At 41.1% G+C, this 72,089-nt stretch overlaps 2 protein-coding genes across 6 annotated transcripts in view; both read right to left on the reverse strand.

Annotated features, from left to right (window-relative positions):
- Positions 1–8,706: 8,706 nt before the first annotated feature.
- On the reverse strand, positions 8,707–36,620 carry REEP2 (receptor accessory protein 2). Of its 2 annotated transcripts, XR_009557123.1 has the most exons (9): positions 36,265–36,620; positions 35,591–35,663; positions 31,710–31,786; positions 30,565–30,685; positions 27,328–27,441; positions 26,721–26,868; positions 25,589–25,749; positions 21,241–23,502; positions 8,707–20,864 (listed from the first exon to the last, which is right to left on the reverse strand). XR_009557123.1 is itself a non-coding variant. In XM_035105909.2 (8 exons), the coding sequence occupies exons 1-8, from the start codon at positions 36,294–36,296 to the stop codon at positions 23,428–23,430; spliced, it is 801 nt and encodes a 266-aa protein (XP_034961800.1). In that variant the 5' UTR covers positions 36,297–36,620; the 3' UTR covers positions 8,707–23,427. The 2 variants fall into 2 exon arrangements, 1 of the variants encoding a protein (XP_034961800.1); XM_035105909.2 differs by having other exon boundaries at positions 8,707–23,502.
- A 4,095-nt stretch (positions 36,621–40,715) lies between these two features.
- KDM3B (lysine demethylase 3B) overlaps positions 40,716–72,089 on the reverse strand; it is a 35,316-nt gene continuing 3,942 nt past the window's right edge. Inside the window, exons 2-24 of one of the 4 annotated variants that reach the window (XM_060271571.1) lie at positions 69,080–69,271; positions 68,550–68,663; positions 68,182–68,287; positions 66,530–66,654; positions 65,856–65,924; positions 64,143–64,721; positions 61,571–62,816; positions 60,417–60,618; positions 57,376–57,590; positions 56,579–56,731; positions 54,993–55,100; positions 54,049–54,176; positions 52,961–53,240; positions 51,472–51,728; positions 50,451–50,717; positions 48,887–49,058; positions 48,520–48,610; positions 48,293–48,423; positions 46,661–46,780; positions 45,770–45,909; positions 45,070–45,246; positions 42,819–42,953; positions 40,716–41,948 (exon numbers count right to left, since the gene is read on the reverse strand). In XM_060271571.1, the coding sequence (XP_060127554.1) occupies positions 41,868–41,948; positions 42,819–42,953; positions 45,070–45,246; positions 45,770–45,909; positions 46,661–46,780; positions 48,293–48,423; positions 48,520–48,610; positions 48,887–49,058; positions 50,451–50,717; positions 51,472–51,728; positions 52,961–53,240; positions 54,049–54,176; positions 54,993–55,100; positions 56,579–56,731; positions 57,376–57,590; positions 60,417–60,618; positions 61,571–62,816; positions 64,143–64,721; positions 65,856–65,924; positions 66,530–66,654; positions 68,182–68,287; positions 68,550–68,663; positions 69,080–69,271 (5,088 nt within the window). In that variant the 3' untranslated portion in view covers positions 40,716–41,867. Of the gene's footprint in view, positions 41,949–42,818; positions 42,954–45,069; positions 45,247–45,769; positions 45,910–46,660; positions 46,781–48,292; positions 48,424–48,519; positions 48,611–48,886; positions 49,059–50,450; positions 50,718–51,471; positions 51,729–52,960; positions 53,244–54,048; positions 54,177–54,992; positions 55,101–56,578; positions 56,732–57,375; positions 57,591–60,416; positions 60,619–61,570; positions 62,817–64,142; positions 64,722–65,855; positions 65,925–66,529; positions 66,655–68,181; positions 68,288–68,549; positions 68,664–69,079; positions 69,272–72,089 lie in introns of all 4 variants that reach the window. The other 3 variants (XM_035105906.2, XM_035105905.2, XM_035105904.2) reach the window with 3 other exon arrangements.

Below are 72,089 nucleotides of genomic sequence, written 5' to 3' on the forward strand. Positions count from 1 at the left end.
CTTCGCACAGTTTAATACCGGCGACATCTTGTGGCAGTCTTAGGAACTGCAAGACTTTACCAGTTGCAAAAACTGTGACTATAGCAGACAATAGCAAACGAGAAATGAACCTTAAAGGCACCATTTATGTTAATTGTTTGCAAACTAACCTTCCTGTTTTTGTTCTTCCAGGAATGAAGAATGGACTTTTGAGTGTGTCATGCCTGGTAAAAAGTGGTTTTAAGGTTAAGTTTGAAAAAGATGTGTGCACTATTTCAAAACAGGGGAAGGAGCTAGTTAAAATTCCCTGTGAGGAAGGGCTTTTTGTTTTGGATGAAGAGCAGTTGGCAGCAGGCAGCTGTTCAACAGGTGAAGCTCAAGAGCAGTTGGCAGCAGGCAGCTGTTCAACAGGTGAAGCACAAGCTAAATGTGTAAATAAGGCTCCTCATACAGGTTGTGCACATTTACTACATAGAAGGTTAGCTCATATATGCTTTAAGTATGTAAGCAAGATGCCAGATTTAGCTGAGGGGTGTAACCTTAAACCCTGTTCGATTTTTTTGGATTGTTGTGCTTGTAAACACTCTAAGGTTAAGACATGTAACTACCCTAGATCTGATAGAGTAAGCAAGAAACCCTTTGAGCTAGTACACACAGATGTGTGTGGCCCCTTTCCGGTCAAGTCCCTTGGAGGTGCGAGATTTATGCAAATTTTAGTGGATGATTTTTCAAGGGCCAGTTGGGTTTTCTTTCTGAAAGAAAAATCGCAAGCAGCATCAATTCTGATGGATTGGATTGAAGAACTAGAGTGTAAATTTGACACTAGGGTGCGCAAGATACAATCGGATCGTGGTGGGGAGTATGTGAACCACACGCTAGCGACATGGTTAAAACGGAAAGGTATAGTCCATAGACTTACCAATCCCTATTCACCACAGGAGAACTCAGTTGCGGAAAGAAAATTCCGAACATTGCAAGAAGCCATTGCTGCTTTACTGTTTGATTCTGGATTATCACAGCGTTTTTGGGCAGAGGCTGCGCTGTATGCAAATTATTCCTTTAATAGAGTGTACAACAGCACAGTAGGCAACACTCCTTACTTCATGTTGTTTGGTAAGAAACCAAAAATTGACCATCTAAGAGTTTTTGGATGTCGTGCTTATGTGCTGGTGCCTAGGGCACAACGTAAGAAAGGTGATCCCAGATCTAAAGAAATGATTTTCTGTGGTTATCAAGCAAACACAAAAGGTTGGAGATTTGTAAATGTAGAAGGTAATCAAACAAAAATCACAATCAGCAGAAGTGCTGAATTTTGTGAACAAGATGGTTGGAATAGAATCCATGGTAATTCTGACATACTATTTGATGTGTCAAATGAAAAAGATCAGACACAGGTCCCAAGGCGAGAATTAGTTCCAGAACAGGCTGAGGAATCTGAGTCTGAGGATGAGGGTGAGAAACCTTCTAGTTCACACAAGTTTGAAAAGTCAGAATTGTCTAGCCCAGTAGGTTTACCTGTACAGCAAGGGAGACAAGTAAAGTCAGAATCAGAAAGTCCTTCAACTGCTAGTGACAAACAGGTGACAACCAGTGATTCTGGGTCAGAGGGGGCAACTGATGGAGCATCGCAGGAGCTGCCAAGGCGTTCCAAGCGTACCAACAAAGGAAAACCTCCAGAAAGGTATCAAGCCATTAGTGTTTGGGTAGGATTGGCAAATTGCGAACCTGAAAGTTTTGAGGAGGTAGAGCAATTACCCAAGGAGGAGGCCAGTAGGTGGCACGAGGCCATGCAGAAAGAGTTGAATTCTATGAAGGAGCTTGGTGTATTTTCCATCTCCAAACTGCCAGAAGGTACCAAGGCAATAAGTTGCCGGTGGGTGTATAGAATAAAGACAACAGTAACAGGGAAACCAGAGTACAAAGCGAGGCTTGTAGCTCGGGGTTTTTCACAAAGTAAAGGGGTACACTACTCCGAAATTTATGCGCCCACTTCAAGGAGCGAAACTCTACGTGTACTCCTAGCGGTTGCTGCTCAGAGAGGATTCAATGTGAATCACTTTGATGTCTCAACTGCTTATCTTCATTCAGGTCTAGCTGAAGAACTTTATATGGAGCTACCGCCAGGACTGAGAGGTGATAGGTCAAATCAAGTTTGGAAGTTACACAAGTCTATTTATGGACTCAAGCAGTCAGCTCATAATTGGAATGAATTTCTAAATGATGTTTTGGTAAGCATTGGCTTTAGCAGGAGTAAAGCTGACAACTGCTTATATTTCAGAGGTTCAGGAGACACTCAAGAATCTTTGCTGATTTATACTTCAAAGACGCAAAAGCAGGTGGAAAAGCTGGCCAAGCAGTTAAGTAAACACTTCAAAATTAAGAATCTTGGTGCTGTAAAGGTCTATCTTGGTGTTCAGATAGATAGGACCAAAAATGGCAGTTTCTTGCTGAATCAAAAAGGCAAAATATTGCAAATGTTGGGAAAGTTTGGCATGGCAGAGTGTGCAGGTGTTAGAACACCTATGGAAATGGGTTTTGTAAAAGAAAATGAATTCAAGGATAGTGCTGAGTTCAAACGTCCTGAAATCTTTCAATCAGCCCTGGGAAGCTTATTGTACCTTTCGCAATGGAGTAGGCCAGACATTGCTTACGCTGTTAACTTACTCAGCAGGGAAGCTTCAAAACCTAGTGTAAATGCATGGAAAGGAATTCAAAGAGTCTTAAGATATTTACAATACACCAAAGATTTTTGCCTTGAATTGTCTTCTGAAGGGCAAGCACAGCTTACTTGCTGGGCAGATAGCGATTGGGCAAATTTAAGGGATAGAAAATCAGTGTCTGGCTGTGTAGTAAAATTTGGAAACTCTCTGATTGGGTGGCGTTCGAAGAAGCAAAACCTGATTGCTTTATCGTCGACAGAAGCCGAATTCTGTGCCTTATCTGAATTATGTAGAGATCTAGAATTTTACAAATGTCTGGCACAAGAGATGTGTGAAAAGTCCATCACGCCCATCACTATATGGGGTGATAATCAACCATGTCTTAAATTAGCACAGAATGGTCAGTTTAAAGGTCGTACAAAACATTTGGATATCAGATTTCAAAATGTTTGTCAAACAGTGAGAGCGGGAATTGTTAAATTAAGTTACTGTCCAAGTCATGAAAATTTAGCCGATAGATTTACAAAACCGCTTGGGTTTCAGCGTCATGAAGAATTTTGTGAAGAATTGGGTCTGAAATAACTTTGTAGAACTGGTTTTTTTTTTGCCAGCGAGAGGGGGTGTTAGGACTTTAAGCCTGAGACGCTGGCAAATTAGCAAGGTCATGTGATTTAAGTTGTTAAGTCGTTAAGATGCTCAGTATATATAGAGCGTTTGTTTTGTTTGCCTGTGGGGTGTGGAGCAGTCATGTCTGAAAGCTCTGGAGGTGTTTCTGTTATTTTTCTGCAATAAAGCTGTCTTCAAAAGTTGAGCTTTGGTGAGTCGTTTTCTGCTGCAAAGCTACAAGAATTCTACAACAAGAAGAATCCAGCCGTTGTGCTTAATGCTCTGCAAAGAGAACTGTTTCTGGTCTGTATAGCGCAGCAAAAGCGTTTTTACTGGACCAGTGCAGAAAACCTCTTTATGTTTAAAATGAAGTTTGCCACTCAGAGAACCTCATTTGTATGGTGGCATAGAAGTACTATGAAAGAAAGAAAGAAAGAAAGAAAGAAAGAAAGAAAGAAAGAAAGAAAGAAAGAAAGAAAGAAAGAAAGAAAGAAAGAAAGAAAGAAAGGAAAGAAAGAAAGGAAAGAAAGAAAGGAAAGAAAGAAAGGAAAGAAAGAAAGGAAAGAAAGAAAGAAAGAAAGAAAGAAAGAAGTAGCACATTTCAATTACTCAATCTTGTATAGAGCCACTCAGTCAAATGACAGATTTCCCTTGACAAACTCAGATATGTAACAGGTTTCAACATTTGGCGCACAGAGTTTGTCCAAGGCCTGTCCATTCCTAGAAATGCTGGGCTCCAAGCAAGGTCAATTCCTTTTCAGAAGAGAAGCTTGCTTGACTCAGTATACTTCCCTCCTCACACCACCACTACTCCCGCCATTTATTACGGTAAATGTGTTGCCTTTTCAGATTAATTAAGACTAGCTGCTTTGCCAGAAAGCTTCATACACAAGCAACGCACGCGGGCTGCCTTTGCTGTGATGGCAAAAATCGCCATAGCAACAGTGTGTTTGCCGCCTGTATTTCTAATAGGAGTGACGTTGTGCCTGCATTTGCCTATCAGGAAAATTGATGTGGAAATTGAATCTATAAATACTGCAGTTACTTAGCTTGCCTGCTAAACAGCTTTCTACGGCTAACAGAGAGGGGGAGTAAATTTTTTGAAAATTGGCCAGCTTGTTTTGGGGGGCTGGTGGTGGCTTCTCAACTGTATCCAAAATGAATCTACAGGAAGAGCTTTCCTCTTAAGGTGAGACCGCTGCCTTCTCTTCCCGCCACAGAAAGATTTACAGTCAAGGTACCCGAGGGTGATGAACAGTTGATGATACATGCCATCTCCCCAGTGTTGGACTACCCAGTAGAAAGACTAAGTACCTACTTAGGACACCAGCAAAGCAGGTGCACAAATTCCTTTAATAAATAAATAGATGACATTTTATAGGTTTTTTTAGAAGCATTATTTATGTGGGTGGGTGGCCAATTTAATTTAAAATAAAAATAGAAATCTGAGAGACAAATTTTCTGACATGCCAGACTTGCACAAAAGAATGGGTTATTTAAATAATAATGATGATAATAATTTATTATTTATACCCTGCCCATCTGGCCACCACTCGCCACTCTGGGTGGCTTCCAACACACATTAGAATACGTTAAAATATCACAGATTAAAAACTTCCCTAAACAGGGCTGCCTTTAGGTATTTTCTAAATGTCAGGTAGTTGTTTATCTCTCTGACCTCTGATGGGAGGACGCTCCACAGGGCGGGTGCCACTACCGAAAAGGCCCTCTGCCTGGTTCCCTGCAGCTTTGCTTCTTGCAGTGAGGGAACCGCCAGAAGGCCCTCGGTGCTGGATCTCAGTGTCCAGGCTGAACGATGGGGGTGGAGACGCCCCTTCAGGTATACAGGTGTCATGACTAGACCCACCTGTAATCCATCAAGGAGCATCTCCCATATGGAAGTAGAAGGTGTGGTGATAGATGACACCCAGGAAAACATCACCACACACCGGGGGGGGGGCACACAATACACTTCAGTACATCCACAGCTGGGTAACGTGATTTTATGTTGTATTCCCTTCTCTCCTTAACACGCTATTGGGAAAATCAAAATTAAATGGAGGGGGGCAGAATGTGGGCTGCCACTTGGATGTGGAATGGATAATATGAAAAACAGGCATGTGCCAAGAAGTTGAGGAAAAGGGCTCATGACTGACACAAGGGACCAGCTAAGCAGCATTGTGCAAATCCAGCCTCTGCTGAGACCCATAATAACAAGCTTTGCTCTTAGCTCGATTTGAGGGAGCAGGCTGTTCACATGCTCAAAATGCTGTGAGCGCACTTACACAGTGGGCTCACCTCACTCAAATTACATTCCTTCATTAACGTTCTGTGCTTCTCTGATAAGCTTAGGGGGAGCAATTTTCAGAATGTGAATAGGGAAGGTAAAAATCAGATGCAACTCTACCACATATGATACCAAATCTGTCAAATAATGAATAAATGTAGATGAAAATACCAACATCTTGCCCCAGGCATTTGCAATAAATGATAAGTGTATTAGGAACAGGAGTAATTTTCTTCACAGAAGCACTCAACAGGCCTGTAACAAATTCAGTAACTCAGAATTGCTTGTATAACGTACTCAATCACCCACAGTCATGCAAATGTTCTTTGAATGCAGATGTTAAGAGATGTTGTAATGTTCTGATAAAGCATAAGTAGAACCTTTTAAGTAGAGAGCACCATGTACCGGGTATTATCTGGTCAAACCATTTACCATAAGGAAAGGACTCCCAACTTCTGACAACCTTTTTATTGAGCATTCATCTTGATTTTCTGGCACAAAACATGTGGTGGGGGCTGGTTTTGCCAACCCCTAAGTATGCCTCTGCATGCTGGCTGAGACCAGCTATGGAAGGATCTGTCCATTTCAGTTCTCTCAGCATCTCATTTTTCTAATCTTAAATTCAGTTCTCCATATTTGTGGGTTGTTTGTTTAAAGACCTCGTGAAAATGTTTCAGCATTTTAGTGTGAATCACTAAAAACACACACATACATCTGTACCTGCAATTTTCACATTTTTGAAAGGAACTTAATATAAAGCATTTTTGTATGCTATTTTCACAAATATATTTTTAAATGCATTTCCTCCCAGTATTTGCATTTTTATAAACATTGCTTGGTTGGAGAAGTGCTGCGTCGCAGAATTTGGATAAGTGCTAATTTTGAAGAATGGCTGTGGTTTGGGTTCTCATATTGTTCAAGAAAGCGCAAATCTGATAAAATTGGCTTCAAAATGTAAACGGAACCAAATTTGTCCCCCATCCCTGGCTGAGACTGATGGGAGTTGGAGTCCAACAGCAAATTGGGTGGTTTTTGTTGTGGTTTTTTACAGTTTTCTCATCTTGCTTGATACAGAGTCATTATATTTTTGTCCCTGGATGTTGAATGTCCAAAGGTATTCCATTATAGTATGCCAGTAAATATGTGTGTGCATTAAAAAATGGATATCCTTTTGGGTTGGGGCTATGTGCATCTGTGTTATGCGCAGAACCAAATGTACACACCCATGAATGCAATGCATTAAAAATGCACCCACTTAACAAACTTGCCAACCGTTTGCACCAAAGCATTGGCTTGCTCCAGTTGCCTCTCTCAGTTGGGAGCGACTGCTGTGAACTCTGTTTCTTACATTTGCACACCTGCTTCCTTACAGTGAGAACCTCTGTGGAGGGGAGAAGCTGGCACATCCAACACAAAGAACATGAGGCGACAAGCAGTGACAGAGAAGAGCAGGTTGGGAAGGGTCACCACTTCTATACAAGCTTCTAGAGGGAAGCCAGGCTCGTAGAGAGCATCCTAGACTGAATTTCAAAGCCAAGGAATTCCAGCTCAATCAAGAGAAAGTGCCCAAGATGGCTTTAAGTAAATACCATCCATTGACTCGCAGTGGGGCAGCCCAGCACACCATCTTATGCAGCACACAAAACACAAATCTATTTGCTTCGTCTTTGGCTGGCTATGGCGAACACACCCACCCCACTATGGACACTGAAAGGAAGCAGTAAATTATGCCCTCTCTACTACTGTGTTCCTTTTTGTGCCTGTACACAGAATAATCGTGTTTAATGAAGGATATAGGAATTCATCTTCAGACCTACAGAAGAACTCTGGAAATGTGGACTAGATTTCCCCCCATTTAAATTAGTGAACTCCCTTCCCGTGGAATCTCTAATATTTACATATAACAACTGCAGCATTTAGCCAAATCTGACTATACCTGTCTGTATTTCAGATATTTAAATGGACAGGTGTGTTTTTCATAGCTAAGGGGTCTAGTAATCTAACATCTCATGCAAAACACATAGTATTTATTATTTTATCTCTTTCTAATAAAAATGTAAGAATGTCATCACACAGCCTCTATTGGAGGATTTGTAGTGCTGCATCACATTCCTGGATATGCATGAAGTCACGGCAGGGTAGAGGCAGCAAAAGTGAAGGAAGATTGCACCACTGAGAGGGGAAAAGCAGTGGTTTAAAACAATGGCAGAAGTCTGACTAAAGGATGGAGGGAACTAGGAGGAAAACTGTGGTTTTAAACAATGTCAGAGGTTTGAATAAAGTACTTGGCATCCTTTCTCTCACAGCTGAGAAATGGCAGCTGAGGAAATGAAGAAGGAGAACAGCAAAAGGAGAAAGACAGCGAAAGAGGGGGGGAAAAACTGTTTTAAACACACCAAAAGTGTTTTTTTCCCCAGTCGGAACTCAAGGTACTGAGTTCCGGCACTTCTTTAGCATTGCTGTCACTTAGAATTGTCCTTGAGATCATTATCTCAGCATTGCCATTCTGTTTGAAGATGGGCATCTATGACCATTTTCTACCTGATCTCACACACTGCTTTTCAGTATAAGAAAGAGAAAACTAACACCAGAAGCAGCCCTGAGGTGCATCACATCAAAGATGCTAGAGGACTGTTGTAAAACTGATAAACTACTCCACAAATCTGAAATCATTTGGTTTCAGATTCATGGGGTAGTTTATCAGCAAGTTTTACAGCAGCTCTATGAGAAGTGGGACAAGAGAGCAAACATTCTTATTTAAAATTCCTATTCAAAAAAACCTGATCTTTGTTTCCCTGCTCAGAAGTGTTCAAAGAAGCAGAGTGCCGTTTATGCAAGCACGTATCTCTAGTGGTGCAGGAAATTATAGCAAACTGAATCTCCTAATTGTGGTTTGGAATTTTCTTTTGCTTGTTCTCAATAAATATCTAGGTCAGAAAGGAATGCAGCGACAATACAGTGGTGTTGTTAAAAGAACTTATGTTCCTCTCTATTGCTCTCCAATGCAATAAGAAAATTCTGAATTTTGCTCAGAAATGTGTGTGTGTATATAGTGTATACAGCATCAACAAAAGGTTGAGAGGCACCAGAGAGCTTTAAATTGGTAATACGATCCAAGAGGAGAAATCTCTCCAGCCAACATCATAGCAAACAGCCTGCCATCATACACACCAAGACGCCAATTTAAAGCCACCGTATCACAATATTTCAATCTGAGCATGTCGGAAATGATGTCTCCCTGGCACCTGCAGGGTTAATGCAAAATAATTTCCCCCAGAAACATTTCTGCACAGTTAATTGGCTATGTCTTTTCCTTTCTTTTTTTAACTGTCCTCCATCAGATCACAAAGCTAGCATTTAGTTACCATGGTCACCTATTACCCTGGAAACCATTAGATATTTTCTATATTTTTAGAATTTCACAATTGGTTCCTTTCCCATAGGAGATGGATACAGTTAACAGCATTGCCCTCCCACCCTGTCCCAGGGAATCACATTGGGCAGTGGCATGGGGGACACACACACACAATGACAGCACAGTTACCAGTGTAAGCTGGTGTTTGCAAGTAGGTTAGAAGACAAACAAATCCTTGCAGGATGCCCTTCCCTGTAGAGACGGCTTCCAAGAGGCTGATTGGATATTGCTGGAATGAAACATGTGGAATAATGGGAATGAAAAACTCTTTAAGTATGCTTAACCGGTGAGCCTTTCATTAACAGCACCAATAAAGCTGGAAAGGCTTTTTGTAGCTGAAGGCGAAAGCTAACTTCATTCTACGGTCCCTCCATGACTTTCAAACCCATAATTTTACACATAAAGATACAGTCTCTGCATAAAAGCTATTTCAGACTCTCAGCCTGCATCATTATCCAAATCACTCTCATCTACTTCCAGGCTTGTTGGGCACTTGAGCAAAGTTTCAGCAGGTGTGATACTCCCTCTGGTGGACAAAAAATAATAACCCCGAGTTTTCCTGCTTTATTTTTAGGTGAATGGTAACAGTCAAATCACATATAATAAACAGTATTTAAACCTTACTTCCTCAATGTCAGCATAAAGAATTATCATATATTCTAATTTAGGGCTGTCCAATTTCCAGCCACTGGGGATTAACTGAATTTCAGAAGAGGCAGCATCTCTCTTATTTTGCTTCAAATTATTGCCCTACTCAGGCTTTGCTCAGTGTGGTTTCAGCTCAGTGTTCAGACCTCCATGGGAGAATACGTAACAAAGGACAGAACACTGTACAATTCTAGGCAGGATTCTCTTGTTTTAGAATGCTGCCTAAAATTGTAGAATGTTCTGTCCTTTGTCAATTTAATCGGAAACAAAACAAAACAAAACAAACTCCAAGACAACCATGCTGGTCCCCCCCCCCAAATGCCCAAATCCACTGTTGGGTAATACTTTTATTAGGACCATCAAAATAGCACAAAATAGCACACAAGCCATGGACGTAGCCAAGGGGGAGGGGGGAGGCACAGGTCGTCGTCCCCCATACCAAGTTTAAAAAAGCACTGGAAATATTTAACTCACCAATCACATCAGTTCCTCCCCCCCCCAAAAAGACCTAGTCCTGCTCTCCCCTAACAAAAATCCTGGCTATGCCCATGGACAGCTAGATACTGTGTGTTTTGCTGAGGTTATGAGACAGATATGGGTAAAAGGCAGGCCTTATGGTTTTTCCAAAATGAAGATTAGCCATTGGGTGAAACCTGATAACCGCAAGCACCTAGCAGGGACTAATTCTGCCACCTGCAGTCTCCATCTTCAGGCTTCAATACTTCAACAGTTAGCCCAATTTTGGCATTTTGGGGGGTGCTCCCTTATCTGCCTCCCAAAACTTTGCTTCCTGTAACATCCAGCCTGACGAAACATTCTGGAGAACTTTAAGGATGCACACATTTTACAACGTTTTTTGTCATTCCTAATAAAAGTCTTGCCAATGTGTGGAGCTTGGTCTTTTTAAAAACCAGTTTCTATACAACACCTAATTATTATAGGCACTCAGTAAATATCATTAGAGCTGCAGTGTTTAGTCAATTACTTGGTTATGTGATTAAAAATATCTACAGACTACAATATGTCCCTGCTTAAATCAGTCAGCTGTTTAAAATAATTATTTAAATTCAAGTACTTGTAGAAATGGTTCCGGCCTGTTGAGTTCTCTGGGAAGGAGGGCTGTTCTCACTTCTATCCAATACTGTACTGAAGTGAAGGAAGGTGTGTGTGTGTGTGTGTGTGTGTGTGTGTGTGTGTGTGTGTACCTTGTCCAGTGAATAAGCTCTGGAATTGGCCTCCCCAGGAGTCCCACTTAATCTTCTTTACCTCTCAACTTCTCAAAAGGGCTACAAAGAAAGCTTTTTAAATGGGTGTTTGATATTTAATTATTCTGTTTTGAGCAATGGAGGGTGCAATCCATAAATACACACGTACTCAGGAATAAGTGCCATCAAGCTCATTTGACCTTACCACAAAGCTTACATGTATTGGATTGGGCTGTAATTCTGAAGGTTTTAGGTATTGCTGCCTTATTATTATTAAGAATAATTAATAATTAACAACAGCAACAACAACAACAAAACAACAACGTTTATTAAATTTGCTCATCGTTTTAGCCTGTCCAAGGCAACCCAAAGCGACTTACAACCAAATTATGGACATTATGTATTTTTTTTATATTCCATGTCATTACTTTTTATGCTGTTTTTGGTTGCAAGCTAAAAAAAAAAAGGAAGCTAAATTTTCTATGCAGTTGATCAATAGATATAGCCTCTTGTTCTGGTCCTGCAAAGTGAGTAACCTTGCTTTATATTATATAACAACTTAACAATCTTCTGCGACGATGTCTGCTGCAACACATTTATGCATAATCTGAAAACCAGTTCATGTTCTTTACAACTATTTTCTCATGTACCATACATTTCTTCAGATTTAATACAGCAATTGGCTAAAACTCATACTATCTTAAGTACCGTTATTATATTTCATTGGTGACAGAGTTAAACCTAAGGGTAAACAAAGTACTCCTTCAAAACACCAGCTCTCACGTTATAGAACTGGTTCTCCAAACGTTTAAAGCCAGCCCTACAAGCTGTTATTTTCTTCTATGCTAATAAAAGCTCTGCAATCTGTTGCCAGGAAACAATTGCTTATCTCACAGATGACAAATTTAATCTTACTTGGGCAAGCTGGGACCAAGTGTCACAAAGGTGTAGCAAGTTTTCAAGTTCTCCAGCACTTTTCAACAGGCAAGGTGTTGCACAATGCAGGGGGCAGCGGAGGGGAACAGGAGTACAAAAATTAGACTGCTGTTGTAGCGATGGGGTGAGTTTGTAGACTCAGTTCCAATATAGGGATTGCAGACAGACTAAGTGCCTCCCGTATGCTACAGGTACCAGGGTACACACCTAGAATTCTGGAATAAATAAGCATTGGCTGCTTTCCCCATTTGTGAGTAACTCTCCGGCTTGTAACCCTGATCAGTCCCAAGCCCAAAGATTCCTGGGATAGGCAGAGGTTTTACCTTAAGCATCAGAGATGGACTGACCTTATACATCACTTGGGAAGACAGCCGAACTAATGCCAGTGTACTGAAAGAAGCAAAGATCACCAGCGTCGAAGCAATGATTCTTCAACATCAACTTTGTTGGACTGGTCATGTTGTGCAGATGCCTGATTATCGTCTTCCAAAGCAACTACTGTACTCTATTCTGAACTTTAAAAATAGAAAGCATAATGTTGGTGGTCAACAAGAGAGGTCTAAAGACCCTCTTCAAGGCAAATCTTTAAAAATGTAGTATAAACACCGACAACTGGGAAACACTGGCCTGCGATCGCTCCAACTGGAGAACAGCGTTTACCAAAGGTGTCATGGGCTTTGAAGACACTCAAACTCAGGACGAAATGTGCTAAGAGGAAGGCACGCTTGACAAACCCTCACAATGATCAACTCCTGCCCAGAAACCTATGTCCCCGCTGTGGAAGGACGTGTGGGTCCAGAATTGGCCTCCACAGTCACTTACGGACTCACTGTTAAAACCGTGTTTATGGAAGACAATCTTACTACCGGTAGCTATAAGCGATCGTCAAAGAAGATGATACATTGCATTTGGCACACATTATGTTTTGCCTTCACAAAGCTTTTATATTTCATCTCATCCACGCTCTTGTTTTTACAAAGCCCTTTTTCAGATGAGTTAATCACCAGATCACTGAATGCAAAACATTGTTTTGCAGCATAATACCCAACTCCCTTGAGTTGATATGCTGACTTTTCTTCCTCCTCTCTCCAAAAATCCCCATGGCAGTTATCAAATAGTGGTTCAGGAGTTTGCATGCCCCCTGAAGAGGTTTTAGGAGTGATACAGCACTAAGAATGAGCCAGTCACAGATTCAATTCAAGGAGTTGTTTTTGGTCTTTAAGGCCCTTCACAGCTTGGGACTAGAGTATCCAAAGGACCACCTCTCCCCACACCAATGCAGACCCTTGGAGGGCCCTCCAGAGTATGGTGTCGTGGGTCCAGGAGAGATTGTCTTGTCAGTGGTGGTTGTCGAATATCCTCATTTAAGGGGCACCAAATGTGCTTACTTTGGTATCAAGCAATAACCTTTTAATTTCCCCAGGATTTTAACAGTCTTAGATTTAAGCTCCATTTCCCCTCTGTGCCTTCTGTTTTTGTGCTTTATTAAGTTTCTATTGTTACTGAATTTTAAATTATTTCTTCTTATGAACAGCATTCAGAATTTTGTTATAGGGTGACCAATAAACACTTAATAAACTGGTGGAATGGTTGAATTCAGGATCGCTATGGAGTTTGTTTGTTTTTTAAAGCAAAATTCCACTTTAGGCATTCTGGGAAAATGTTTTGGAACTGTTGTGAGTAGAACCTCTTCAGAGTCATATTCAGGTATCTCCAGTGAAGAATTGTGGCTGGCTTATGTTCTGAACATTTGAAGTTTTGTTCCATTAGTACATTCCACCTAGCACTTTAACTATATTGAAGTACATGTAGTTCATGTTAACAATTTGCCTGACCTTGTGAGTTTTCACTAGCATTTTTATTTATAGACCTTATGAGTCATTTTTGCATGCTAAGTCAATGGCTTAGAAGTGATGTACAATAGAATAACAATCAAGTTCAATAGACAAAGTATTTGAACAGCTAGAACATCTTGTCAGGATATTTCTTGACTGTTTTCATTCCAGGCACTAGCCAAGCATGGAAAAGCACTTTCCTTTTGGGCCCCAACTGGGCCCCAACTGAGGGTTGCTATACAAGAGAAAATTATGGCAGTCATACACTAGGGTGCTGCAGATCTTTTGCTTGTAGCAGCTGCAGAAACAGCAACATTCAGATGCTAGACTGAGAGGTGATGCTGAAGACTTGTAAACAGGGGGGGTGTATATTTGTAAAAAGCAATATGCAAAATATGAAACACCTTTTGGAATATACTGTGTGCATGAGTGCTTTCTATGTGCACTATACGTGTGCAAAGGCATGTGCATAAGAAAGTTAAAGTACTTTGTCCACACCCACCACTAGCATGGAGCTTTTTGAAGCTTGGTCAATCCTCAATGTGGCCCTCAGCCAAAGGAAAGGTTAGCCAACATTGGACTATGGGAAGAACAAACTTGGGACATTTTGCCTCTTGCCTTTCTGTTGAATCAACAGACATATAAAAATAGTCAATGGCAATGCTCACAAGTTATAAAATTCATACTATATGTAAAGCTTTGGATTTTTTTTATTAGTACATGATTTATAGAATTTGAAAAGTGTCATGAAAAGAGAGCTCTTGCTTGGAATCTTTATGAAAGCCCTATGAACAATTTTGTTCATAGAAAATAGTGGCAGGGAAAGATGGTCTCCTCACATATCCCTATTTTCAGTGTAAAAGAGCAAAAACATTTATAAATCAATGTCAATTACTCATTTTGAACAACTTGTCTTTGGCATATTTCCAGTGTGGAAGTAGCTTCCTGAAAGAAAGAGCCCAAATTCTGAAATCACAACACAACACAATACAATAATTGGTGGAAGGAAGCAAGTTACGAACAGCCCTTCCAAGAACGGGGAAAGATTCGTGTTTACTGTACTTAAAAAATTAAAGAGACAAGAGGCCAATATATATTTGTCTACATTCCATATTATTTCTGATTCCAGTTTGTCATTGCAAATAAAACAGTAGCAGCTTTGATACTGGACTTTGCTACATACAAACACTTGTTCAAATATCTGTAATTCTCAAAGGTCTAACACCAAAGTTCATTCTTCTGGGCCAGAGAATTTCCAGGAAAGGTCAATTTCACAGTCTCAGGTGGCTGCTGTAAACTTTTTCTCCTCTGGAATCCTACTGCATTTGGTCCCACTGGTCCCAATACTTGGGTCCCAGGCTGCAACCTCTCTGCAGCTACGATACTCTTTTGAGGAAGGAGGAAATTCAACCACCATTGTCCTGAAGTTACAAATATTCTAATGAAGAGAATTCAAGGCCTGCTTGGGGTGAAAAAAACAGGAAGAGACACAGAATATAGTCATGATCTACCTAGTGAGAAATGGCGCAGAAGCTGTGCTGGAGGCCAATTGATTGATTGAAGTACATTCCGTGGCCTTCAAACAAACCTTTAATGCAATTGGTGTTACTCTCCCAGCCTTTCATGTGATATGATTTCAGTTAGTACATAAAGTGTAAAAACACTCATATAACCATGCAAACTGTTCCCAAATACGGCATATGTTAGATACCTCTTCTTACTAGATCACAACTTTATAAAGGGCTCAAGTAGGAAGAACAACAATTTGTTCTGGTAGGGTAAAATTATACAAGGTCATCTAGCAGGAGCCTTTGCCAGTCTCCAAGAGCCTGGAAAACACACAGATAAAATACTACTAAGGGTTCACAAAGTAATACTGATGAATGCATGTACACAGAGGCTCTGGGATACTTACACTGATATGTAACAAGACACCCAGACTCCCAGAGTCTGATACAGGTGCTTGAAGTGTAAGCATAGATTCGAGAGTATTTGCACAATGGCTACAATGTGGTATGGCTCAACCAGGTAACAAGATTGCCACATAAAAGAGAACAGGGATAAGAGGGTGGATTCCCACAGAGCAGGCTAAGTTTTTTTCCTGTAATACAGCATTTTCATATCCAGGGATGAAAGAGAACTGTGTGTTCTCTCCATAGGAGATCAATGGTTTTTCTGCAAGGCAGCAGGAAATAGGTTTATTTGGGGGGGAAGGGGTGCTGAGGTACATAGCTTCCTTCTTAAGATGTGCCCATGACTGTGAACATCCTCTATTCATGAGGTGGTGGTGGGGAGATGCATGTTTCTGAATAAATTCCAGCGAGACAGAACATGGACTCCTAGGGAAGAAAGAGATCATGGGGTAACCTTTCCAGGGCTAGTAAAATAATTTGTGCTGGACAAAGCAGTACCATGAAGAGCTCACTACAAGATGAAAGATGCAGGCGACAATCCAAGTCTGAAAACAGCAGCTGCCAGTAAGGTGGGTACAAAGAATGGTGTAGCATCAAGGATGAATTGTTTCCTGAACATCTATCTGATCTCAACAGACAGTCTTAGCATAGTCAATCAGTATACATAAGTAATACCTTGGTAGATAGAATATGGTGGAGGAGCTTTTCATTTCCCATTAAACTGCAAAACATGATAAGGTTGAGGGTGAGCAGCTGGGCTCATCTCTCTCAATAAGACAAGGAAATGGCTTCATTCAGACTGCCTACCGATATGTTTCTATTAGTTCATGTAGCTGACTCATCCTCGGAGTCTCACCAGATCCTGAGAATAACTGGCTATTATCCCATCTCCTTGGAAATCCCCTTTCCTTTTCTCAGTTTAGTCACATAAATCCTGTGGGAGGACCTCCTCTAGTCATTTGCTTAACAGCACCCTGTCCTGTCCTGCCTTGTTCATAAATCAAGATACTCTTCACCCTTCTACCAGTGTATAGATAGCTGCTGTGTATGGATTATTCTTTCTCTGGAGCAACGCAAGCAGTCCCCCCCCCCTTTTAATGCTACCAACACTGGCAGCTTGACAACAGCACAAAACAACATGTGGGGAGAAAGGTAGCCCTGCTGAGAAGGGAAAAATTGTTTATCCAATTCAGAGTCTAACTCCTAACAGAGGCAGCTTCCTACAGTCCCCTACATGCCCAAGGAGGAGTAAAGCTGACAAGATCCGATCTTCTCCTCTAGCCCATTTCACTCCTAAGGGGACATTTATTTTTTATAAGAACAACATCAACAAAATCTCAGCACAAGCTATTTTGCTGCCTGAGGTGGAACAGCAGATACCCTCTAACCCAGGCATCCCCAAGCTTCGGCCCTCCAGATGTTTTGGACTACAATTCTCATCTTCCCCAACCACTGGTCCTGTTAGCTAGGGATCATGGGAGTTGTAGGCCAAAACATCTGGAGGGCCGCAGTTTGGGGATGCCTGCTCTATCCCAAACAAAGTTTGTAGTACCCAAGGCTGACCAAGTTATTTTGTCACCAGAGACACAAAATCCTACAATCGCCTCTACTTGGCAGTCAAACTACAATAATAATTTATAAGTAAAAGTTAGCTGCAAATTCAGGACACCCCAAAACTGCTTTCTGAGGATGTATTCCCACTTAGCCTAATGGTAGAACTGGCTCTGAAAGAGTGTCATTTCCTTATAATGAACATTGTTTCTACAGAGGTCACATTAAAATGTGCATATTTAGTGTTTCTTCTGCTAAGAGGTTGCTTCAACTTCCCCTAGACCGCTTGAAATACTACAAAGTCTGCAAAACTAGTTTGACCAGAAATCAGAAGAAGAGGGTATGTCATATAGGCAATGGTCACTCCAAAATGTTGCCTCCTGTTCTCTGAAAAGCTATTGCCTACCCTCAGCCAGTATACTCACTGAAGACTTGACACAGTGGCCGAAGAGGCACTGGAGCTGCCAATGACAGCTGTAACTGAACTATGATGGCAAGGATCTGACTGACTGGGCAGCAGGATTAAGACCTTTAAATGAGTTTGCTTTACCCATTCTTGTTGTCCACTTCTTGCTGACTGACTGCTGTTCCTCAGGCAGAAGGGAATACACTGGTATAGCGTCCTACCATTGTCACGTCTACTGCTGCCTGTTCAACAAACAAGGGAAATGGCTGGCATTCAACATAATGAGTCTGTTTCTTGGCTCTGCTCCAGACCTGCCATGCAAATTCAAACCAGTCACTGTGAATGTCTGCAAAAGAATGACAGCAGCACTGTCCCCTTTACACAGCAAAAATCAGAGAATGCAAGTACTAAGGCAAGCTTAGATTAAAAGAATCCTGATGAAAGGAGGCAGAGGAAACACAGACTGCTACTGCTGCTGGAGAACTGGATCTACGTAACAACAGTGGCAGAGGAGTGACTTGTCAGTAAGCAAGCTGCTCCCAATGGAAAGGCTCTGTGAAACTTCAAGGCTTGTATTTGCTTACATTTGAGAGAGAAGGGTTCAGCCAATAGGAGTTGGCACTTCAACAGAAGCTGGTTGAAGAGAAGGCCATCAGATAACACCAGTGTTGTCCTGGTGCAAGGATAATATCCCAAAGAGGTTCTAAATGCCATGTCCAACATAACAACACAAGAAAAGGAAAACAAAAGGCAACCTCCCCCCAAAGTTCCTGGAGAAACAAGAAACATTTCACCGCTACACAATGTTGAAAGACGCTCTTGCCTGGAATGGGGAAGAGCCCAGATTTAATGATAAAAGTCTTTTCCAGATATATTCTTCCTCTGAAGCGCAGCATTATTAGAGCCTTCTGCTAGCTACATGGGTTCTCTTGCTATTACTCTTCTAATCTTACAACCCCAAAACACAACAGCAGAGCCGGACTATGGGAAGGCTGCAGAAATAGGACCATATTCTTACCACACTCTAAATCCAACGTTCTCTGCACTACAATGAAGTTTATTTATTTATTTATTTCCTAAAATTTATACGATGCTTGGTTGTAGAAAAAAACTGCAAAACTGACTAAGTGGCAATTCCATTTTGCACCTGACTACAAATAAGTTTTGAATTCTTCCATCGTGGACCTCCTAACAAGTAAGAGGTAAAGAGAGGTTAAAGAAAAGAATTCAGATTACCATGTTATTTATATGGTGATCTGTCCTATGATAGTCTCAATATCAGACTCTTTCATCATAGAGCCATTAATGGCACAACCCTATAATGTTTACATAGAAGTAAGTCTTATTATGTTTAGTGGTCCCAAGGAAGTGTACATAGGATCAGGGCCTTATCGTGATAAAGTCTCTTAAGAATAATAGCAGCCAATAGAGAGGAAAATCTCCATATCATCCCCCCCATGAATTGTTAAGCAGGCAAAGCAAAAAAAATTTTTTTTAATTGTTAAACAGGCTACCCAAGGGCCAGCTGCACATGATGTTAATCATATGATTTAACATCCTGCATATCTCCTGCTCCCAAGATTGTAAATAGCAAACACTGGGCCCCTCACCCAGGATCAGGTGCATGGGGAGGAGGTTTAACCCTTTCCTTCCACACTGCAGTTCCGATACCTGCCCTCACCGGAAAAAAAACAGCTATTCATAGCTGCCAAGTTCTCCCCTTTTTTAAGGGAAATTCCCTTATGCTGAATAGGCTTCCTCGCGAGATAAGGGAAAACTTGGCAGCTATGTAGCTATTTGGCATATGAGGGGAGTTCTCACTGCTGCCAATAGAAGCTTCCCTCCCATGCCAAACAACAGCTGAGTGGGGGGGTATTTTTGTTGGGACTGTAGCATAGGAGTTTTTGTTGGGACTGTAGCATAGGAGCATAGGAAAAGGTGCAGGAAAGGGCAGCTAAAATGATCAAGGGGCTGGAGAAACTGTCATATGAGAAAATATTACAGCATTTGGAGCTTCTGTTTTAAAAAAGGGAGAAAAAGTGGGGAGACATTACAGAGGTGTATAAAATAATACATGATGTAGAAAAAGGGAGTAGGGGAAAAGCAGTCATGTGAAGTATCTTGAGTCACTCTGTTTCCTCCCATATATCACAGAACAGTAAATAAATGGATCAAGATCTTAGAAACTATCCTATGAAGAACAACCGAGAAGGTAACATGTGGAATAGTATGTCCCATGACAGATGTGTGCAGCATAGGCCACCAAACCAAATGCAGCCCAGCTGCTATATACGAGGGCCTGCCAGCTATCTAACCTCTGACTCAATTTTGCAGCCTGAAATATGCATCCAAAATAAGTTTGTTGGGACTCAGGCAGGTCCCCATATATATCTGATCATCAAGCTGAATATACAGCCCAGCTGCAGGATAATGATATTCTTAAACGTAAAACTGATAGGGAATTTAAAATAATTAAGGGACACAAATATGAAAAGAGCACATGGTGTTACACAAAAGCGAACCAACAAAAAGCAGGCACCTAACAATTTAGATATTTTGTTGCCTGTTGAAAACATTTCTTTTATGATAAATGTTTTCAGAGGATTAATCGAATCAGTGTAGGTCAATTGTTCTGTATTTTAGATTGTTTGAATACTTGCACGTTTCACACCATCATGATATTTTCTTATGAGCCAGTGGTTTACAAATACTCTTATAAATATAACAAAAATAAAACACCTAATTGGACTACAATTAAAACTGATCCACAGGATGTGGTGAAAAGATGGGCACTGACAAGCAGACCAGGCTAATCTGAAAATGTAGAAACTGCCTCAGGACTTAAGCATCTCTGGGAATAGGCTCAAGTTGTTCAGCATCATCCCATCCTTATACTTCACTGGAAGCACTGCCAAAAAAACTCTGCACATTTCTAGAAGAAGTGTTAACCCTGATCCCAGTTTATCAACTTCTATGCAAAAGCACTGCCTCATACAAAGGATGCTGCGAAGAGTTTGATGTATGTGCTGTAAAAAAACACATGGCAGTATCTACAACTAACAACCACATTGCTGAAACACAAGTTGATAAAAGCAAGCAAGTTGATGAAAGTAGTGCTGCTTTCTCTGTGAAGCAGAAAGGCTTTCCCCTTCACATACTACAGCAATACAAATGTCTCATTTACAGCCAGCCCAGCATTCAAATGTACTTTCCCCAGTCATATTCCAAGCATAAGGAAGCGCAGCCATTTCACATGTAATCCTATAATTGATTCAAACAAAACTACTGAAGATTAATTGCATGGTACTAGGAGAGAGGGATCAGCTGTGTAAAAAGTGCAATGTGTTTCTACATTCTCACACTCAGCAAACCAAAGTACCTTCCAAGTAGTAAAAACCTAATCTGAGATTTAGGGTCTGCATCCTTGACAAATTAGGGACCCAGGTGGCACTGTGGGTTAACCCACAGAGTCTAGGGCTTGCTGATCAGAAGGTCGGTGGTTCAGATCCCTGCAACGGGGTGAGCTCCCGTTGCTCGGTCCCAGCTCCTGCCCACCTAGCAGTTCGAAAGCACACCAAAGTGCAAGTAGATAAATAGGTACCGCTCTGGCGGGCAGGTAAATGGCGTTTCCGTGCGCTGCTCTGGTTCGCCAGAAGCAGCTTTGTCATGCTGGCCACATGACCCGGAAGCTGTCTGCGGACAAACGCCGGCTCCCTCGGCCTATAGAGCGAGATGAGTGCCGCAACCCCAGAGTCGGACATGACCGGACCTGATGGTCAGGGGGCCCTTTACCCTTTACCTTTACAAATTACAAAATGTAATTTGTAATTATAGCTTCCCAATCTTTTGGCATTAAACAGCTGCTGCCAAAAAGAATGGCAAAAATGTTGTGATTCATTTTCTTTATACTTGCAGAGGCTGAACTGTCAGGTGTCCAGGAGAGAAGTAGAGCACGAGAGTGCAGGTGTGATTTGGAAGAGGATAAAGGGTGTCTCTTCAACTATGTAATCTTAATGGTAAGCCTTCTCTGCTCTGAAACTATACAAATTAAAAAATGTGCCTAAAGGTGCAATCTAAAGTACACGGATTAGGAAGCAGTCTCACAGAACTCAATGGAGGTTAGCTTCTTAGAAAACTTATTTAGGAAACAGTACATGTCAGCCTGTGGTGAAAAATCAAGATTTAAACTGAATAGTGAAGCAGCTGCATGGCCATGTTGCATACCCAACATCAGTCTGATTTGCCATTGACCTATAGTAATGAGGGTAACTGAAATTTGTTTCCAGCACTGTTAGATCTCATATATTTGCTCCACTGTTTAAAAGACTAGTGGCTTTGGCACATATTCCGAAGTTGGAGAATTTATTTAAGGTTAGAGAACAGCAGGGTTTATCTATATACTATGTATCTCAATATCCCTGCACTATAGTCCTAGATCAAGACAGTAATTTCTGTATATGTTAAACTGTCTGGAACAGAAATGTTTACCATTATTTATTTATCCATTTGATTGGAGCATGATATAAAACTGAATTCGGTTTTTCACAGAATGCTAGATGGTTAGAGCGTGGTGCTGATAATGCCAAGGTTGCAGGTTTCATCTCTGTATTGGAATTCAAGGAGTTGGGCTAGATGATCCTCAGAGTCTCTTACAATGCTACAATTCTATGATAGCCTCAAAAACTGCATAATATTGCCTCTAAAAAGTAACCAGAGTTAACAGGGAATGATGGAAGTCAGTGGTGGCAGAAATGAGTAGTTCCTGAGAGCCAAGTAACGTTATCCCTTATCCACCCATAGAATCATTTTGGAATGTCCCATCACTTACTTACCTCATTACAAAATGCCTGAAAAGCTCCAAAAAGGGTTGCTACCTTTTTGCCTACTTTTCAGGCTACACTGATTGAGCTCCAACCTTATATTCCCAGTGCAAATAAAGCATAATTAAGAACACAGCAGAAACTTAAGGTACCATCGATATTTCCTCCAGCTTCTTCCTTACACATGCCTTTTCCAAACAATTCTTACAGAAAACAGACTGACCTGTAAAATATAAAGGCAACTCTGAAGCAGGGGGCCAAAGTGTTTGGTTCTTAGACAGTGGCTATTCAGGATTTCAACTCTTTGGAGAGACTGATTTGTGCCAAGGCATCCTCACACCCTCTGCTCCAACCGTGGTCCTCTTAGCTTCGTCACCTTCCTCCCAGCCTTATTCTACTTGAAAAAAACCATGCAAATAGTTCTACCATTGCAACATCTACCATGAGCAGAGTTAAAACGCTTCCAACCAAGCAAGAGAGGCTGCTTAGAAATACGCACCGGATAGTGGTAAAGAAGCCAGCAGCTTGCATTCTCACCTTCCACCCACCCCTCTCCCAAACATCTGCAGACTCCCTGCAAAAAAACATCACTTTACCCAATCCCACAGGCAAGCAGTTGCCCATGTAGCAAAGCACCAAGCAAACCTACACTTCTGTCTCTTGCTTCTGCCCAAATGAGTTTAGATAACACTTTTTCTCAGTACCAGTCACTTTGCTCCAGGCACTTCCTAACAATTCCCCACAGCAGCTACAGCATGACAACCAGTGAAATGCTGAAATATTATTGGGGAGTTCTCCACCTCCAATTAGAATTTCAGTGGCACCCGTCTTGATTTTTTTCTTCTTCCAGCCTCTCTGTCAAAGATGGCTCTAACCCTAATTGAAGAGTTGTTCCAGCAAAGAGTTTCCCTATTAGGGTTACACACAGAGAGGGAATTCCAAAACAACAGGCTATGTACAGACAGATTAGCATTCTCTCCATCACAGAGATGAAGTGTAAATAATTCCTGAGGATGGCCATCCTCCAATCTGTGTGCCAAATTTCAGTCACCCTCTTGCCTTGGAATGAGCTCTACAAAGCAGTAGCTGTTATGTACATGATCTCAGCTCCCTTTCCTTGGAGAGTGCTCATCAAAGTGTCTGAAGAGCCCTAGGACAGACAGTCTTTAGGCTGACTCGCCAGCAGCACTGGAACCTGTAACTTTCTTCTTGGGACGGGCTTTGACAGTCTTTTGTGGGGGCTGGAAAGCAAGAGAAGAGAGAAATAACATGAAACTAGTTGCAGGATAAGGAGTTTTTTTAAAAAAAAAGAAATACCTTTGCTGAAATTTTTGCTGAGACCTCAGATCATTCACTGAGCTCCTGCTTCCAGAACAAAAGGAACTGATTGCTATCCAATTTTAAGCCCTCTTACTTCTGTAATTCTATTAATGAATCAATTCAATTAGTAACCTCAGAATAAGAAATGCTTCTGGTACAGTAGCATTAACAGAAAATGACAAATACAATCAAACTGAATAACCAGTATCATTTCAGCTACTCTTGAAGGCATGTCCAGATGTGTAGGAAACCTTTGGTTCAGATACAACCCAGCCACAGCCAATTCCTGTCACCCGACAGCTAAAGCACTCTACACCAGGCATCCCTAAACTCGGCCCTCCAGCTGTTTTGGGACTACAACTCCCACCATCCCTAGCTAATAGGACCAGTGGTCAGGGATGATGGGAAACTGAAGTCCCAAAACAGCTGGAGGGCCGAGTTTGGGGATGCCTGCTCTACACTAACTGACCTGATGTGCTGCATTGTGGCCAGCAAGACCACCACCAAATTTCAGTTAATGTCAAATATGTGAAACTTTTTTTCTCTTTAACAAGGGGTGCTTCCAGATAAAGGTTTATTGTGAAACTAGTGCTATCCATGCACACAAGTATTTTTGCACAGTCCACAGGAGACTGTCATCATCAAAATGCCAGCCTATGCTTTTTGACATATAATCCAAATTCCCTCTTAATGTGAAATATATATGGAAGCTCATTAGTGCATTTTTGGTTGGGACTTTTCTCCTAAAATAATAATAATTTAATTTAGATTTAAATAACAAAAACAAAATGAAAATTGATATCCCCATATAGTTGTGCATATATCCAGAGCAGAAAATGTTACTGAAGGACAAGGGAGCAATTATTGAAGGGAGAGGCCAGAAAACCACAACATGGAAACATTTCTTCAAGGTGTGGTGTGGACCTGATAAAGTGCAATTACTATGAAAAATCTAAGATTAAAAACTGGATGTGTGGGCATGTGCACCAACTGCACACACAGTAAATCTTATTTGAGCTACTTGTTTGCAACATAAAACCATACTAAATAATATATTTTGGCACTGGAAAAATCAAGAAGTGGAGCAAAAAAAAAAGAGCTGATGAATGTCTGCAGGCTGTGCCCCTAATGTCAGCAGCAGATCATGCAAAAACTCATAAAACTGGATGCATCCTGAGTGCCAAATAAGATGTGGCAGTGGCACATTTATCTTTATTCATTCATGTGCCTTTGCATTCACAAATGAAGCAGGGGAGTCCAATTTTAACATCAAAAGGGGGTACATAAGAGAAGGAAGTTGAATCTCCCCTCCTCTGCTTTTCCTTCCCATGTTCCAACACCCTAAGCCCTTTCTCAAAGCTCAGCCAACTTCCAGTACTACAAGAGGAGAGTGGGGACAATAGAGCACGGGAAGGTAAGCAAATGAATGAAGAAGTATTCAGCTGGTCATGCACATTCTCATTTAAAAATGTTAAAAATGAGACACTATCCACTCTCTGTTTAGCATAGCAATGGTGCAAATGAACAAACAAGTTGCTACTGCCATCACATCTACTTTCAGCCTTTAATAATGCCTTAAATTCTTACTAAAGATGCATCTAAATTATTGACAGAATAGGAATGTGAAACAACAGGAGGAATTCAACATCACACTCTTCTGATTGTTCTGTTACTGCAAACATTTCAGCCTCCCAGCCTCCCTCTTTCCTTCCCATGAGCAGTTCTGGGTGTTCTCCTGATCCCATCTGAGCCAATTTTGGGGGATACAAGGGAGAAAGCCCTTTTGTACAAGCTGAAGTTCTTGTGCAGGCTTCTGCTGCTGGGACCCATTAGTTGAATCCTGTCCAATACTTCAAAATGTAGTAAAAGATATTTGGCAGACAGGCAAAGCACACTTGCAAGGGATGGGCAGTTATTAAAAGGGATTATGTGCCAGGCTGAAGCACACAAGTTGTATATGAAGCAGGATCCAGCTGCAAGCTTTCCAAACCATTACATCCAGCTCACCTCAGTCTTTGTCACTTTTTTAGGAGCTTTAAGGCTCTGGGTCCGTTTGGGAACTTTGTCTCCTGTATCGTCATCTGATGGGTCTGTTCTGGCATCAGACTGGGCCCCATTATGTCTTTGAGACAGAGTCATCTCTTCCGATGAGGAATAACAGGATGCACCTGAGGAGAAAACCAAAAACAGAGCTGACCCTTATTTTTTAATATGGAGGAGGAGCAGAAAATGAATATGCCATCTCTGATGCCAAGGTTCTTGAAGGAAAGGAGAAAATAAATAATACTAATACTAAGGTGACTAATAATTTATTACACACACACACACACTTGTGCCCCACCCACCTGCCTGCGTTGACCCAGCCACTGTGGGCAGCTTCCAACAGAATATAACAGAACACAGTGAAACATCAGACGTTAAAAACTTCCCCAAAAAGGGAGCCTTCAGATGACTATGGAAAGTTGTGGAGAATTAAACTGTCAGGGTGACATAAGACTCCGCCTCTTTAAATGACTCTTTGAATCACTTTATTGGGATTCACCCCCCCCCCTTTTTAACAAAAGTAACAGGAGTTTGGTTCCTCCTCCAATCCAGACCAAGATTACAGTGTGAAGAGGAGGGGGGGAGATTACCCCCCTTTTGGTGGTGTGCAGTGTAAAGTGAAGAAGGGGTGCCCAGGTGCAGAGGAGATCAAACCCTCCATCTGCACACATCCTCTCCCCTCCCCCAGTCTATCTTCTAGCTAGGATCACTGGTTGAATGAAAATTATGCAGAGAAGATAAAGATAAAAGAAGTCGTTTTGTGTATGTGAACACAGAAACCTCCTTTTATGCTTCCACACCTTGCTTTATATATTACTGGAAAATACCCACATTTAAAAATACAGGCCTGCTAGTGCCATGAGCAGCATGGCCCAAACTATAGTATCTTGCTGCTTGGAAAATGTGAATTCTTTCTTTAAGCAAAATGTCCATTGCAATTGTGAGTACTGCATGAAATATAGGTGTGCATGCACTCCAAGTTCAAAACATAAACATAGCTAACTACCACTGAAGTTAGACGCTTCAATATTTGCCCCAAGCCCACAACTCTTAGACATCTGCCCTCATTAAATAATATGAATGGATTGCTGTTAACCTGAATCATCAACAGTTTCAAGATGACCAGTAGCAGAAGTACGCATGCGTGGCTCAGGGCTCCGTAAATGCACAGTGTCATCATCCCGAATCAAAGTCAAGTCCTGCATGCTGAAACTCCGTAGTTTTTCAGACAAAACTCCTTGGCCCTTTAAGACACAATTACAAGTTGTAACTATTCACATGAGTTGAACCATTCAGAACACATCACAGAGGACATACTAGAATAGCTTCCAATGGAAAAGAACACACGGCGGCAGTTAGATGAGAGGGACACAGCTTGGGTCAGGCAATAATAATAATAACAACAACTTTTTTTTATACCCCGCCCCCGCCCCGACCAAAACTGGGCTCAGAGCGGCTAACATCAAATGTATAACACATTAACATAAAATCAGGCAATCAGTTAAAATACATCCTAAAATCAGGTCAGGATCAGAATAAAATCCAATCAGATGGCAACCCGCAGATGAGTTTGTCTCATGTCTAACTTGAAAGAACAACTTAGCAGTCAGCATGGAGGCAGGGAAGTGGGATAGAATTATGACACCAAAAGTCCAACAGAAGGGAACAGGGTTGATATGACACATAGGTATATAAGGCGTTACCTTTGCAGCTGCAGTAACTGCTGCATTGGCTGCCAAATTTAATCCTCGCTTGCCAACTCGCATCATAGTTTCATAACTCTTGTCACGGGCCTGGCTGATATACTCGTCGATTTCCTAGGATTTAATTGGTGGGGAAGGCCACATTAAAAATTATTTGCATAACTATAGCCCTCAAGAATGATACATACTCACACAAAAGCTTTTAAAAGGAAGTTTTTTGGGGAAGGGCTGAAGCTCAGTAGTAGAGCATCTGCTTTGAATACCGAATTACTTAGGGTTTAATTCTCAGTACCTCCAGGAAGGGCTGGGAATGTTGCCTACCTGAAACCCTGGCAAGAGCTGCCAGTCAGTATACACAATACTTGGCTAGATGGACTTATAGTCCAACTAGGTATAAGGCAAGGTCCAAGTCCATAGGGTTTTGTTGTTACAAAACAGAACAGAAGTTCTCAAAGTCATCAAAATGTTTTACGTTTGTCAACTATAAAACCTTTGAAACCTTCTCTAATGACTAAGTAAATCTTTCCAGAGGTTATAAACTATAAATCAATAGCTTGCATATTGGAATGAGAAAAAGAATCACCTATGGATCATCAATGCATATACACACAACAAAACAAACATAGCTGCACTAACAAACAATACACAGAGTACATAAATAATTCAGCAGGACAAGGTAACAGAAAAACCAACACCTCTCATTTTGAGAATCATGGACTTAGAGGTACCCATCACATCTTAACATAGGCAACCCAGGTAGGAGGGGAAGAAAAACATGCTTAAACAATTATTCACATGGAAGAATATATCTTTAAGTAAGACTAAGATCAAGCAGTAACTTGTCTTTATGGAACAGAAGAGAGGAATTTCACAAACTAGTTCCGGCAGCAATGAAGCATAATTCTAAAGGCCAGTTTTAAGGTATCATGACTTAACAGTAAATGTTGACTTCAATGTCAACATCAATATCAACATGTTGACTTCCAGTAAATGCTACATTTTGCATTCTGTTTCACAACTATGATGACCTAGCAAGCCAAGTGCAAAAGTCATTGTTGACTCCAGCAGGTGGATGATCAAGGGGAAAGAGAAACAAAGGTTGCAGCCTTTGGAACTTTTTAGTTTTGAGAAGAGGCAAGAAAGAGGTGACATGATAGAAATTTAAAGTTATGCATGCCATAGAGAAAGTGGATAGAGAAAAGTTTCCCCCCTCTTTCATAACACTAGAACTTATATCCAGTGAAGCTGAATGTTGGAAGATTCAGGACAGATAAAAGAAAGTACTAATTTACACAATGCCCAGTGAAACCATGGAACTCGCTCCCATTGCAGACAGTGATGGCCACTAAGTTGAGTGGGTTTTAAATTTATGGAGGATAAAGTTAACAATGTCTACTAGCCATCATGACTATGCTCTGCCTCCACAGTTAGAGGCAGCAATGCTTCTAAAATCAAGTTTTTGGAAACTCCAAGAGGTGAGAGTGCTCTTTTCTACAGCCCCTGCTTGTGAGTTTCCCACATACATCTTGTTGGTCACTATGAGAACAGGATGCTAGACTAGATGGCCCATTGGCCTGATCCAGCAGGCTCTTCTAATGTCCTTATGGGTGCAAAGTAGTGTTATTTAGTGGGAAATTCACCATATCCACATTTTCCAATGTCTGCTACTGACTGTCCTAGTCATGCTTGGAACAGATTTAACATTTAGTTAAAAATATAAAACTTTGAAATCCTGCTATGCTCATGCTCTGGATCTCTTTAGAAATATAGAAGTCTGAATTTCAAGAAAGAATGTGAAACAGCATGAAATAGCAGCACCAGTCTGAGAAGTCAGTCAGTGCTAGAGGAAGCTTAACTAAATGTATGCATAAAGACATTGTGATTGAATGCAATGCTTTGTACCCCGTCCCCAAAAACGCAGAAGTATACAGTGCTTTTCAAGAAATGCAGACTGGGAGAATGTTTGTGTTGCCTTACATGGATCCATGGGATCCCTATCAAATACACTGAGAATTAGCTTAATCATTTCACAATTATCAGACCTGTTTATTTTGTGAATAACAGTCATCATTTAAACATACATGTGCTATCATAACTGACACAAGGCATATATACTAATATTGTTACAAAAAGTATGGTAAGTAGCAGTCCTTATATAGAGACAGCCAGCCTTTGGCCTGTTAATCCTAGGGACTGCCTAGCTCTCTTTTGCAACACTGAGGTATTAGCAGAGAAAGGATTAAATATAGTTCATGTGATTTAAAGCTGCTTATGGAACTTGCTTCCTTGTGTGCAGAGCATTCTTCTTTTTTAGCATTATGACCATGTACCCGTAATTTTTCTGAATCTCGAGACACTTCTGCCTAAAATCCTAACCCCTTCTTGCACCAACATCATGAAGCCAGAATAAAATCCAGAAATGAAGGAAAACATTACAGACTAGATAGCACAGCAGAATGAATCCTACATAGCAAGTGCTCTGAGTCTCCCAAAGTGTGGCCCAGCACTAACATATAGTGGTTTAAAGGAAGGAAAATAAATATTCCAGTGAAGGCTACTCCCAGAAGGCTCAAAAATTACTCAAAAAAATTCTCTCCTAAGATAAAAATGCATAAGGCACTTACAAGTGGGTGGAGACTGTCACCCCTTATCTGCAGGCTCAAACTAAATGAATGACTGTGTCTATACTTTGCCCTGTGCTAGAACTACATGAGATGAAGGAGAATAATTACATATCTACCACTAATCGCAGTGTAGACTACAAAGAGTAAAGGTCCCAAAAATTAATAAAGGATCAATTAATACAGCAGCAAATGCTGAAAACATTGGTCAGAATCCAAATTGCCTCATGTATGAATGGACTGCAGCTCTGCACACACAGAAAAAGTTTGTCGTTTCTCTTCTGGTTATAGCCCCCTACCCTGCAACAAATGTTGTTCCAAAGAGTCCCTCAAGCTCTCCATGCATGGCCCTTTGGCTCACAGTTAGGAGCCATGAACTCTACTCTAAAGCTACGTTATTCAGGATAGAGCTAACAAATTCTCATCAGGCTACAAACTAGGAATTCACTATTGCTCTGTAAAAGCAGCAGTTGCCACACATATATTATGAGCAGGCATAAGCATGATTAATATCAAGCACAGACAGAGCTCATACCAGTATCTTTTCTGCAATCTATCATGATCTCATGTCACTAAACTTCCAGGATTTATATGTAGGGCAATCTGAAGGAAGTACCTTCTCCTTATTGGAGAGCGTTGGGTGAACAAACTTCCTGTAGAGCACGCTGGAGCCCTTGGTGTAAGGAGAGAGCAGCCAGATCACAAATGCGATTTTCAGCTCGAAATAAAAGGGAAACCTGAGAGAAATGGAAAAGCTAGAATCAAGCTCAGGTTAGAGATGAACAAAGACTGGCAGTCCAGAGAGCAGCAAAGATGAGATAAGCAGAAGGAAGAAGAGAGAAGCTACAGATGGAACAGAAACAACATGACAAGGCCAGCTATTGAACAGGCCACACATATCCTTTACGGGATGTATCTTCTTGAAGTCTCTTTTTAAGTTTTCTCCATAACCTTGATAAGTCCATATCCAAAGTTATCATCAACCCTGCAAACAGAATTATGTCCCAGAAGTTGCACTACTCAAGTATTTGTGGAGAGAGTCATTGGGAAGAGAGTAACATTGGGGTGTTCCATCATGATTGGCCCTCTGCCTGGGAACGACTGATGTTTCCAACCCAGCAATTACCCCCTTCATTTTAGACTTCTGGACAAAGTTACAGCTAGGAGTTTTGAACACAGATACTGCAGGATTAGGACATCACCTCTGTCCTCAGTACTAGTCATGACAAGTTAAGTCAGCACAATACCGCTCAATGTTTGCCTAACAGGGATTTACATTGTTGAGAACAAATCTTTGTAAATTTGTTAGCAAAGCACAAGACATGCAACAGTGTCAGAACCTAACATTTAATCAGAACTAGAATAATAATATCCCTGTAGTTTCCATTAGGTTTCAGCTTCTCTCCCTCGCACCCCACAAATTAGATTCATAAAACTAGAATCTCATTCTTCATTAATTTTTTGCTCTCTAGAAGACCCTATATCTTTTTTTCTAGGTTGGGAGGACAGGCAGAACAACTATACATTTTTGCCAACAATACAACTTTCAGTCATTGTGTATATGGTTTACTATAGAACATTCAAATAATAAACCTGAACCCCATGTTCGTTTTTCTCAAGAACAGGATAACTACAGGGAAGCTGAATACCTTACCAAATTGCCTCACAGCAGCCAATTCTAGATGGATAACTGAAAAAGAATTGAAGTATCCAGTAGTCCCCCCCCCCCCGCTTACTTCCTATGTGTGGCAAGGTACTTACCAAGAGAGAATGATGTCTGTGAGTGTCTCTGCTGTAGTGAAGAAAGCAAACACAATCCAATACATCATCCATTTGACCTGAAAGACAGCCAGCACCATTACATATCATTTGAAAGTTGCAACCTACTTAAAACAAATTCCTGACTGATGCCAAATCTTGTCATTTTGAAGCAGTTCATTATAATTATACCCATGTCTAAATGTCAGCAATTCTGGGTTTCAAAGAGTTGGTCTCTCTGTTCAGCAGTGTCTAGTAGCAGAGACATCAAGGCAAATTCCAAAAACAGAAATTCTGCTTTAAGTTTCACCCGCCAATAATTTTCAGACACCTATAGCTTTTCACCACACTTAAGTCTTATCATTACTTGGCCACGTGTACAGCCTTTTTGTCAATTCAAATGACCTGGAACTTTTGCACTTTTGTGAACAATGTGTGCAGATCTGAGATATACATAGTTCAATGGTCCTGTTCACAGTGTAATGTGGTGTAATGCACATTTCTCCTCTAACATCTGCACTGACGCCATCAAGGAACCTGGGCAGTTGTAACAGATTCTGAACAACCACCCCTCTTTACCAGATTGCACTAACCTCACAAAGGAATTAAAACCTTGCACATCCTATTTACAACTGGTGCTTGAGAATAGAGACCTTGTTTGCACATCATGGCAATGGCTTATCATGCAGAATTGTATTACTCCTACTTCACTCTTCTTGACTCATGCAAGCAAGAAACAAACAAACAAACAAACAAACAAACAACTCCTAGCTTTCCATTGTGTCTGAACCATACATTGTGCTTTGTTTAACTCCAACAAGACACAGTTTGTAACTAAGGTTTGTTCATGGCTTACTGATCATGGTTTGATAGAATAGAACAAACCATGATTAAACACTCATCTAAATATGCTGGTTTGTTTCCTCCAAACATCGCCAGGAGGACCAAAATAGTCCTGCTTGGCATGTCCATGGTAAATTATTAACTATAGTTTACCACAATGTGTGACCTGGGGGAGTCTTTCATGTCTGATTTTCCTATCCCTTGTTCTCCTGTTTTGGTTGTGCTGTGCAAAAGTCTGATCTTCACTAGGAAGTCTTAACCATTTCCAGGATGAGAGACAACACAGGAAACTGAGAGATACATTTTATGAGTAAATAATGTTACTACCCACAAATCAACAATTCTCAGCAAAAAAAATTGGGGGTGACCACAACAACTTAATTATAAGATGGACTACCAATATCAAAGCAGATTACCATGATAATAGTATAAACAATGCAATGTATCCCCACACCAAAAAGGAGGAGTTGACCTTTATCACAGCATGTCAATTTTGCTACAGTAAAGTTTAATACTAGTACAAATATTTTGGAAGCCAAGGTTATATCCTCATCTTTGTCTGAACAATTTAACAAGCCTGTTCCACACTAGAAAGAGAAGCTAGCTCCCCCTGCTGTTCCTTAACTTCAAGGCATTATGTAAAAAAAAATTGCCACTGAAATTGGTGTTGGCTTTCAACATATGGCTAGAAGAAGCTCCTGAAAAGCAGCTTATTCTTAAACAGTAACTTTGAACTTGCAATTCCTTCCAAATACCTGGGTGACTCGCACTGCTATACTACGATGAAATCTGAAAGTGTCCATTTTTAGCCACTTCACTCTGTATTATGGTTATGAACAATATTTCTTTTTAGATTTCATACCGTCTACCCTTTATTAATTAGGGTTGCCCATGCCATATTCCCTAAAGTGAAAATCCAGACCAAGTTGTTGAGCCTTATGTAGGAACATTTAAAAAAATAAAAACAGCCCAAATTTACCATACGTCCAGGTTTTCCCGGACATTTTGCCGATTCAGCAAAAATATGCCTGGATGTCATTTTTCTGAGCGATTCTGACGTGTCCAGGAAAGCCCAGACATTTAGCATCCCTATTACTAATCTTTTGAAAAAAAAATTTTTGATGCTCTTGTTTTATTCTTATTAAAGCTTGAGGATATCCAAATAGCTTTTTCCCACTGACACTGACATATATTTTCAGCTAATATCAACTAACTCCAGAGACACCAAATCCAAGCATAGCTGCTATTTTAAAGTACTTTCCTTCAAATTGTGTTCCTCAGCATTCCTCATATTATCAGGGGTTCCTCAAGAAAATGATCAGTAAAGGCAGACAAAGTAAAAAAACAGCTTGCTTGCTGTTAACAAATTTGTCATTCAATGCACAGCTACATAGACATGATGGGGTATTTTAGGATGGCTACACACAACTCATGCAGGACAATGGCCAAGACTCTTTGCTCTCCATGTAGCCCCTCAATTACTGACCATGCAACCTTGAACAGGCGTGAGCAAGGGAGACTGGGATTTAGTAGTGGTTAGGGAAGGGCTGGCAACTTATAATAATAGTTACAACGAAAATTCTTTATTTGGGACCAAGGCTTTTCGATTCCCTGAACTTGTATTTGCAGGTCATCACTGTGCATGAACCATGGAATGCAGCAGAGAGCCAAATTTTCTCCCTAATGGGTCTGGGAAACTTAAGGCAATGAAACAATATGGGCAACAACTGGAATGACAATAGCGGATGACTCATGACAAATGTGATCACACAGGCTAGAGCTCACTTTCATCACCCTGGTGGTGATAGCAGCAAATGTCAGACTTTTCTGCCACCATTGAATCTACTCAGTTGTCCAATGAAACTCTTCTAGTGATCAATGTTTGGCCTTAAAGGTGGGGGAGGACCACTCAAGTAATTCACTGTGACCCGTTCACTGAACACTTCACAGAAAAAAACTACTCACATCCATTCCAAATTGGGTATCATAGTTAGGGCAAAGCCAGATGTACCTTTCACACCTCCAGTTATTCTGGATACATCTGCAATCCATGGATGTGGGAAGAATTCTTGGAGGAGTGAGACCTACCACATGTATGTTCAACTTTTGCCCTCCCTGACTAATAAAAGCCCCGCTGGGGTTTATGGGCCCCAGAGCCTGGGCTGGCCTTGCTGCCATGTCCTGGGCCCTCTTGATGAATGACCGCTTTGCCGGTGCTCGCTCGGCACATTTTAAACGGATGGGTCTACGTTTTAAAAACAAATAATCCATTCTGGATTTAAAATGCCTCTTTGCTGCTTTCAATTTTACAACAACTTTCAGAAGAAGCACATCCCATACTAAGAAGAATTCTTAGTATTACTCTTGAAAATGCCACAGGGAAACTGCAGCAAATAGAAAGTGGCAACAAAAAGAAACACTTGTTTTTTCACAAATGACACTAAAACGACACTTTTCACACTTTGGGCAAACAAGCAAGTGATAGAAGCATAGTTTTTAATGTGCAAAAATGTGCAACCATCTGGTTTAAATTGACTAAAAGCCATGCAGAAGGTGGCTTTTGCCATTTATGAAGCACATGCTATAGACTAGGCAAGTGGGCTGCACTAGCTGTAACCTTTACTGGAGAAAAAAGCAAAGAGGTAATGCAAATTAGTTGGAGCTGTGATGAAGCGACATCACGGATATATAGAGGTGCTAAAAAAAGTATTTAAGTCAATTGTGAAGACACCTCAGGAATTTTCACATTTGAGGTTTCTGTCATTTGGTGCTTAAATGGGTCTATAATGTAACTTATAACTGAAACTGAGCAGAATGGGTATTTCAGCTCTATTCCACCATTATTTATAGTACTCAAATAAGGCAGAAAATGCTCAGATGAACTATTCAATGTTGTGTAACACAGGTGACATGGACTGCAGCATCATTTTGCAGTACAATTCCAATTTCCTGCTTGAACAAGCTATGTCGCTAGTATCTTCACACCACCGGGAGACAAGCTACAGTATGGGTTGATGTATGGTTAATTGCCTCACACTTACATATTCCTTCACATTTTTCGTCTTCACAGCTTTGTAAGAGGAGTATGCTGGGTACAAGGTGCCGAAAACCAGCCTGGAACAAGAGGTTATTGTTGTTGTTATTATTATTTAAAAAGAAAAGAGAAAGGAAGAAGAAAAACCTAATGAGATTATTCATTCAGTTTAGAGTGGGTTCCAGGCCGGAGAAGCCCCGGTCCCAGCTAGCCCGCCCATCCACCCTCTTCCCCCCTTTCCGCTGCCAGCGCAGAGCAGGCCTAGCGCAGCTGCTGTAAGGCTGGCAGAGCTCAGAGGCGTTGGGCGCCCTACCTGCAGCCCTCAGGTGGTGGCGCCCAGAGGCCGTTAAACGGACAGCAGCTTAATAAGCAGGGGGGGGGGCCGCGGTGCCCAGGCGACGCCCCTGGGCTCGCTCTTGTCACCTGTCAGGGTCAGGGCTAAGCTGGGCGGGGTGGCAGCAGGGGCCGGGGGGGAGCGTCCGCCTCAGGAGCCCCCGAGAAGCAGAGGAGCCGAGGAGAGGGCTGGGCGCAGCGGGCACCACCGGGCGGGGTAGGATTCAGGAGAGCCACCCTTCCAGACGACCCCCGTCCCCATCTTCTTCCCGTTGCCTAGCAACGGGCGAGGAGGGCCTCCCCGTCGTCGTCGTTGTCCCCCTCCACCCTCCGCCGCCGCGCGCTTACACCACCAGCCGGGAGATGATCCAGGACACCATGGCGAGGCCGAGGCTCCTCCGGGGGCCGGCGGGGACTGGCGAGCTGGCTTTCGGCAGCGGTACCAGCGAGGAAAGGAGAGCGCTGTTAAAGGGCAGGTTCCTGCAGCAAGCGCGGCCCCGCCCCGGCTCCTTAAAGGGGAGGAGCCAGCGACGCCTGTCGGAGGGAAAAAGAGCAGCGGGCGCATGGCGGTGGGCTCGTCGTCAGTGCGGCGGGTGCTGCTGCTGCTGCTGGGCCTTCGCACAGGCGGGCGCGTCATCTCTCCGTGGCAGAGCAGCAGGTCCGGCGCCTCCGCCAGGCCCCGCGTCAAGCGACACGCTCCCCGCCCTAGAGGGCAGAGCGAGCCCCGCAATAGCGCTCGTCTCTGGACCAGCGCTTTAGAGGGCTCGCAGCGCAGTCCTAGCCACGCCTCCTCATAAGTCCTGTTGAGTTCAGTGCGGCTTACTCTCGGGGAAACGGGGTTCAGATGTGCAATGTTTGCGGCGCCGCAACTCAATTCTGGAACAGGCAGCCTCAGGCCCCAGCCAGCCAGTTGCGTCTTTCAGATATTCGTGCGCAAGAAGAGCCTCCGGGTTTATTATTATTGGTCGAAACCGTTAAAGGGCAAGGCCGGAAAATAACCGAAAGGCCCCCTCGCCATAGAAGTTGACAATGGATATCGGTGTGGGCGGGGGGGGGTCTCTTGCAGGTACTGTTAGAATTGACAGCGTTGCTGCGTTATCCGTTGGGAATTCCTAAAATCCTTGGGGTTTTGTTCACGGCCGCACTGAGGATGCGGAGGAAACATCAGTTTGGGCCTCTGCCAACAGCTCTCGCCGGTGTCGCAGGCAACAGCTACTCCAGGCTTATCAGGTGGCCCTCTCCTCAAAGGCCCTGGAAGGGGGCACTTGGAAGGTCTTTTTGCACCCCTGCTGCCTTCCAGAAAGCAAGCAAAACTCAGTCTTTCTCACCCAATCCCCTCAGCGTTTCCATCAAAATTCAGATTGAATACCTCTAAATCATGTAATTAAATCAAATTATCTTAAACTGGCTTGTTCTTCTGCAGTATTTAAGACACATCCCACTGTTCTCGTGGGTTTTTTTTAAAACCCACTTAATAAACAAAGCACTACAATGAATAAGATACCAGAAGAGTTTGGTAACCCTATTTCATTTTCTTCGGTTTTACAATTTTCTGACATCCAAGAAAGTAAAGTTAAAATGTACATGCATTCTCAGTAGCCTTGCCATTCTTAAAATGTTTTTAGCATATACATGTAATGGTTAATTGGCCTAAGTGTAAAAAAGGAAAAGGCTCACTAGAGTCTGCCCTTTTCAAATGTTCTACCACAACCTGAGATGTAAGGTTGTGTCAGATATACTGTATATACTGTCAATTACAGATATACTGTCAATTACTCCATTTTGCCATGTTCCAAAAAAATGATACTGAAACCTTTACTACTTTTAACACTCCCCAGTGGCTGAATAAGCCATAAGAGAGAAGGAAAGGAAGAGCTGGGAAGTGCCTATCAAAAGGCTGAAAAGGGAAAGAGAGTTCACTGAAACCTTCAAAGCATTTCAACAGCCAGTTGGCTGGCTAAAGCGTTTCACTGCACAAGAATGAGGATGTGAAAGGAGAACTGAAAGCCACAGTATTCCAATGTGCTCCCATGATGAAATGATTAACAGTTACCCATGGCTGGCCTGCTTAATGCCTCCTGAATGGATTATTCAGCAAAAAAAAAAAAAATGTAATTGCTAGCCAGCAAATCTAGGAAGAACAATGAAAGTGGACAAAGGGTGCTATTCAACTACGTTTTACTCAGAGTAGACCCATTTAATTAATGAACATGACTAAGTTATGTTGTAATGGTGTGTGCCAGTCTGAACTTTTTAGATCATGGCATTCGAATAGTTGGCATAAACTTGATATAAAATATAACCCAAAATGAACTTCCTTGACCCTGGTCCAGTTACTATCTCAAATATGTCCCAGAAATATGTTCCTGGGCTCCTAATACTTTACATAAAGTTCAGCGCAATAATCTGGTGTTACCAGCAAACTTTAACATCTCCTGTAAAAAGAATGGGTTTGACAACAGTAAGGTAACCTTAAGACACTCGAAACAAATATAACTAGTTTAGTAATTTCTCAATAAGGGGACATCATTTCAGTACCAAATGAGCAAAATAAAATGAGGGACAGACAGGAACTTAATAGGAAATAATGTAACAATGGAATATAGGTGTTATGACAAACCACTCATCCCAAAGACCCCCTCCCCTCTCCATAGTCTAGCACTGGCTCAGAATAATACAAAAACTTCAGATGTTCAGCGGCTGGTTTGCTTTCATGGACCCCTTTTCACACTACTCTCTCAAGGACCAGCCTGACACAATGCTTTGCTTCAGGACACCATTCTTTCTTTCTTTGCTTTAGTGTGGGTACTGTGACAAATGTTAAACTTGATTTCTCTTTGAGCTTTTGATAGGGATCTTTCTTTGCTCTTTAGACCAAGGTATGTTTGTGTTGTACGATTTGCAACCAGCTTGTATTTGTATCTGCTTTCTTAAGCCACATCCATTTATTTTGCCACATATATTCAAGTTAATCTTTCTTTATTCCTTTTGCACGTGAACTTCTTGGGGCATAAGGTTAAGCCTAAACACATATTCATAAATAAATATTACAACTCCAGCAAAAGGTTGAGACACACACTATAAAACAACATTCATTTCTTTTAATAGGTCTACTTAGCAAAATTTGGTTGACTATCACCCAAACAGGTGGAATTCAACATCGTGCTAAGAAGGTCAGAGATCTTAATTTTATAGCTTTGGCTTCTTCTACAACTTGTAGAGGGCATGTTACATGCTCCTCTAGTATTGCTGCTGTTTTTAGTAGTAGCAATTGCATGATTTAGGATACAAATACTATACACACTCAAGTTGCTTTCCTAATTGTTCAGAATCTAAGGAGTAGCTGAGATTTCACATTTAAAATCCTATGAAATACAGTGCAACACAGCAATATTTTTTTAATGCTTAGTCACTGGAGCACAGGTGAGAGAAGCTAAAATCCAGGACAGCTTGAAAACACCACAAATAAAATATGGGTTTGCAATTCAAATCGTTGCCGATTTCCACTAGCATTTTTTGTCCTGAGGCTTAGATGCTTGGCAGACATGATAAAATGTGTAGTTTGGAAGGCATCAACTCCTGCTTGAGATTATCTTGCTCTGAAGGAATTACTGGAGCCTACAGAAAAGGAAGTACCATTAATGTCACCCACCTAAACCAGTAAAGTAATGTTGGGCAAAAGAGACAAACCAATTGCTACTAGTCATGATGGCTATATTAACTTCAACTATCACAGACATGTTATGTCTGAATACCAGTTGCTGAGGATCACGAGTCTTGAGTGTGTGGTTTTGCTCATGCCCTGCTTGTGGGCTTCCCATAGGCCAGGTTGGCCACAGAATGCAGGGCAAGACAGGCCTTGGGTCTGATTCAGCAGGCCTCTTATGTTCTAATGATGAGACCATGTTGACAGTCTAGATTTGAATATATATTGAGGAATTTCAGCTGCTGTCCTATGGTCAGTGCTGATGAACTAGAATTGTTGGGGAGTATGCATGCAGAAATGAGGGAACAGATCTCTGGGGGTGGCTATTTTATCCCTCAGTCACCCAACAGATGCGGAGAGATGTGACCAGAGGTGCATGTCATGGCACTGATTCTGGCCTTGCACCAACGCAGCTCCAAAAGCATGGGAGCCCAAGTAAGCTCCAGCTGCCCAAACCTGGCTATCCAATATTGGTTGCATGAGGCAGATTTCAAGTGAGATTGCCAACAAAATTACAGTATAGCTATAAATGGATGAGGAACATTTTGCTGGTGGGTGAAGGGAAAACTACAGGCTTTTTGAAGGGGCTTTGCAATTCAGATAAATTGCTGAGAGTAAGCACACACAGAGACTTTATCCCAGTTTGCGTGGTATAGATGGGAAAACACAATGTTTGCTACATCTTGGTTTCTTCTAAGTGACTACAACTATGACATTTTTGGTCTCCCATAGTAACTCTTACAGGGTTTAGCATGTTCTGAATTGGGGAGTGGAGTCTGTGTTATGCCAGAGTGCTTCATGGGTCAAGTTTGACCACGTCATACCTATAAGAGAAATAAAATACACCTGGGATTGCTTGACTGGTTCACTGCTGAAACAATGTTGCAGTTTTGCTGCCTCCTGGAAAAAAGGGTCATTATTACTAGGTACTGAAGGGAAATGGTGCAGCAAACCTTGAAGTTGCCTCTGAGAAATATGCATGAATGCAGCTCTCAAGAGTTATGGGAGAAGAGTGGGAGCTCAGAAGCAAAGGCACTTCTTTAGCCCCACCCACAATTCCTCTTGCACAGATTCAGTGTAGGTTTAAAGAAGATTCTACAGTAAATGACTTTTATTTTTTAAAAAATGAAATAACCGTGAACATATTAACAGGCCTGCAGGTGGCACTACAGTACAGCTGGATAGAAGGTAGATATAGTCCCAATGTACAGTCAAACAATGGAATCCATCAGTTCAATGGTGACAATTCTGAATACAACTCTATCAAGCAGGAACATTTTACTGAAAATATTTCTGGACAAAGCTGATATTGAAAATTAGGTCTGGGAAGTATAAGTCCCAATCTAGAACTGACAACTGGTGAACTATTGCCTGGTTTGCCAGTTTAGGGAGAGATGTACAACATCTCCAAAACATAAGAGTTATTTTCCCCCCTTGTATTTGTGGAAACTGGTGTTGGAAGTCAATTTCTTTTAGCTCTCCTCTGGCCAATTGTGCTATTCTGGATTTATTTCTAAGAATCATTTCTTGAAAGGTTTTACTGAAAGGAAGACTAAACACAATGTGCCTTTCCTTGTAACCCAGGAACAGTTGTGGTATTTCAAATTCTAAAAATATCTACTTTCATGAAATACTGTTTCACTACAAACCTAGTTTTTCACTAAATACACATTTTTAAATCCTGGAGCCATCAGGGAAAAAGTGGTTTCTCTCTGCGATTCTGCGTTTCTACAGTGTGTAGTGAACTCTTAAAAGGGAGCATGAAGAACATATTTCTTTCCATGGCCTGTGTCAGACTCAGGAGGACCTGCTTCAGCAGCTGGGCTCCTGGTGATCGCACTCTTTCAAAGCTAGCTACTTAAGACTGCAAGAGAATGTCCATCTTCACATCATTCTTTCTAACTTCTTGGAAAGACTAACTAGGCATGAAAAAGGTTCACACGTTCTATTCATAATAGGCAGGAACACCACATGGTTTCCATACAATTTAAATTTGCAAAAGGCCACAGGAAAGGGACACAGCACCTTTCATTAGGCGGGAAATTTTGCATGTTATAGTGACCTTCCTTTAGTTTCCTTAGTATTGAGGCAGCATAGAAGACGGTGGCTGGAGAGTGTAATGAATGCCCTGGCATCTCTTAACGAGAAGCCTCTGGCTCCTGCACAGGCAGGTATGTGTGTTCCCCTTCTATACTGTGAGCAAAAAAATGACTCCAGGGGTGTGTGTGTTTGGAATCACCAGTTCCTATGACCTAGCCAGTTTGGACTCGTGAGCCTTTAGTGTGCCAACAGCATCTTTCACTGCATGGTAGATAATGTTCTTCACCTACAAACAGAAGAAAATGAAGACATTGAAAATCAAAACTCTGAACAATCGTTTCCATCTACTATGCAAGACATGCCAGAGTTTCTCAATTATTAATTCGCTGTATTCACAAATGAATGTGTACAGGTAAATATGGGAAGGTGTCTGAGCTGCTAATACTTCTTACAAGGATACTGGATCAAAATTGAAAAGCATCCAATAAAATATTACATTCCAACATGAATGCTGATCTCCCTACTCTCAAACCAAAGTCAGGAGAACCCTTAATTGCTCTCCCCTGCTTTTTTGGCAAAACATGTACACATCTAACATGATGATCTTTTCTTAGCAACAGGCTAAGCCTATGATACTGGTTTAAGTTGCCTTGTATCCAAAAGTATAATGTGTTAGTGGAAAAGCACCCCCACAAGGCAGCCCTCCTTATGACCTACTGCAAGCCATTCCAGAGCATCCAGAGGAGTCTTTTGAAAGTGCAGGACGCTACAGTGAAAAGGAAACAGGAAAGCCCCAGTGTATGAGTGGAGTTCTTCTTGCCCTTCTTTAGATTCAACCCACTTTATAAGAATTCATTCAGCTAACACAGGGTTGCCATATTTCAGACAGTAAACAAAACCCAAGTTCATTGACCTTTTTAAAAAATATATATATGCCAAAAACCCCATGATTTTTCTATTGACTTGCCTAAGATCCAGGACAAAGTATCACCTTTCGGAAATTCCCTCCCATGTGCCAATCTGCCCCCCCCCCCAAATATGTATGGCAGCCCTAGCTTATAACTTTAGTCAAATTTAACACTATGCAGTTTTGCAAATACTTCCTGCCAAATCTGATACATGCTTTAGAGGTTGTTCCATGAAAACAGATGCTTACCTGCAGCTTATCTTCATGGTTTGTGTGAGTGTTAGACAGGTGCCTGAACTCCTGGGTTAGGCGGAAGCAGTGTTTCACATGTTCTGGAGATACAAAATCTTCTGCTACTTTAATGCAGCTATACAGATTATGAACCTGAAAAAATAAGCAGCAGAACCGGATGCTAGATAAATGTCAAAACTCAACAATCCAATGTATATTCAAAATATTGCTTTCTGCAGTATAAATAAGATTGGTAAATGCTTTTTCAATGTGTTCCTGACCCACATCTAACAGGCAGAAAGAGACCAGATGTTCAATGTAAGATTTCCAAACTGCCTTCCATTCAAATGATGACTTTTGCACTGTGAGTCAAATAACAGTTTTTCATCAATATAGGCCAGATTGTGTGGGAAATGTGTGATTATTTTTTCTAGAGTCATTCTATATTTTTTTAAATGATGAGGCTTCAGTTAATACTTTTAAAGGAAGACCAAGATGGCAGTAATAACAAAGATTAAGAAAACGAAGAAAGCAAGAGTGGAGAAAAACAGTGCTTCACAATAAAGATACAGTAGGAATAACTAAAAAAAACTGTGTTGGGTAAGAAAAGTAAGGAGTGGGACGGATCACTCTGGAAAAACAATTTCTCACTGTCCCTTGAATGATGACCAATTGGTGAGATGACCATGCTCAGGCAATCATCTCTCAGCTAAATAAGTCAGGATGCACAGAAACCTTCTGCCCATGCATGCACTCCTCCTCATTCCTCTCATTATGACATTCTGCAATCTCCAACTTGCAAGTCTCCAACTAACCAACTTCCTTTTTCATCCAAACCAAGAAACTATGGTTACCAGCTTCAGGAGAAACAGATATTCAAATAGTGGCTTAAAATCCTGCCATGTTCTGAAACTGGTAGGCACAGGGTTCAATCCAGAGAAGGACTCTTGGAACAGGGCTTTATGGCTTCCCACTCCCAAGGCCCACTGCTCCTCCATAAGCTGCTCCTGAAGACAGACTCACTCACTGGACTAGCATAGGATTTGGTGGGGAGTGAATGAGAGAAAGATAGGGAAACAGGAATAATTTAGTGGGGCCACCTTGCAAGAGTCAGTTTCCAAGTTCAGATGAACAGCAAACTCTAGTTAACTGTGGATTTCTGAGTTTAATTGCTGTGTTCTGCAAACTGAAGGGAAAAGGAGGCTATGTGTGAGAGCAGAAGGCCTTTGCATATCTTGGGATATTAGGCCTAACAAAGTTGACACCTGCTGCTTAACCTCCTCCTCAAACAACTGGCAATCATGCAGAAGTAATTATCACCACTTTAGCATATGCCTATGCTTTATGATGTGCATGATAAAATTCGCAAGGAGAATTGCACTGTAAAGTTTGAATTATTATTTATATCCTGTTCTTCTGCTCACAGAATACTCCAGTTTAGTGGTATAAACAGGAATGAGGAACCCACAGCTCTCCATGTGTTTGTGGACTACAACTCCAATAATTCGTGATCATTGGTCATGCTGGGTGGAGCTGATAGGACTGAACAATATTCAGAGCACCACAGGTACCCCAATCCTGGTATAAGAGTAATAAAAGGAGACAACTGCAGTAAGCAGACAAGATCCAGAGCTGGAATGAGGGAACAGTTTTAGTTTGAAAACAAATTATTGGTTCACACCTGGGTGCTAGCCACTACAAACTTATTGAATCCTTGCTAGACTCAAATAACCAGCTGCACCCAGAAAGTACAATAAGCATTTTATTGCTTCACCTAAGAATCCCAGAAAGTGAATTTACACTAAAGTAAACATGCTAAGCACATATGCTGATATTTTACTTTTAATTATTTATTCAAGTTTCCAGTATTCAAGGAATATGTACCTCTCCCAACCCTTTCAAGAACTGGAAGAAATTTATGAGAGAAAAAAATATGGAGCTTGAGGCTCAGGAATAGTAGACATGGAACGCTATAGTAAGGTACTGAAACTTGACACTTCTGAGAACTAGAGTTCTCTCAGTCCTTATTTCAGCTTCTGGAATTTCACCAAGCAGTCAGCAGGTTTTCAGTACTCTAAATCTGTCCCCCCCCAAAAAAAACCAGAAAAAGCTCAGGAAAACCAACCTAACCAATTGTACAGTGTTTCTGAAAATTCTATTACCCGACACATTCTAAAGTTGTGCTCTTTTTGGAATGCTCCATGAACAACTTGTTCTATGCTTTTAAGTTTTTACCCTACTCTTTCGGGCCCTAGCACTCCACACTCACCTGGTGAGGGGCCCCTGCAGGAATAAATACAGCATCTCCCAGGAACTGCACTATTGCCCAGCCTTGTACTCCATACTCCTCATACAGACGCTTACGGAGGGTCTGGTCCAGGTACCAGCTTTGGTCATGGATTGGGTCATGATCTGGAGGATTTTCTTGTCCTTGTTCTTCACCAACCTAATACAAACGTATCAGAGTTTAATTCTGCCTACTTGCAGATTTCTTTTTAATCTGTATTCAGCAAACAATCGCAAGTTACTTTATGATGAAATTCTTAGCTTTGCCTAAGGTGGGCTTTGAGGCAATAGCAGGTATGACAGGAAAAAATCCAAATCTCACAGCAGATATTACAGCTACCCAAGTCCATTCAGAGACTATTTAGGGCAAGAGAACAACAATTACCAGACCTTTAGAAGGCATCTCAAGGCAGCCCTGTTTAGGGAAGCTTTTAATGTTTGATGGATTTCTGTATTTTAATGTTTTGTTGGAAGCCGCCCAGAGTGGCTGGGGGAACCCAGCCAGATGGGCGGGGTATAAATAATAATAATATATTATTATTATTATTATTATTAATAATAATACTCCACTCTTCGACAAGGTTTTTAGGGCAGTCCAATAAAAATATTGGGACACAAGTTTTATCAGAAAGTATAGAATACTGTATGAAATATTAAACTCCTCAAACATCCAACTATCACACCTTGCGAAGAAGTTCCCTGATCTTCTCAGCATCCTTAGCAGCATAAATGTGCCATAGTGCCCCAGGCTTCTCCTTTGCTTCATGGATTCGCTGTTTTGTAACATCATCAGCATCTCCCTCATCAATCGTTTTCAGCACCTCTGAAATTCACATCAGTAAGTTGCATGGCTTTCTAGTGCAATGTTTAACAATCAAATGAATTCAAGGAAGCACTAAACAACAGCCATAAGAAATTACTGTAAACCAACTTTAACATCTAAGAAAAGTTATCCTACTTAATGTTACAGGACAGCTAGGAAATTTGAAAGGACCAAATCATATTATCTTTAGTAATATTCTGGAGAAAGCACTAAATTTGTTCCCTTTGTCAAGAGCACATCAGTTCAAGCCTGCAAGGGTGGTTATGTATGCCTAGAAATCAAATATTATGTTTGCACCATCAATATATCACAAATATAGACCCTAAGAAACGCATCAAACTGGTGACATTTGCATTTGTGCACAGGTGATACTTTCAATCAGGACTCCACATCCAAGTGTCATCCTGGCAGAGTTAATGCCTCAAAGCAGTACTCTGCTTATTATAATGTTCCGCATGATTATTGGACAGGTATCATACACAATCTTATTTGAAGAGAAACTGATACATCTACTCATGAGTAAATTCACATGACTAGGCATTCTAGTTTGCAACTGAACTGGCTTTTATGTCCTCTGATTATCTTTGTTCATATGTATTACCAATGTGCAAAGAGCAACACAAGAACAGAGAAGAAATCAAAACAAAAAGAAATTAAATGGTGCAGGCCTAATATAGGTAATATTTTGCATATCTAGGGGGAGATTCAGAAGTTAAGTTTATCCTTGAAAAAAATCATCTTGGAAGTTTACCATCATCATGAGAACCTTCCCCAATGGGAATTCCAACGTACACCATGACGTTAACGGCATCTGACACATCCAAATGCAGATTGGTTGTACCAACTCTTCTGTCTTCTGCCGTTATCAGTCCTACGAAAAAGCAGCAAAGAAGAGAGATGATGAAAGCAAGCTTGAACCTACTTGTTATGGGTATGCTTTTTATTATGCTACATTCAAACATTTATCACCACATAGAGAATATTCAGCTAGTAGACATGACAATGTGAACAGCAGCAGAGATACTTGCTCTCTGCTGATTAGATATCAAGGGTAGCCGACATGATGTCCTCCAGATGTTATTGGACTCTTAACTCCCACCAGTCCCAGACATCAAGGTCAAATGTCAAGGATGAGGGGAGATGTAGTCCAGCAACATCTGGAGGGCATCGTGAGGGCACCTGCTATGCATATGCTTAACTATAAAAGGAGCCAGACTTTAGGTACAAACTCCCTATCACTTTGTAATTGCAGCACTTAGTACAAACAGATGATATGGTCCACTGCTTCAAATCAACAAATGCATTTTATTGAATATTTTTTATCACAGCCACTACCACACTCGAAGTGGCACACAACCTGATAAAAATAAAATGCACACAGAAAAATCACTAAGGACTCAGCTCTTAATAGGTGTCCTAGAAACACCAGCAGAAAGGAAAATCCAGGCTAATCACCTTCAGCCAATAACAAAGTCTGTTCCGAAACACCAGGTTTTCCCAAGCCAACAGAACAAGGGGGCATCAAAACATGTTTCCAGAGTTGACGATTGACGTTTCCTTTAGCTCCTTAAGGAAATAGCCCCTTCTTCTGTGATCTATTTACCACAGCTAGCAAAAGCTTATTGAACTTGGGCCAGGCAGATTTACCAGCCAAGATGGACAAGAGTTGAGGATTCTTCTCCTAAGAATCACACCCATTTGTTTGGGAAATAGTAGCTGAAACCTGCTCATCAAAACTGGACAGGCAGATGCTTCTGAATCCCATACCCAAATCTGTACCAACGCTGGAATCCAAGCTGCAGCAGATGTGAGTGATTTTATCTGAAAAATATCTTCCAAACTGATAACAGTGAGTCTTAGGGGGCTTCTCTCGTTGGAATGAGCAGACGAAAACAGTCCTTTTACTACCATAAGAGGTTATGAACACGTGGATGCAATTGAATATGGACCATAGCTGTCAAGTTCTCCCTTTTTTAAAGGGAAATTTCCTTATGCTGAATAGGCTTCCTCGCGAGAAAAGGGAAAACTTGACAGCTATGATATGGACGCGTAAACTAGTGTAAAAACTCATCTGCTCTTCAGTTTGATGGGCATGGGTTCTTGAGTTCTTACCTGATTTGCACAGCATCATTTCATTTTACAAAGTTCTCTGATTCTGACAACATTGTCTGATTCCATTTAGTCTACAATTACCAAATTATCTTCTATTTCTAATGACATTATACTTTTAATATTTAGAAGCAAACAGATTTAAAGGAAACAAATTAATTTTATGACTAACATAGCTAATAATCCATCCAACTCATTTACTTCTCAGTCCATATACTTTCCTAAGACACAAACTATGAGTAGGGACAAAACTATGCTCTCCTGGTCTACATACCATATGCGTTGTACATTTTGGGACCCAGATCGGGTCGTACGAAGTAGCTTGGCAACCTTGATGCCAGATTCAGTCTTCCATCCCTCTTAGTGTACTCTGGGAGAGGAAGGTTCTCCATTAGGTCCTCAAACCTGAAAAGGGCAAGTACCATGTTAGACACTGCCATAGGTAAGAATACATTGCTAGAACACCAACAATTCTCACAAGAGGCCCAGAATCAGAGTAACCTTGTCGGCATCATGTCTCTAAAATCTTCTCCCGGAGGCCAGTCCTTTAACTTCAGTACCATAGGCTGTCCGTCATCAGATCTCAGACGCTCTGAAAAGAAATAGTTTTACTAGACTTGTATGTTGTTCTATCACTATTAGTTTGCTTTTCCTATGAAATCTACAGGATTTTTTGGGAGTAGGGGAGGGAAGAATGAAACCTAAATCCATAATGTATGGCAGGGGTGACATAGCAAACCAGAGAGATCTGGGTTTAAATCTCCTGTTCAGCTATGACATTAATAGTGTCATAAGCTGGGGCAGAGACTACACTGATGTGATAGATAACTTTTCACAAGTAATATCAACAGAATCAGGTGGCACTTACTAGAAATGACCTCAAAGCCATCCCAGAAGTCACGCACTTTCACATCTGAGATTATGGCGCAGTTCCTACAATTGACCAGATCTACATCCTGATCTCCAAATTCTTGACTAAAGGCCTCTGGTTTCCAGAGTTCAGGCTTCAGCTTCTTATGAACACCAGAAACTAAAACAGGCTGTGAAAAGAAAGAGGAGGTATTATTCCAAAATGACAATTTGCAGAAGGCATTTTATTTTTTTTATTTACTAATTTATAATCTTTCATAAAAAATATAGCCAGACAAAATGAAAATAAGGAACCACTATGTTTCCAGTATTAACCGTTAGCAAGATTTTCTGGTCTGAAAATGTAAGAGATAGAAATGTTGGAAATGTTGTTTTAAAAAAATGGATTCCTAAATGATGGTCTTGTTTAAGAAGAAAAACAACAATTCCTGCAGGAAGGCTGCAACTCAGATAAACAAAATGAACATACAGTGGTGCCTCAACTTACGAATTTAATCCGTTCCGAAGGCACCTTCGTAGGTTGAAAAATTTGTAAGTCAAAAAATGCCATTGCAAACGTGATTTCCCATAGGGATGCATTGGAAATGGAAAAATTCATAAGTCGAAGCAACCCTATCTAAAAATTCGTAAGTCGAAAAATCCCTATCTAAAACCTATCTAAAACCACTGTGGTTTTCTTTCGGATGTTGAAAAATTCGGTTGTCGAGTCGTTCATAAGTCGAGGTACCACTGTATATTCTCTACTAATGCTCTGTGTATTTTACTTGGCTGTCATAACTCCTTTAAGGAGGGAGCGTTCAGAATTAGTAGACATTTTAATAGCAACAAAAATAATTACAGGCACCAACAGAAACAGAAGCAACTAAGGAAGTCACTTACTGATTGTATGAAACACAAAATAGAGGTAATAACAGAGGTAATAAAAGAGATGCTCTGGTTGCTAAGATATCAGATTTATGAGTCATCTTGTACCGGTATATATTAATACAATATAGAAAAGAACAATTAAATAATGTAAATTCAAATTAAGTAGGTAACACCTTATAGTGTCAACATTTCTGATATTTTGGTAAGTTTCATAAATTTATATATGTATTAAAAAATCAAAGTCCAACTTCTGTGCTAAGGAAAGCTATTCTAATTTTATACAAATTGAAATCTATGGGCTGATGACCATCTTTTGATAATACCCAATATATTTACCTTTTTAACAGAAGCACTGAATTCTAAGCTTCTGGCTGCTGGAAATCTTGGTCAACCCAGCCAAGTTCTGAATGTTCATCAGGCATTATCCATATTCTATCTAGCCCAATTTCCCATCCATAAACTGTAATTTACTGAATCCCAAGGTTCTCAGGGTACCACGTCCTGTTCCAGATATGATTTTTTGTGCTTGTATCACACATAGACGAGTGCCGGTAACTGTGTTTTTTCCTTCAACCTTAAACAACTAACAAAGTCTGCACCAGCATAATTATCATTAAATAGTTGCTAGTTTGTTTTAAGTACAATGAAAATCTTGCCACAGCGAGGGAGGATGTCCACCCAAACTTTTTATTTACCTGGCCCTGTTTCCAACACTCCCTGAAGATCTTCCAGTTGTTTTTATTGCTGGGGTCATGGAGACACAAAAGCCTTCCGTCACAGAGCCAAGAATGGGAAGTGTGTGGGTCCAGCACATTTAATCCCATTACCATCTCTTTCACTTCTTTCTGAGTATCAGCCACGTTGCTTGCTCGCTTGGCAGCATCAGATGTCTTCTTATTTTCCACCACTGAGGCAATAATATGATCAAGGAAATTTGGCAAGCTGGCCTTATTCTTAGCACCCTAGAAGACACAAATCCACATAGCAACCCAAGTCTTGGGTAAAGAATTAGAATATACTGCCTGTGCCACAGATTCTGATCTTTCAACCAACTAAACACTTTCTAGAAAAGTTAGCACACTAAAGTGGCTAAAACAATGCCAAAGAAAGGGTAACAATGTGTTGAACCAAAGGGGAACTGTTCCAGAAGCTCTGCAAACACCATTTTGGTAGTCAAGATAACCCCACAATTAATTGGTAGTTGTTGTAACAATGAGCTCATATATGTTTATATTCACTTGCTTTGATAGAAGCTAATTGGCTTGTTCATCTGTGGGCTTGGGGCCAGAAAGGGGAACTATCTGTATGATTTGGATATTTGCCACTTATGCTGCTCACACCAAATGATGGGAAGTCTTGGCCAAAGTGACACATGCTGCTGGTGAATAAAGAATATATAAATGTTTGCTTGGGTGCGGACTACTCATGACAACCTCTCACTGGGTCTGTAAAGGCTGCACTGTAAGTCTACATTTCCTTCTTATAATAAAGTACCAGAATTGATCACTCTGGCATTTTTGAAATCTTGATTTGGTATACTTGAACCAAACCACTCCCACAAACCCACCTTTGGGCCAGTGGACAAACAATAAGACGCCTAAATAAATCTTATTTTGAAAAGTTCAGCATAGGTTTTCCTACTGAAGAAAGAGATCATACCACTTTAAAGAAGCAACTATCTACAGTATACCTCTAAACAAAAATAGTATTACTTACAGTGGAAGCTCCAGAAAAGACAGGAGGAAAAGGGATGCCTGTATCAAGTGAAGCCTGAGGCAGCTTTCCAGGCCCAGAGTTAAGCAAATCACGAAGACTGGAACCTTCTGTCTTGTTGCTTGAGGCAACTGGGCCCAATAAGAGACTATTAAAAAGCTTTGGAGTTAAAGGGGAGGCCTTTGCATTGGTGTTGAAGGAATCCAATCCAAAAGGTGATTGAGATTCTTTATTGAGCACTGACCTCAGTGATCCGGCTTCTGTAAAAAAGCAAAAAAGGCACCATAAGAAGACGTATCTCTCTCCCCCCCCCCCAAATAACATGTCAATGTAAATGTTTTGACAATCACAGAGGAGGGAAGTGAGGCTATGAACAAGAGATTTCATAATCTCCAACTTATCATAACCACCACTACAATGTTTATGAGTACAAAAAAGCAAGCCAAAATAGAAGTTGCAATTGGAAAAAGATAGCAAGCATGAGAGGAAGGAGAAAATAAAAGATTACATAAATATTAATGTGTATCTTTGGACATTCTTCAATTGTAGATACAATTCTTGTAGTCATAAGCAAGAGACTTTATGACTGCTTTTTCCATCACCATGGAACGGAATGTCTTTATGTCAATGTTTTATATGTGACCTTCAAAGGTTTAGCTATGCTCCAGCCGGCATTAGTTTAAATTTGTTAGGACACAAATCTTCCAGAAGATCTACAAAAAAATTCTAGTAACTGTCCAGATACCAGGCACTCATACATTTGATCATTAAACACATGAGAAAAAAATGCAGTAAGGAAGTCTCAGTATGAAATCCAAGCAAAATAAAACCCAAACCCCACCTTTACACAAGTGCTTCACCAGTTTAAGACGTACTAAGATGGCCTAAGAAATGGTCAAAACCAAGTAATTACAGTATGCATCAGTTTTACAAGGCCAAAACAGATAGGTCAGTCCAGAATAACCTAGACTCTTAATCTCAAGGTTGTGGGTTCGGACCCCATGTTGGGCAAAAGATTCCTGCATTGCAGGGGGTTAGACTAGATTGCCCTGTGGTGCCCTTCCAACTTTACAATTCTGTGGGAAATGCAGGTGCAATACTACTGTTCGGATAGTTACCAAATTTTCAGACAGGCATGGAATTCCGTGTGATATGATTCCCCTCACATCAAATAAATAATGTCAACACTTGTGAAATTACAATAGATGTAAAAAAGCAACAATCCATGAATAGCTAAGTACCCAAATTAATCCCTCAGCATGCTCGAAACTTCATGGAACTGTCTGTTTGCTATTTGGGTTAGGAAAGAGAGAAGCCGCAGTGTGGAACATCAAGAGTATTAAACCAATGTGTGTTGACATGCAAAAAGCAGCCATCTTAGAGTGACCCTGGTTTTTTCTGTCTTCTAAATTCTCATCTTCAAAAACATCCCTCTCTCTCCAGGGTGATAATCAGCTCTCTAGCAAAAATCTTCAGCTCCCCAAGAACTTACCTTTTGTTTCTTCTTTTGCCTTTTGTGTTGCTAAATCTGCAAGCCAATGCAGTGCTGAAGAGGGACTTGTTTCCGGACATAGTGACTTGTTAGGTTTTGTCTCCCCACTGTTACTGGTTCCTTGAGCCTCTGTCTTTATAGGCTCCTCAGCTTTGTCCTCCGTAGCTTCAGACTTAGGAATAACGTTAGTGTCCGTCTGCCCTCCTTCTGTTGTCCCTGTGCCACTGGAGAAAGCGCTTTCATTTGCAGGTGTGGATACACTAGGATTCATACTGGGCAGCTGCTGAAACAGAGGATCACAAACGGGGAAGTCAAAATGTGGTAACTGAAACTTAAGTATTTCTTGTTGTTTAGAGACAAATGTAAAGTTTTAAAAAAGCTAGCAATATTAAGACTAGACACAAGCATGAGATAAACTCAAAATATTTTGAGGGAGTCAATCTTCCTCCCAGTTCAGAAGGGTCTCCCTAACCTTTGGTAGAACATTGGGGAATAGTGGGGTGGGGGACTTAGCTTCCATGAGCCCATTACACGAGCTTATTCTGGATACAAGCCAATACATGTATATTGGATAAGGAGACCAGGGTACATTATTATTCTCTCAAATTTCAAAAACAAACAAAAACATTTGACGCTAACAGGTTGTGTACATTCCAAACTCAGAAAAAAATAAATATTCCACTGGTAGACACACTATCTGGGGCCATCTAAAAAGGCAAAATGAGTATGAAATACCACATCTTTCATAATGGCTGTTTCTTTATAATCTGCACTTTCATTAACATGGCACTTCAAACTGCATAAAGCAATAGCAAATAAATATTCCAACACACAAAATACCAACAACTCTTTTTAAAAACAACAGCCCTGATCTCCCTAGAGCAGTGTTTCCCAACCTTGTGCCTCCAGATGTTTTGGGACTACAACTCCCATCATCCCTAGCTAGCAAGACCAGTGGTCAGGAATGATGGGAATTGTAGTCCGAAAACAGCTGGAGGCACAAGGTTGGGAAACACTGCCCTAGAGGAAGTGGACAATTTCTATCAGGATCACATAACAGATTTTGGCCATAATAGAAGTTCACATACCTGTGAAATTCCATTGGTGACGGCAGGTCGCAGCACAGATTTATTCTGCCGATTAATACAGGGGCAGTTGGCTTTAATTCCCCATTTGCCACGGGCTGCATGAACCATGTCTCCAATACTATACAGTGCTGAAAAGTGAGAAACGGTATCAAATTTTGTAACAATATCTGAAAGTCTTAAAATTCAAGGACCAGAATCTTCCTGCTTACACCTGAAATGGTAGATCTTCTAGGCTTTTACAAGCATGAACCTATGTTTATGTGTATGGCTTTTAGGCTGGGAAGGGAGACCCTCTGCCTGCATAAAAATCATTATCTTTGTTGTGACAATACTATTAAGGGCACTAATTGTTAGGACACTCTCTTTTAACAACTGCCTCAAGTAGCTTTAACAACCTAATAAGCATCCTTGTAAGCGATGAGAACTCGGCAACTGCAGATGCACTTTTGTTACAAAAATGTATTCAAATAATGAATCCACCTGGCTGGATCTGATGGCAAAAACGAACCACGACCTAACAAGGACCTGGCAACAGTCATTACCTCAAGCTGTAAGAGAGGGAATTAAGGGAATCAGGATCCTATAAAGTTCAGCTGAGAAGCCAGCACCATTAGGCCACTGCTTCTACCAACTGTTGTAGCAGAGAGGAGATGAGGGAAGCAGAGCCATGCCACTGGCTCAGCTAAGAGAGCAGCAACTTTTTGCTCCTGTCATCAAACTGTTCTCCATTCCTTCTGATTGTGATAAATTTGTTACTATGAACTCATGCCCAAGGTTGCTTTTCTCCTCCTCCCTCCCTTTCCCCATGTCTTTTAGATTGCATGCGTGAGAACAGGGGCCATCTTATTATTGGTATTTACAAGCTGATCTGGGAACCTTTGTGGCTGAAAAGCAGGATAAATCTGTCAAAGAGAGACATGATAGGACATGGAAAATAGATTCACCTGTGCCAGGGATTATCTGTGTTGGCATGAGATTCTCTGGTTCATGCGACTGTCCCTTTGCACACTTCAACCATGAAAAAACCTCTTCATCACCAATCTCCTCTGTCTCTGAAATAGAAAGACAATCAGATCTTTTAACTTTCCAAATGCTTGCTTGCATGTTCCAGTACTACAATGGCTTCAAACTAATAAATTCAAAGGTAGCAGGTTTTGCTGAGCACTCTCTTCATAGTCAAACAAAACACGCAACAGCCGTCTGCTGTGGTGCTTAATGTGCTACTACAACCCTTCACAGACAGTCACAGCTGGATGAGAGTTTCAGTCCAAAACAGCTGGAGGGCTAATGAAGGCTGTGCTAATGGAAAGTGTGTCAATACAACAACCGTTAGGTATGCAAGATTAAAACATGAACACACAAACCTAGAATCAATATTCTGCCCTATTTCCACACTGAAAGATGTTTTTTCCAAGCTCTGTTGAAACTCCCAACTCCTTTCAGTAATGTATCAGTAATCTATATGTGTATCAATAACGTGTATTTGTGCAGCCTTGTGCTTGCTTTTCTGGTAGTTTATCACATTACCTCTTAAAGATAGAACATCCTGCCTCAAACATTATATTCATTTTCCTCTTTACAAAAGACATGATAGGCTGGGACAGCTCACAGGACAAAATAGAAAAATCAGACAGAAGCCCTTGTTCCCATCTGTCCTAAGTCAGCACACAGTTCCTGTTTTAGTTTCAAAGCACTGAAAAGGCTTGCATTCTCTAATGAAGTAAAAACTACTACACCAAGGGCTTCAATTTTACTAGTAAAAGCACACCTAGTGTATTGCAAAATTATGCATGACCAAGGATTATTATATGAATCACAACCATAAAGCCTTTTGTAACTTGCTCAGAAGTTATTTTCTTTCAGAATTGTCTCCAGGAAGGCTGGGTGAGACACACACACACACCTCCCCCTTGCTCACCCGGTAAAGAAACATGAAACAGGAGAACCCAAAGTTATTTCAATACAAGAGCTTCTTAGCTCCTGGCTGATAGATCTGTAATATCCCAAACCTTGGTTTTTTTAATGGTAATACCTGACACTTGGAAAATAACTAAGGCCTACTTTAGCAATTAGATGACATGCTTTACTCCAAAGGTCAACTGTGTCACATTGAAAGTTCCTTAAGAATGCATTGGTGAATTCTGTAAGCTATCCCTAGTGCAAGGTTAGGAATTTTTACCTGTGATTCCCTAAGTTCTTCCTCATTCCAACTGTCCTCTTTCTACATGAGGATCCTATACATGCCATTCCTGTTCTTGAAGGCATGGCTAAATTAAACATAGAAGGTAATTCTGTATTATGCTGCCATGAGGAAGCAGGGGGATGAAGAAGCAGAAGCAGCAGCAGCAGCAGCAGCAACAGAGGAAATTAGGCCACTATTCTCAATCCATATAATCTTTTATCTTATCTAGCAACACAGCAAACTGATCATTTAGCCTTCACACAGAACAACTCCTCCCCAACCCTACCATCAAAAGCAGAATGCCCATCTAAACTTTACAGCATTCTTGGACAAATATCAAGTACTCACCACTGCGTGGACGGCTTTTTCTGAGACGGTAACAGTCCAGACACACCCCAAAGCCACATTTCCGACAAACCCAGTGAATATTGAACAGTGTTGTTTCACATACATCACACATCTCCCTCACTCCACGTACAGCTCTCTTCCAGGCCACTTTCTCTATTAAAATAAATAAAATCAAGGAGGCACATGTTAACAGATTATACATTACAACCATGCTATAAAGTTGGTTTACAACAATTTCTTGGTTTTACAATAATTTCTTAAAAGTCGTTCAAATTCAAAATGAAAATGTGCGTTTGAGAGAGAGAAGTGATGGTGATATTGAGAGACAAGAGTTTGAGAAACTCAAGAAAAAGCCTCTTTGAATGCATGGATCACACATCTACTGTATTGGATTCAGAATAATTCATGCAATAGTTCTGGAGACATTGGGGGGAGGGGGGTGTTTCCAAGATGCAGCGATGGCCACCAACTTGGATGTTTTTAAATGAGGACTAGTCAAATTCATGGAGGGTAAGGCTAGCTGTGGCAACTAGTCATGAAGGCTATGTTCCACCTCCACCGTTGGAGAAAACATGTCTTTGAATACCAGTTGCATACAAGTGGAGAAAGTGTTGTTGTACTCAGGTATTGTTTGAGGGCTTCCAACAGGCATCTGGTTAGCTAATGTAAGAACAAGATGCTGGACTAGATGGGCCAAATACTTGCAGAGTAAACCATAGAGTAATGGGTTGGGTATCTTTTCTTCAATAATCGAATTCCAATTACACACACGGATTAAAAAGAAAACACCAACTTACGGTGTGGTTCCACCATCATCATTGCCTCCTTCTCAGACATAACTAACTGACAAAACTGGTCTCCAACATTGGCCAGGATGTATTTGGAGGTTTCCAGGTCAATTCCCTCTGCAGGGGCAGTAGACGGGATCCACAAGCTCAAAGCGTCGGTGTCACTCTGTTGGGGGTTCAAGAATCCCTCCACTCGTAGTATACCCTTCCGAGTAAATATCAGTCTGAAACAAAACTATGAGCTAGTTAAAAGAGCACATTAGCTATAATCTTCTCTTCAAAACACAAATGAAATGGAGGTTTCCTCCATGGCTATTCTTTAGAACTAGTACAATTGATAGATTTGTTCCTGAAGACACAGTGCTGTAGAAACCATTGTTAGAAACTATCATTACAGGCTGGTTGGCTTAACATCTGTTCTGAAAAAAACTGGTAGACAGCATTTCTAAAAGATAAAAATTACCAAACATATACAAGAGCAAGTCTTCCTGAATAACAAGCATGGCTTCTGCAAAACTAGGCCCTGCTAACTAACCTTTTAGAGTTATCTGACAGTGCCAATAAGCACGTGGGGCAGGATGCGTCCAATTCCACTCATTTTCAAGAAACTTTTGATAAAGCCCTACACCAAAAACTATTGAGTACCAAAGCAATAATGGGATTAAAATGACAGATTGTATTATGGTTTAGTAACTGGTTAAAGAGCAGGGAATAAATGGACAGTGGGCTTGGAAGCAAGTACTCCTTACAAAGTGGGGAACTCTGCATTTCAAAACAAACTGTCACCATTTCTTTCAGAGAACATATAAACTACCTTAAAATAGTTAGGCCTTGGTCAACACCTCACTCACTCTGCCTAAACAGTCCCCACTCCCAAAAGGAACACATTATCTAGGCTAGTCTTAATTGAAAATTTAACTTGGGACTTTCTAAGTGTACAGCGGATATCTTGCTATTGAGCAATGCTTTCCCCCTGCCTCAGAGGGATTCTTAAAAACAAAACAAAAAGACACAATATTATTTAGGTTGCACAAACATTATAATCAACTATTTTCTTTATTTTGCACACCACCATTTTTAGAAGGCAAAATTCTTAATAATAATTACTATTTCCCCCACGCTTTTCTTCATTAGATCACAAATGAGTTAACAGATACTCAACAGCACAACATGCACTCACATGTACAGAGAAGTACGGTTTAAAGCAAGGTATGCATTACCATGGGTTTTATGAATCCATGATCTTTTGCCACTTCAACTAGTTCCAAGCCAGTTTAACCACATTTCTGTAACACTGACATCCTGCCAAGCAACTTAGTCTTTTATATATATTAGTGTCTTATACAATTAACATCTTTCATGAAAAGCTAAAGCTTTGTGAGGCCAGACTCATATGTTTTCCAAAATGCCTGCATATAACCATCTCTTATGAAACAGATGTCTATTTTTCAGAATGGATTTCTTAAATCAAGGTGATTTTAATATGCAGCTTAAATCACCAAGAAAAAATATGGATGTAGATAATGGTGCTGCATTCAACTTATAATTGCATGCCTGGAACAGCTTCCTCAACCACAACAGCACTTCCCTCCTTCCACACCCAGATCTGCTCCAGCAGGATGGGGGAAGCTCCAAAGTACGGGTGGAAGTTGTTCTGTATGTGCCATAATTTAGCTGGATACAACCCAACTAAATGCAAGCATTCCAGAATAAGAGTACGCACCTATTGTTTGCGATAATAACCAACACATCTTATTTTGTAGTTTAAACACTACAGTACTTAGTACGATCTATGGGAATAATTCAAAGTCTCTGGTCATGCAGCCAACATGCCTTTTGCATCATACAATTATATCAGTTTAGAGAAAGGGGGATGTTGTGTCATTAATAGGTTTCCGTTTGGATTTCAGCTCACATGCAAGCAAAACTGTTAACACAAGAGACACAATTCAATAGAGCTGGGTATGTTGGTCCATGGACCAAATCTCCAGAACATTTTAGAAGGAAGGGCGGGTAATTACTATGGATTGTATCCAGTTGGTATCCCATCACTATCCAGCAGGAACTTCTGTCAGGGGAAACGGAAGGGAGGCAATTCCCCTTTCTCCGGTACTCTCCATCCTCCAGAACAGATTGGGGGTGGTGCAGGAGAGAGCTAGTGGAGGGGGGATAATAAAAAATCACCCCCTTCCTTGTTCCCCTGATGGACACCTACATGAGATCAAACAGTCTCCTATCAGTGGAGGCCTATTAGATACCACTATATGTTCAACATTAGCAGGTAAGAACTCAGTATTTTTCAATTGTCATAATAATGCAGTACCCATAGTATAATGCTTGCTTACCTCAAAAATAAAATATTTCATCTCATGGTTTGTTCTATGCTATAGAAAAGCAGGTTTTAATTCTGTATGCCTGACAGAGCATTGGATTGGGTTTTAAGTGTAAAATTCAACAAGTTTGTTTAAATTATTTTATAGTGAAATATGAATGAAAGGTTTTTTAAAAGTGCAATGTACCAGTACCTGAAATGTTTTTTAAAAAATATTTTAAAAATCATATTCAAATTAAAAATCCATTTTTGTTTTTGCTTTTAAATATTAAAATCTTGCTTTAAATGGTCATTCTGTTATTCTGGTGCAATTTTACAGGCCAGTTTCCAGGTGATGTGTGAAACTGACAGCCTTGGAAGGTGGTGGATTCTCCATTGGAGGTTTTTAAACAGAGGTCTGCCAGGGATTATTTAGCTATGATTCCTGCATTGCAGGGGATTGAATTCTACAATTCTATGACTCTAAGAAAAAGCACCAGGTGGACAAAAGCGCCGATGGGATCAGAGATCACTGCTCAACAGAAAGTTCTATGATTGCAGGGAGCCCTCAGATGCTACAGCAGGAATTGCAACGGTCATTGCAACAAGGATAATACAATTTTGAAGAGATGAAATTACTTAGCATTATCTTGCCATTAAAATATTTTAAAGCCAAGTGACACATTAACCAGCAACAAGCACAGTATACCAACAAGACATGCTCAGGGAGCTTTATTACCTGCGGAAGTGGAAGAAGCGACAGGCTACAGTAGAGTCGTCCTGCTCCTGTTCCTTGAACTTCCGGTAGCGTTCCAACCGACACTCCCGGCACTTGTGCAGATGAGGGGCTACATTGATGCAGGAGCCATCTTGGAGGAATGGTTCCCCTGATTGCTTCAGCTTCCTCACCTTACTCATGTCTTTCAGTATAGACTGGCCAACTATGAAGCAAAGTTAACCATTAGAGGCATTCAACTGAACAACAGAGGGAAAGGACGTCAAATTCCAAGTAGTACTTATTTAATGCTGACTCCTATAGAATGCTGCACTGTACCGATGTTAGGTTTGATAGAGAGCAGGACTGGACTTGTCTGTACTTGACATTTGTGACCTGGGCATCAGCATAGGGGCCTGGGCATGCAATCCTGATCTAGATAATCTCTACATATCAAAGACACTGCTTCGATCAGGCCTACATATTTACATGCCTTTCAGCAAAATATCCAGTTAAGTGAAATTCAAGTAACTTATCCATTGATTCAATGGGACTACTCTAAGTCCACATTTTTCAATGGCTCTATTTGAACTGAGTAAAGATGGCTATCACTCCTAATTTCAGCCAGGCAAAAGCAGGAGCAGGCATGATCCCACTCCCACTTTTCATTTAGGCTTTTCCCATAAAAAAAGGTCTGCATGGGACTTAAGTATTCATACCAAGGGTTCCTAAACTTGCTCTAAAGTATCAATATTAATTAGGGGTTTCAAGATGCAGAAACATCAAGTCACAGTAGTACAATAACATACATTGCAGTTCTCCCTAAGCAATCCTCTCTAAGTTAACATTCAGTTCATACATATACTTCTGCCAGCAACCAGATTGTATCAATTTATAATTTCCTGAAAATAAGGGAGTAAACGTTTTTCTAAAATGTGAAGAGTGCAAGATAATGCCTTCACCCAAAAAATGAACTGCAAGCACACGCAGACAGATGTAAGAATCTCAGGTTGGTGGTGTGTTCTTCTGATGCCTTGCTTCTGGCTACATGCACAGAGGACGTATTTGACAGAAGGGCACACACCACACTGCTGACCACACAGAAAATATGGAAGTACAGAACAAAAAGCAGCCCTCCTTCAGCCTTCCTCAAATAACCCTTCCTTTAAAGCTGTCACCTTTCAGGGGGGCTGTGCGAGGCCTGCCCTTAGGGGTTTGTTTCCCTTTTCCTTTGCCCATTAGTAGTTCTGCATTCCGCTCGCCATTAGGACCCAGTTTCCCAATCAGATGTTCTGGGATTCCCTTCAGACAAGCTTTGGTGTGCAGCTGCTCCTCAGAATCACTCATATCCGAGAGGTCGCTATTGGTACTGGAATCAGAATCCTGCTTAGACGGCATGCTCCGCTCATCTAGAGAGAACCTTTTCACAGTTTCAAAGGGGTTTTTGTTCTCCAGTGCCAGCTCTGCCTGTGAAGAGAAAAAGCCAGGCGGATGTCTGCCAAACACATTAGAAAAGGTTTTCATAAGAGGATTGTCCTGCTGCCCAGGCCCAACAGATGGCTTTTCTTCTGTTGGGCTGGAGGAGAGCGTGGGCATTTCAATTGGTTGTGTCAAGCTTCCGATAGGTGAGGTGGAACGGCCATTCCCCAGAGTAGATGAACTCTGAACACCGGGAAAGCGAGTTGAAGTAGGTGCACTGGACAGGATCTTGGAGGAATCAGTCGTTATAAACAAGCTCTTCTTTTTAGCTAAAGAGTCAGCTCCAGTGTGCAAATCTGGCCAGCCAGAAGCTGCCTTGGAACCAAGAACTGAAGCGGGTGTAGCAGTTGCTCCTGGCTGAGATGAAGAGGCGAAGCTGCTGAAAGGACTGAGTTCTGATTTTTCTGAAAATGCCAAGAAAGGGTTTGAGGGCTCCTCTCGTGAGAGTTTTGGGGGTTGCAAAAAGAGATTCTCGTGATTTTCTGGAGGTCGAGTACTCATAATGTTTCGGGGAAAAGCTGGAGTAAGCGTGGGCATAGATTCCGTTGGCAGTTTCCGGTCCACAGAACTGCCCAATTGAGTCCCAGCTTTAGCTTCTCCTGCAAGAGCTTTACCTTTGCAGATGTCCGCACTCAAGCTCTCTGAATTTTTTTTTAACAAGTCCTGACTAGCGGGCTCTTCAGCCAGGTTCTCTGACAAGGCTGTGAAGTAGTTGCTGGAGGGAAGATTCTGGGACATGCACTGAAAAAACAAGTTATTTGATAAATCAGAGTCTTTCTGGACCTCATGACCAGTGCTACTACCAAATGGAAATCCAACAGGCTTCGTCTCTGGAGCTATTACTCCATTGGATTGGTTTCGCCCGCTGTCAAATGCGACAGGTTGGGAACCAGCTGAGTGTGCCACTCCAAACCCTGATGAAGCCAACATTGAATTGGGGGAAATCTGAAACAAAACAGGAAATCAGTCAGTTGTGCTCCTCTCCCAAGAGAGGACAGAACACTTCCCCCAAGCCTGATTTATTTTCCCCAATATACTGCCTTTGCAGCATCGCTTGGCAGCTTGTCCTATATCAGAAATATACTTGTTGCGCAACGACAGTTGAGGCATGAGACAAAATGCCCAGATTTTGCAGGCTGCCCAAATTAATTTAGGCTGACTATTCTTAAACTTTCAAATTTTTAAACAAGTTTATTGTATCTCTTCAAACCTTGCTTCAAAATGCTAATAAGAATGGGTATAATGGAAAACAAAAACAAATGAAATTTAATATTTTTAATTCAATTTCTAAAATGTTACTCTAAAATGGCAACGTGTATTAAAAAAATTACTGACTGCTCCCCCCTAGGCTACAATTTATGGTCCCTAGGTGTCCCAGGACTTTGCAGATCTTGCTTTCTGTGAGGAAGAGGGAGAGCTATGGGTGGGGCTGCCTTGCAAGTGTCGAAAATTCCATGGCTGTCACTCATTTGCTTTTGCTCTGATGGCAGAGAAAGCAAAAAGGGGGTATTCGAAGAGTGTGTTGCAGGTGGACTGGGGGAGGCTTTGGATCCCAAAGTGCCCCTGAAACAGGAAGCAAGTACATTAGCTCTGGAGCTAGCGTAGTTATTTTCCCTCCCAATAGTCCCAATAGCAGGAAAAACCATTAAAAAAAAAGCCTCTAGTGGAGGAGGGAAAAAGAAGGAATGACACTTTCCCCTTTCCAGCAAAGCCCAGCAGGGCTTGGGATCTGGTGCTTTGTTTGCCTTTGAGTCTCTCTCCCTTGACCAAATAGGATTGTTTTGCTTATCTGTAGAAGATTAGATTATAAACACACTGATCTCTCTTGTAAGTGTAGTTGCCATATTTTCCCCATGAGCTTCCCCCCATAGCTATATAAATCACATTTTCGGGGGGGGGGGTGTTCCTTATGAACAATAAAGATATACTAAACCAGAGGCTTTGAATTCCAGTTTTTTTACTATGAAAGCCAGCACCCTTCTCCTAAGGTATAAATGTGGAAAGGAACACACTGTACACTGAACAAAACGTAAGACCCTATCAGAACACAAGTCTGCATTCGTAGTATTCCACATCCTGCTAGAAGGCTGCACTATCGTAACAGGGAAAGATCTCAAGTCTGCTATAATGCTCAAACTGTATAGCTGTACATATCCTTAACACAGCTATTCTAAGAGTTATAGCAAGACAAGGTATGCAAAGTGCGCTCTCTCTCTCTCTCGCTCTCTCTGCTATGTATTATCACTACTATGCTGACCGTAAATGGCTTACCTCTCCCTGAACAGGCAAATGGCCTGCCTTCTGTTTTTCTTGTCCAGTAGTTGCTGACAAGCCAACATCTGGAATCCGCACAGTAGCTGGCGTTGGCCCAGCTGTAGCAATAATGGCAGGGGCAGCCACCTGGACTTGGCTGGCCTGCTCTAATGATTTTGCCATCTCTTGGTTACCACTGCCACTCAGCAGTGCCTGGGAAGCAGTTGAAGACAAGGAAGTAAAGGGCATAGGTGGGTCACTACCCACTGGTTCATCCTGGACCACAAGAGTTCGGCCATTCTCCTTGGTGTATGTGGCAAAACGAATACTGCGATTAACTTGAGGGACAAATGGAGGAAGTTGCTTGGCCCTTGGATCCAGAGTCACGTCACTGCTGCTGCTTCCTTTCCAAGCTCCCCTATTTGCCTCACCTCCATCATTCCCATTGCTATCCACTTCAACCCTCTCCTTTAGCTTCTTCATAGCATGATCACACCCAGTATCAGAAGAATTTTTTCTCCTTCGCCCATCTTTCCCTTCCACACTTTCCCTCTTCTTTTTTCCTTTTGATGATTTCGCTGCCTTTAGAGAAGCTCCCTATAAAAATAAAAGCACATATCACTACAAAGAGGAAGCCAAAATAATTAACTTCATCTATCCAGTGCCAAAGGTTTTAAATAAGCCTGGCCATTAAACAATTAATACATTGCTTTAAACATCAGGAGCTTAGGGGTCAGGTGTCACCAGTATGCTAATGATACATAGTTCTATTTCTCTGTAACATCTGAAACAGCAGAGGCTGTGCAAGAGCTCTGGACCACTGCCTGGACTTTGTTGTGGCCTGGATGAGGGCTAACAAAATGAGATGAATCAAAGCAAGACAGAGGCACTATGAGTGAGTGGCTCCCAAATTCAGATAGTTCATCAGCTGCCTGCTTTGGATGGAGCTGTATACTCTAAGAGGAAGGTTCATAGTCTTGGGGTGCTCCTGGATCCATCTCTGTCACTAGAGAGTCAGGTGACCTCACTGAGTAGGAATGCCTTTTGCCGGCTTTGGCTGGTAAGACAGCTATGGCTGTTTCTGGACCAGGATACAATGATCACTGTAGCCCACACACTGCCATCCTCTATTACTGCTATGCACTCTGGGTAGGGCTGCTCCTAAGGTTGGCCTAGAAGCTGCAGCTACTGCAGAATGTAGTGACTTGACTGCTCACTGGGGCTGAATTGGCACTAGTTGCCGATTAGCTACTAGGCAAGGAGCAAGGTGATGGTAAAGGTAAAGGGACCCCTGACCGTTAGGTCCAGTGGCGGACGACTCTGGGGTTGCGGCGCTCATCTCGCTTTACTGGCTTCCGGGTCATGTGGCCAGCATAACTAAGCCGCTTCTGGCGAACCAGAGCAGCGCACAGAAATGCCGTTTACCTTCTCACTGGAGCGGTACCTATTTATCTACTTGTACTTGACATGCCCTATACAGCTTGGGACCAGGATACCTAAAAGATTTACAGCACGATAGTATGCACACCTGCTCATTCATAAGTCCCTTGAATTCAATGGAAATTACTCAGCTTAGGTCTGTAATGGACTGCAGCCTTAACTGGGAAGTCAAACTAAAAGCTCTATGAAAATATAGATACATTTAAGACAACTGTCATAATATGTTTTTGAGATCAGATCTTTAAAACATTATTGCTAATATAATGAGCTGGTGCAACACAGTACGTGTACCTCGTTCAGTGCAGAGGTGTCCATCACTACATGAATCAGTCGGGGATCCACTGACTTGATTTCACCAGTCTGATTTTTGTGGTCAACAAAGGGAGAGAGGGAGAGAAGACAAAGTCAACCATAAAGACTGGTAAGATACTGATCATAAAAGCAGCTTCTTCAATGTCCCTCTTCACCTGCCTTTTCCCTGCAAGCTGTGCTCCCATTCCATATCCCTTATCATCTTCAATCTTATATATGTAACTGAAGTAATTTTACATAACTTACTCCATTTTAATAGTACATACATTTTCATGGTTGCAAAAATGATTTTGGCAAAATATGGAACACAATCTTCTCTTTAAGGAGGACTTGTAGAAGAGCCTGGCTCTGTAAGCTTAGGGGACTGGAAATAAATGTAAGAGGGTGGATAGGCAGGTGGTGATGTTTGTATTTGAAAATGATGCATTCCCTAACCATTAGGATATTCCACTCCGACTGCTTTTCTTGGCTGCAACTATAAAAGACTAGAATTTGCCTAAATGCTGAAAACTGTCAGAGTCCTGCTCATGCTGAGTGTGTTTGTATTAAATGTCGCAGTCCACACAACATAACTAAGACCATGTAAATAACTGTTAGTAGCTAAATGAAGAAAGGAAATCAGGCATCAAGAAACCACAAGAAAAGCTTCACACCTCAGTCAAAACCACCTCCATCAGACAGGTGATAGGATCTTGACAGCTCACAACAGCAGAGACCCAGCTGTTTTCCTCCTCTGGCTGGTACACCTTCACTCTTTGACCTTGGATGCTGCAAGGACCTGGGAAAGAGCCCCAAACGAGAATACTATCAGCCAAACCAGTGCCACTGCACCAAGTGCATTGTTCTCTTAATGTAACACACAAGTAAGACTTTATTAGGATTTGTTTTGGGACAAGGGATAACAAAAGTAATCACCACAATACTGTGGAGTTCTGTGTCTTCATTTACATGTCTGTTTCTAAAATTCCAGTAAACAGTGGATATGTTTATACTGAATTACGTTACATCATATTGGAAACATATAACTCAAGTGCTAACTTCTTAATGAATTCTTCTTGCTTTTGTTTTTACACCTACAAGTTAACAAACCATTTGTGCAAACACAATAGCTGCTTGATATCTGTGACTACTCCATGAATGCTTGGAGAAAGCCCTCCTTTGCCAAAGTAAGTGCCCCAATGTAGCAGGCTAACGAACTAAATATACAGTTACAAACATATGAGCAGATAAAAATAGAAGCGAAGAGAGCAAGAGTAGTCAGTTAAATTAAAAACTAGCAGCAGCAAAATACCCTCAGTTCAATAACCTACAGGTCTGTCTGAACAAGGACTCTAGCTCTCAGAAAATGGCCAGAGAGCGGGCTAGATAGCTCTACCTAATAAGGAAAGCAGTTCCAGGGCCTTGGTGCACCCACCTTGGTGCAAGGTACTTTCTTGGATCCCCACCAAACACAAATCCAATGCTGCCGGAAGGAGCTCTCCTTCAGATCTTTTAAAACTGGTATTCAAAGCCTTTTAGGGCTTTCAAATTACCATTACCAATACTTTGAACTGTGCCCCAAAACAACCTGGAATCTAGTGGAGCGTGCTCCAACAAGAGGATCACATACTTCTGATCAGTCCCTTGCCAATACTCTGGCCAGAGTATTCTGGATCCCTTCTGTGCTAAACATGTAATTACTATTCGTCAATCGTATAGCTCCAATATGACATTTGATAGTCATTGAAATAAACTCCTTAAAATCTAAGCCAGTCAGGAACCTTTAAGCTCCTCTGAATAGCTCTATCCAACTCTTATTTTAATAATATATAATTAAATATAGTCGTTCTTCAATGTCCTTTATTAACCTTTGGTTAATAACAACTGTCTTATTCATTAATTTTTGACTAATGATAGTGGTTCTCCATGGCTGATTCTCTTCTTCTCTCTTGACTTAAGATTAATATAGTTGTTCTACCCTACTGATTTCTTGCATTCCTCTAGCATGCCAGAGTACTGTTACAATAAGGACTATAAACTTTTTTTCTCCTGGAAAGGGTAGTTAAAGTTCATACTCAAACAACAAAACTGATTCAAACAAGAAAACAGTGTGTTAAGAAAATGAAATTTTAGGAAAAACTGAGCTTTCTCCTTCACAGCAAAGCTCAATTAATTCCTCAGTTTCAAGAGCTTGAAACTTCATACATAACAGACCTATGAAAAAGCTGGAACAAGTCTTAGGATCTTAAGAAGCAGCTGTAAGCTGAATATAATTTCCAGGAGAACCAATTAAGTTCCTTAAAAAACGAAAACCAGCTGGTCTTACCTCTGCTAAATATCTCCTGAAGCTTCTGATCACTGACCAATGAATTGACAGCCTCCCTCAATATTGGATGTTGTTGGAGAATTTGGTTCTGACTTTCAGTTGCCATCTGCAAACAAATTTTTAATGTAATAGCTGTTCAATAATGGGGTATATGGCCTAGATTGTTATGATTTCTTTTTCCCCTGTTTCTTGATGTTCCTTCCCCATAGTGACAGAAATGTACGGATTTATTTCTTGATGTTTATCCTGCATTTACATTCTAACTTAGGGATTGGTCTACACGAGGAAACCCACCCTGGACCTTAGGGTGAAGGGCAGGTAATAAATTAAAATGACTAAACAAACAAACAAACAAACAAATAATATACCTGGAAGAGACGTAGTCCACTGGCATCAGACAGGAATCTCAAGTCTCGATTTACAAGAGACTCTACTGGAACCACAGAACCTAAGCCAAGCTTATCTACCAAGGGAGTGAAAGTCTGTGAATGAGAATATAAAAAAAACACGACCGCATGAAAACAGAGATAAAAAGTCTTACTCGATTATCTGCTGAAAGGAATCAATCAACTATCTAGCAAAAACTTAAGTTTATTTCATAACTTGAGGATTAATATAGATACAACAGCACACCAAGTAACTCTTCAAGTTAAAAAGTTTCTAAAACCGTATCATTCAGCTGGATAAAAATCCTCAGCTGAGGTTTAATCTTACATGTTTCAATTTATTAGAATACATTTTCATAATGGCCTAGATAAGAATTACAAGAAACAAAGAAACTTGGACAAAATAGGCCTTGAGTCACATAAGAAAACAATCCACCATTCAGACTTTGACATAAGAATTGGGGTTTTTATATATATATATCAAGGGTAACAAGCTAAATGAAGATACTCACCAGCGCAGGCCAGTGTCCAACTGACAAGCTAGTTCCCTGAAGTAGAACTGGGTCATTTCGAGGGGCCCAAACGAGAGACCCCTCCAGCATCAAAACGATCACTTCTTCAGCATGAACTTTCACCCAGGCATGTTGCTTCCAATTGCACCGGTCAAATTCCACAAATATCTGCAACAGATCCCAGAATGGGTTCTTTCAAACACATGTGGGCAAAGTCACAACAATCAGTCAGCAAAATGCTTGTCATGAATAGGGGTCTACAAATATCAGCTTGGCTTACCAGATAAACCTCTACCTGTCCTCACTACAAAGTTTATCTTATCCCCAATGCCACACCTCTGACGCAAGCAAGGAGGGCTTTTGGAAGAGGCCAGGGTCTCTTTAGTTTGGGTTGCAGTGCAGAGAAGAAGAAAAAAGAGGTTCCTCTGCACCCCCACCCCATCCATTTTTTTTCTGCTGCAAGGGTGACAAAATTTCACCCCTTTCCCATGCAGGGCTTGGGAGAGAGGCAGTCTCTTGTCTACATGCATGGAGGTATGCATAAGGTAAGAAACAGTGGGGGGAATGTGCCTGTCTTTTTCATGCAAACCAATGCCAGTGCAAGTAAAATTACACCTCACTTCAAAGACTCCTGTAATTCTTAAAAAGGCTTGAGGGAGAAGCAACCAATATCTGACTTGCAGAAAACTTTGGAGGACAGAAAAAGAAGGGGAAACATGGCTTGTCTTCACCAAAGCTTTCTGAAAAAAGTAAATACTTTCCCTCTTCCATCAAGCCCTCTAGCAAACGTGGAGGGTTGGAAGAAGATACAAATGGGGTCTTGCAGAAGGTCTTTGGCAAAGACTGCACCCACAGTTTCCATCCTTCTCCAAAGTTAAAGGTAAAGAGACCCCTGACAATTAAGTCCAGTCGCGGATGACTCTGGGGTTGCGGCGCTCATCTTGCTCTATTGGCCAAGGGAGCTGGCGTTTGTACGCAGACAGCTTCCAGGTCATGTGGCCAGCATGACTAAGCCGCTTCTGGCGAACCAGAGCAGCACACGGAAACACCATTTACCTTCCCGCCGGAGTGGTGCCTATTTATCTACTTGCACTTGACGTGCTTTCGAACTCCAAAGCGTCCTGTAAATAATATAAGACCCCCATCTTTGGCTCCATCTCTCTGTGCTATAGAAGACAGGCACTTATTTTACTTGCAAGAAGCTTAAGAGAAGGCAGAACCAGTGATGCCTATCATTTCTTATCAAAACTGCTCCACTAAGGAGGTGCCATTTTCGACCAAGGGGTTAAGGGACACTGTTGACGCCCAATTCTGAAACAAAACCATTTGAAGAATAATGTTTGTACACAACATTCCAGATATGATCTACCTGATGTGATCACAGGAACGAAGCCTCACCTGTCCAATCTTAGATTACAATAACTTAATGCCATATATTATTTAGTTCCTCAAGTTACATTAACGTTTGCCCACTGTCACACTGTTTGAAGTTCACTCTGGAAAAAAGTCTACCTGGTGCCTGGCACATCTTCTTCCTCTCTAACACTATCTCCATGCTTCGTCCTGTGATTTTAACACTCAAGTTGATAATTCCGCTTACTCAGCTGCCTCCCATCTCCTGTCTTTCATCTCCAGCTCTGGACAGACATCCCTGGACAACGGCCACTTCTGATCACGGCTTTATCTGTGTCTGTGCAGGCTTGCAGCTGCTCTAGTCCAACCCCTCTCTGATCCAGAGCTGCTATATAACAGTCATGTTGTATTAAAGCTGGAAGGGCAACAATCACCAGGAGAAATCCTGTTCTCCAGGACTTACCATTTTCTAGGAGAGATATTCCACTTTGTATTTATTTGATTTGATTTATTAAATTTGTATAGCACCCTTCATCCATAAATCTCAGGGGAGATGACAACAGGAAAATAACAGTGACTCTGCCCCTTTGGGAGTCATGTCACATCTCAACAAATTGTCACCAGCAAGTACTATAATTTTTGGATGAAGGAGAGCTGGAAGGTCTTCACCTCTCTCTGTTGGGTGGGTTAAGACTTTCTGCCTTCAGTAAATGAGAAGCTGGTGGAAGCAAAAGTGGAAGAGGCGCTCTAATACCTGCTACCTCTAGTGAGAGGAGGGATAAAGCATTCTTTACTTCTATTATTGCCCCTGGAAGACAGCAGGGATTAACAGGTGCATGTTGAACACACAAATAAGGAGCCAGTTTGGTACTTTACATATTATTGTATTTAGTACAATATTGATCTCTGGGGCTAATCAGAATGCTTAATTCAAATTTCATATTTTCTGCTTACATATTTCCATTTCCCAATCTTGTTTCATTTTATTTTTTTGCTTGGATTTTTATATTTTGATTCCTTAGTGGTTAGTTTCCTGATGTTTAGCTTTATTTGATGAAGTGTCTGTAATTGATTGTTAATGCAAATGTTACATTATTTTAAAAAAATATTGCCCTGCTCTGTATCCTGAGCTGTTATTAAATTACTATATTATCTGAGTTTTGATGAAATGTTTGCAAAGTTTTGGCTTTTAATTGTTTAATACTGATTATATCAGGCATCCCCAAACTGTGGCCCTCCAGATGTTTTGGTCTACAACTCCCATGATCCCTAGCTAACAGGACCAGCGGTCGGGGAAGATGGGAATTGTAGTCCAAAACATCTGGAGGGCCGAAGTATGGGGATGCCTGGATTATATTATATATTTAGTATCACTTAATAATTAAATGCATTTATATCCCATCTTTCCATTAAAAAAAAATCAAAGCACTTGGTAGCATCTTCAAAATAGCCAAAGAGCTACTGGTAATCCTAAAAAGAGTTTTCAAAATTTGAAGGTAAGATACACAAATTCAGCGCATCAGTTAAAAACGCAGCAGGTCAATAACACCTTAACCAGATGGCAGAAAACAAAGAGAGTGGGCAAGACTGACTTCCCTAGGTAGGGAGCTCATCAGTCTAAGCCGATCCCTCCCACATCCTCACTTATTGCAGTTCA

This window comes from Zootoca vivipara, chromosome 2, assembly GCF_963506605.1.
Source record: "Zootoca vivipara chromosome 2, rZooViv1.1, whole genome shotgun sequence".
Classification (NCBI taxonomy): domain Eukaryota; kingdom Metazoa; phylum Chordata; class Lepidosauria; order Squamata; family Lacertidae; genus Zootoca; species Zootoca vivipara.

Bases quoted from the DNA above. Each gene is read 5' to 3' on its own strand.
- REEP2 (XM_035105909.2), bottom strand. From the start codon at position 36,296: ATGGTGTCCTGGATCATCTCCCGGCTGGTGGT. The intron at 27,442-30,564 runs GTACTTCCTTCA...ATTAAATCCTAG, and splicing joins CGCTCTCCAATAAGGAGAAG to GAAATCGACGAGTATATCAG. The intron at 25,750-26,720 runs GTTAACAGCAAT...TTTTCTCCTCAG, and splicing joins TGAAACTGTTGATGATTCAG to GTGCATCCTGTTATTCCTCA.